The 57321-nt window shown below is 38.3% G+C and overlaps 2 protein-coding genes across 5 annotated transcripts; one reads left to right on the top strand and one right to left on the bottom strand.

Annotated features, from left to right (window-relative positions):
* Positions 1-16073: 16073 nt before the first annotated feature.
* Positions 16074-41249, bottom strand: LOC127439139 (uncharacterized). 3 transcript variants are annotated; one of them, XM_051695245.1, is made up of 7 exons: positions 41084-41249; positions 39295-39432; positions 34871-35194; positions 33319-33651; positions 32464-32802; positions 30892-31014; positions 16074-17537 (listed from the first exon to the last, which is right to left on the bottom strand). In XM_051695245.1, the coding sequence occupies exons 3-7, from the start codon at positions 35163-35165 to the stop codon at positions 17482-17484; spliced, it is 1146 nt and encodes a 381-aa protein (XP_051551205.1). In that variant the 5' UTR covers positions 35166-35194; positions 39295-39432; positions 41084-41249; the 3' UTR covers positions 16074-17481. The 3 variants fall into 3 exon arrangements, with proteins under 3 accessions (XP_051551205.1, XP_051551204.1, XP_051551203.1); XM_051695244.1 differs by lacking the exon at positions 39295-39432 and adding an exon at positions 29829-29875; XM_051695243.1 differs by lacking the exon at positions 39295-39432.
* Positions 41250-46601: 5352 nt separating this feature from the next.
* Positions 46602-51579, top strand: LOC127439158 (uncharacterized). 2 transcript variants are annotated; one of them, XM_051695282.1, is made up of 4 exons: positions 46602-47988; positions 48612-48944; positions 50719-50919; positions 51018-51579. In XM_051695282.1, exons 1-4 carry the CDS (start codon positions 47940-47942, stop codon positions 51179-51181), a joined length of 747 nt encoding a protein of 248 aa, XP_051551242.1. In that variant the 5' UTR covers positions 46602-47939; the 3' UTR covers positions 51182-51579. The 2 variants fall into 2 exon arrangements, with proteins under 2 accessions (XP_051551242.1, XP_051551241.1); XM_051695281.1 differs by having other exon boundaries at positions 50629-50919.
* Positions 51580-57321: the final 5742 nt, after the last annotated feature.

The raw sequence follows: 57321 nt of genomic DNA, 5'->3' as shown, positions 1-57321 counted from the left end.
TTTTATGTAGCCTAAATTAGGCTCACTGTAGATTGCGCTTCACTCAGAAAAAAAAGCGCTTACTTGAATTTGATCGTAGTGAAAAAAAAAATATATATATATATTACCTGATGATTCTGCACTCATATCCTAAAGGTGGTGGGGATATGAGAGCAGACTTACCAGGTAATAAAAAAATAGTCTATTAGTGAGAAGATTGAAAAAAATATGAACAGTGATACATAAAGTTGCATTCTTTGTAATGCTGTTCTGTTGATCTTTTTGAATTTTTCAATAAATTGTTAGATTTCACTTAATGGGTATTAACATTTTTAGGCCATTCTACAAAATATGGGAGCTACACCATGATGCACCTGCAGAGTAACATCATATTGGACATTCAGCTAGTGCAGGTGACATTGAACCCAACATTACATCATCTCATTGTACAAGCACATGGCAATGTAATAAGAGAATTGGTGCTTCTCAATAAGCTCCCAAATTTAGCAGTCACTGATCAGGTAATCAAATGCAAATCGCTAAATACTGATTCACAAGCAGGGGATCTGATTGAGACACAGGTAATGTCAATCAAATGTCCTGATGGTGTTTCAAATATCATTAATTCTACAGTGGACACTATTTATTGTGGAGACACTTGTCAAGATAATAATAGAATATAATCTAAAACCTCCTTGCTATTTATTTTCTGCCTGGTTTATTTATTGTGAATATTTTTAACTAGAGCAATTAGGTTGATGGCAGCTACCATATAATAATTAATAACTTTATTTATTTATCACACATTATACAGTACATTTGCACATATACAGTGAAATTCTTTTTTTCACATATCCCAGCTAAGCTGGGGTCAGAGCGCTGGGTCAGCCATGATGTGGCACCTCTGGAGCAGATAGGGTCAGGGGCCTTGCTCAAGGGCAGTGGCATCTTGGCAGTGCTGGGGCTTGAGCCCCCAACCCAGAGCCTTAACTGCTGAGCCACCACTGCCCCCATCAAGAGTCCCCCATATGGAGAAGGAGGGTCTAAAAACAAGGTATATTTTGACGGTGATAGTTAAGAGCAATAGGAATGTCATATGTTTGATGTTTGTTAGATACTGTAAGGTGATCGCTGTCTGATAGTACATGTTTATGGGTTTTGAAATTGCATATCTTGCACAGTTATATTTGAAAGTGTTTCAGGCTGTATTTGGCAGCTATGCATTCCCACGTAGTAGTCTGTGGCATCAAAGACTCCCTCCGTATATGCAGGACAACACATGAAGGGATGACCACCCTGACCTTCCTGCCCAGATAGCCCCAGCACCAGCTGACAAAGCAGTGTGTAAACCTCACTCCTCTGGCCTCAAGTGGTGCACTAGCCACTGACGTTAGAGCATTTAGCCTCCTTGTTAGCGTGCCCGCCTCCCGCACTGGAGTGTCCAGTTCAAATCCCGTTCGGAGCGGGTTGAGCAGAACCGGTTACCGTGGTGCTGTGACCCGGATGGGAGTGAGGCTTAGGGGGGTGAGTGTAATGGTAGCCAGCTGGTAGATAGCTGTGCAGTGTGTAAACCTCACTCCCCTGGCCTCAAGAGGTGCACTAGCGACTGACGGTAGAGGCTATAGCATTTAGCCTCCTTGTTAGTGTGCCCGCCTCCCGGAGCGGTTCAAGCAGGACCAGTTACATATATACACACATATATATATATATATATACATATATATATATATATATATATATATACACACACACATAAATGTGTGTGTGTGTGTGTGTGTATATATATATATATATATATATATATATATATATATATATATATATATATACACTAGGGGTGTAACGGTACATGTATTCGTCCCGAACCGTCACAGTACTGACGTCATGGTTCGGTGCATGCAGTCAGACGAAGAATACATCGAGTCAGTCACAGGCGATCCACTCCAATCCGGAAGGGGGCGCGCGGCAATGTAACACTGTTTGCTAACTGCCACAACAGGAAAAAGAGCAGAAGAAGAAGAGACCATCTATGCACCAACCCAAAACAAGAATGGCATCTCCTAATGCACAAGTTTTATTTTTCATTATTCTATTTATTTTGTACTTTTATAACACAAGAGGTGCTTTTCAGTTTTGTAGCTGATTATGACCAAATACCTTTTGTTTTTTATCAACCCTACAAAAAAATATGACCTATGAGAGAGTGCATTCTGTTTACTGCATAGTGCTTATTACACTAAAGGAGGCTGTACTGTACCAACTACCTCAAGGGGGACTAAATGCAGCTAGGTGGAACAAACTGTAATTTGCACTACTGTCTGTTCAAAATAAATGAAAAGAAACCTAGCATTTGGGATTTGTTGCACTGTTGTACCGAACTCGTATTGAATCATGACCCCAAAACTGAGGTACGTACCGAACTGTGACTTCTGTGTATCGTTACACCCCAATATATACATGTGTGTGTGTATATATATATATATGTGTGTGTGTGTGTGTGTGTGTGTGTGTGTGTATTATTACATATTGAGGTTTTTTTTAACCTACTTCAGGTATTTCCAGGCATCATATGTTTTCTTGTTCAGTGGGCATCATGGCACAATTTCCACAGATACACCATTCAATTAAGTATAGCAGTCCATTTGGATTTTGTAGATTTATAATTTTTTCAACTGACATATATGTGATCATCGCCATTAATTTACATAAACTATCAGACATAAAACGGCCTTTAATTATATTGCCATGTTATCAGCTACTCAGCAGTTTCTCGGCCTCAAACATATACGGATCAGTTACAGCGCTGGCCATCTCGAGCATCAAAACACGTCACACACGGCCTGAGAGTGGGTGTGGATTTGGCACAATGAAGTTAGCCAATCACAGCAGTGGGTGTATACTTCTGTTTCTGAAAGAGGTAATGTCCCTTGAAATGGAGTGTTTTTGACAGAGAGTGAAAATGAGGATGGAAAAATATCATAAATAACAAATATTTCAACTTAATTGGTGCAAAAAACTTTGCTAACTTCATAAGCCAACCTTGAAAAACATAATATATAGATTTGAAAATGCATTTCATGACCCCTTTAAATGCAATTTCAGTTACATTGTTATAACATCATTACATATCCTAGGGAATAAACCATTTATGGCTTTAAATGGTTGTTTTTGTACCATATATATCTACTTAACTTGTTTGACAATATTAAGTTACATCTGGATGAAGCTACATGTTTTTATAGCCACAGTGTAATCTGTTTTTTACCGACCTTTGTCCATTTAACACTTTAGAGACACTCCATAACTTTGCCTGCCAAATGTCTAACGAATGTCCAATATAATAACAACTTTACTCTCTACTCTCCTCTTCACTCTTCACTATTGAGGTGTTTTTTTTCCCATGGATTTGTTGCGTTCTTGGCCTTGTAAGTTTATTCCTTTCTAGTTCTTCTGTTATTTGAGTTTGACGTGTTCATGCAGTTTATGATGTTCAGATGGTATGCCGAGGCGTTATGTGCATGTCTTATGTGCATTGTTTACCCTCGTGCCGTTAGAAGTATTTGTATTCTTATTTGGAGTGGAGCGGCAACAATTTCCCATCCATGCTCAAATAATTCTTTAATCACTTCGCTCCAGCTCCACTGGTTGTCCATTTCCCGCTCCTGGCTAGCTCCTTGCTCCTAGATTAAAGAAACCCCACTCCGTGTTTGTTCCATGGTGAAACTGGCGCCTAACTACTTCTCCAACCCGATCTCATGAAAATTTGTACATAATTTACGAGTTAGCTATTTCGTATGGTCTCGCACGATGTTGTTCGCATAAACTCGTACGACTTCATCACGTGCAAGTTCCCGGATGTCTAATGCGGAAGTAAGCGCGAGTTACCAAATGTATTTAATGCGGGACATAACAGCCTACAGTTAAGACTGCAATGCATTAGATTAGAATGATGATATGATTTTTCTAAATATTTAATAAGAGAGAGAGATATAATTTATATCAAAACTAAATTGAATGTTATATATAAAAAAATATTCAAACAAAAATAATAAACTTAACCTTGGTGTGCATTCATACATGTCTCGTTTTAGCACAGCCATGATCATTTATAATGTTTTCTTTTGTGTAATCCATAGGATTATCCCAAACAGGATAAAGCCTGGAAAATGGGCCTTGATTTACAGATACTGTAAATACCATAACGTCTCAAACTGTCACTTTTTGAATTATTGTAAATAATTAATGTAAAAATTAATGTAAAATGAATGTAAAATAATGTAAAAAATGCACGTCTTTATTTCTTTGTATTAAAAAGGTTTCCAGGGCAACATAATGGCAATGACTGGCATCTTCATGTTAATGGTAATATTTTTTTTGTTTATTAATCCTCTGGCTGTATTTCTGCCTCATACTGATTTTTTTCTATCTACAGTTTGCATTTCACATAGTGATGGACATCTTGTTTGACTACACAATTGTGAGTACTTGTGCTGTGCACATTAATGTTGAGACATTGTAATTTAAAGATGATAAGGGGTATTAACATATGTTATGAGCAGCTGGACATGCCAGAACTGCGGAAATATTGGTGTGTGATGTTGGAGAACTTTGGGCTGTATAGGTACAGTATTTCTTTTTCTCTTGCATTTACATTTATTCATTTGGCAGATGCTTTTGTCCAAAGTGACATACAAAAAGAAAATACTTTTAAATACTTTGGAGGTTCACTGAAAAATAGATCATGAAACAATGTGTAACATAGTCATTTTCATACAACCATGGAAAGGTTTTTGCACACTTCACAAATACTTTTTTGAGAGGTGATAGGCAGACTGTTTTTAGATTAAGTAAATGGTGTTGGCAGAGATCTTTCAGGTTAAAGCCTATACTAGGGGAATAGACATCCTATGTTGCATCCTGTGTTGTAGAATGGACCCCTTCAATCATCACAAGAGGTACACTACATTTTGTTGGAGGAGTAGCAACACAGTCAAAGTAGCAGTTGCTTCAGTGTTTTATTTTTCTCCCTTGTCCTCATGTGCTTTATGTGTTATTTATTTCACAGAACTGATTCATGGTGGATTTGAATACAGCCTGTCAGTGATGTGTGGAACACTCAGATGCGCTGCTTGGTTCGGATCAGCTGTGCATGGAAGACCAAGAAGTTGCTGAGGCCATGAACAATTTATTAAAGGTTGATGTTTTGGAACCATTCAGCTTAGTTTTTATTTATATGTAGGATATTCATCTGTTCCTTGAACAAGCAGTTGATATAATGAAACTTGCAGTCTCATGTTCATTTCTTTATGTAAAATGTCATTTTAAAAGAGAACTTTAGAGATGCTGAACAATTTTAGTTATTTTGCAATCCTTGTTCAACAATGAAAATTGTAAAATGTATTTTTTGTAATTCTGTTTTTGGAAATGTATTACTGAGAAATATTTGTAAGAATAGTTTGAACTGTTATGGAAGTGTGATACAATGTTATTGTTTATATATTTTAGATTTTTATCATTTATTTAAATCTCTCTCTATTGGTAAATATTTTATTTATTTTTCTGCAATAACAATTGTAAAATAGGTGTAAAATAAACCTAGATTAAAAATGTGTATCAGGTAAAAAAAAAGAAATAAAAAAAAAGCTATAGTTTTAAAAGACAAATAATTTTGTTTTGCTGTCTAAATCTGACTAGTCCCTTGGTATTCTTGATATATATGAGCTTTGCTATGAAAAATAAACAGTGGTAACCATCTCGAATACTTAAGTATAAAATGTATTACAATTCTGCGCTAGAGACACACGCAGTAACAAAAATATTTTAGAAATATATGTTTCGGTCTTCTTTTATATCTTAATTTAAAATCTTTTAATCTATCCCAGCTTCAAAGCCCCATCAGCTAGCAGGTAGGTAGCACAAACTTTTTGTTTTTGCATCGATTGTAAGTGACATCACAGACAGTGGAGACAGCAGATGGAAGAGGAACCACAGGTGAGTGAGAGTGCTAGTCGGAGAGTACAAGTTTAATCAAGTACAAGTTTATTCAAATGTCTGGTGGTGCTTTGCCACTCATGCGTGCAGTGCAAGCACTTCTCGCATGCACATGTGAAAAGCTTTCAGTCTTATCTGTGTCAGTGGTCTGAAAGCAGTTTGCATACCTTTATTTTATATTTGAATGCTGCAAATGATCTCGGAACATCTCAGGAGCTGCTGTTTAATTTGCTTGTTAATCCACATGTCCAAGGGGTGATTTGCCTTTTACATGCACTGTGAACACAGAACTCGCAGGTTCGCTTTATTTTGACATTGACTAACTACAAATATTAGTGGCTTTAAAAAGGACAACATTGGGGCTACAGGTAAATTCAGGGATGCAAACTCATGAGAGTCATAACAGGTGTTTCAGGTGTATATTTTCAGTGATTTGTTTGATGTATTTGAAGTTTTTTAAGTGTTTAAGCTTAAAGTATCAATTTCAAGTGATTTTAATAAATAAGTAGATCAAAGTGAGTACAAATAAAAAGTACCCCAAAAATTTGACAAATTAGCTTAAAAAAAGGTGACTTTAGCCAAAAAGTGAGTAGTTTGCAACCCTGCAAATTGTCATATGTAGTCATCATAATTTTGTACAGCTTGACAGCTATAATATGGAAAAACAATCACATACAATTGCATTTTATATTTCTTTAAATAATATATATATAAAGGTGCTGGTCATATAATTACCCCACAGCACCGGGTTTTTGAGGACAGAATAGTGGATAAGGGCATTTCACTGCATTAAAAGGCCATTGTCAAATCAACTACAAACAGAAATGTTATGGTCTTCATTCAGTTTTATGCCTTGTGGTTTTAATCAGACTGCATTGCATTAACACATGCAAGTTAAGAAATTAGTAAAAAATATGTTACTATTGCATGATAATAAGAAAATTATAAGTATCATCATTATTGTGATCATTGTTATTATTACAAAAAAATATATTTCCTTAATAATCACATCTCATTATTGGTTTTACAAAAAACTGATGAAATGTTGACTGAGACCCTATCACAAAGTGGACAAAACAGCTCAATTTACAAAACAGGTACACAGTGAACAAATACAATGTGAATGCAATGTAACACTTTTTTCCACTCTGTTTCACTGTATTTTTTGTATAATGTATGTAGTTTGGTTCTTTTTAAGAGGACTTACGTTAATGCACATTTAATGAAGAAACAGCAGATTTCTCCTTTAGTACCTTTTTTGCTTAGTGTAGATCCTGAAGATAAAGGATACATGAGCTGTTGTACTACACACATACCCAAATGTATTATTTGATAAAACAGCCACAGGCCATGCTGTTATTGCACTGAAGTTTAGACCATTAGCTACAGAACGATAGCATATAAAATATTACACCCTGTGTGCCACATTTATGCAGTGAATTTTTATACACATAATTACACTCAACAATATACAAATAATAACATACACTGTACAGTATACAATATGCTGTTTTTTTTTTTTTTTTTTTTTTTTTTACTATATAGATACACATTATTCAATAAAAATTAAAAATTAAAATATATATATAAAAAAAGTATATATATATATATATATATATATATATATATATATATATATATATATAGAATGTACAGTATTGTACTGTATTGACATTCAGGCTGTCGGTTGATAGTCAGTTGTTAAGAGAGACATAATATAATAATAATAATATAATTTATGACAGTCTGGTGTGAGATATAAGAGTAAGGGTAATAAAGTGCAGTGCTGATGTATATTGATCATGAGAGATCAAGAGTTCAGAAGTCTGATTGCTTGGGGGAAGAAGCTATCATGGAGTCGGCTGGTGCGGGTCCTGATGCTGCGATACCGCCTACCTGATGGTAGCAGTGAGAACAGCCCATGGCTCGGGTGGCTGGAGTCTCTGATGATCCTCCGAGCTTTTTTCACACACCGCCTTGTATATATTTCCTGGAGGGAGGGAAGCTCACCTCCGATGATGTGTTTGGCAGTTCACACCACCCTTTGCAGTGCTTTGCGGTTGTGGGCGGTGCTATTGCCGTACCAGGCGGAGATACAGCCAGTCAGGATGCTCTCCACAGTGCAGGTGTAGAACCGTGTGAGGATGTGGCGGTTCATTCCAAACTTCCTCAGCCATCTCAGGAAGAAGAGGCGCTGATGAGCCTTCTTCACAACGACTTCAGTGTGGACAGACCATGTGAGTTCCTCAGTGATGTGGACACCCAGGAACTTGAAGCTGCTGACTCTCTCCACTGGTGCTCCATTGATGGTGATGGGACTGTGTTCTCTGTCTTTTCTTCTGAAGTCCACCACAAGCTCCTTTGTCTTACTGACGTTGAGGGAGAGGTTGTGCTCCTGACACCAGTGTGTCAGAGTGTGCACCTCCTCTCTGTAGGCTGTTTCATCATTGTCAGTGATCAGACCTACCACCGTCGTGTCATCAGCAAACTTAATGATGGCATTGGAGCTATGTGTTGCCACACAGTCATGTGTGTACAAGGAATACAGTAGTGGGCTGAGAACACAGCCCTGTGGGGCTCCAGTGTTGAGGATCAGTGATGAGGAGATGTTGCTGCCTATTCTAACCACCTGGCGTCTGCTTGAGAGGAAGTCCAGGATCCAGCTGCACAACGAGCTGTTTAAGCCCAGAGCCCGGAGTTTCTCATCTAGCTTGGAGGGCACTATGGTGTTGAATGCTGAGCTGTAGTCTACAAACAACATTCTCACATAAGTGTTCTTTTTTTCCAGGTGGGAGAGAGCAGTGTGTATTGTAGATGCAATGGCATCATCAGTGGAGCGGTTGTTGCGGTAAGCAAACTGCAGCGGGTCAAGATTGAGTGGCAAGACAGAGCAGATGTAATCTCTGATTAGTCTCTCAAAACATTTGCTGATGATGGGGGTCAGAGCAACAGGACGCCAGTCATTTAAACAAGTTATTTTTGATTGTTTTGGAACAGGCACAATGGTGGATGTTTTAAAGCATGTGGGGACTACAGACAAAGAGAGGGAAAGGTTGAGAATGTCCATAAAAACACCAGCCAGCTGGTTCGCACACGCTCTGATGACGCGGCCCGGAATGCCGTCTGGGCCCGCGGCTTTGCGGATATTCACCCGTCGGAAGGATCGGGTTACATCCGCTACAGAGACGGAGAGTGAACTAACCTCTGTAGCTTCAGCCGTGAGAGCTCTCTCCTACTATTTGATAATCGCAGTAGGTCATATCGTGATTCGAGAAGACATGATTTACACTGACTGGTTTTGAAAACTGATTTCACATTCAGTATGTGGCTAATTTATTTATTTAGTTATATTTTGAATTTTATCACCTGATGGTCTCCAATCTATTGCATGAATCTTGCAGTAAATCATAGAGCATTTTCACTCCTGATTCTCCAGGGTCATTTCCTCTGAGATCCAGCTCTGTCAGGTGTAAAGGGTTTGATTTCAGAGCTGATGACAGAAAACTATAACCCTCTTCTGTAATGCCACAGTCTGGAATACTGCAAAGAAGTTTAAAATAATCACATTTGCTATAAATAAATATTTTTGAAAAAACTGTTTTATACTGTAGTTAGTGAGAAAAATCACAATTCATCATTACTGTTGGCAAAATAAAAACAATTCACCTTTCTTTAGTTTACTAGTTTACCTTTAGATGAAAAAGACTACCATTCACTAAATCCAGTTACCTGAGCTTCTCCAGTTTGCAGTTTGTATTTTCTAATCCTTTCTGGAGCTTCTCCACTCCTGAATCCAGCAGATTATTGTTGCTTATGTCAAGCTCTTTCAGACTGGAGTTTGAGATAATAACTGTAGCTAGAGATGAACAGCTTTTCTCTGATTGACCACATTCACTCAGCCTAAAATGATTCACAGGAAAGAAATCGTTTGCTGAAACATAGAACTTTGTCAATATTGTTATAAAGTGTCTGTTGTCAATTATTTTGTTTTTTGGACACTACATGGTTTGCTTTTCATAAACATTATTTGTCTTATACTGAAACATAATGACAAGACCAACAACAACTAAAATAACAGAAATAAACAGGCAGATATTCTGAAGAAAATGTTATTGGTGATTGCCATGGCAAAACTTGCTGCCACAATGTCCCACCAAGGGACTTAGTACACCGCCCCAACGAGCCTACCCCAACGTCTCTACAACATTTTGGAGTCAAGATATGATCCCACTGATCCATATTAAATTTGACATTTATGGGATATTTGCTAGGCAAACATTGTTAGGCCTATCACTTAAACTCATTGCACACCTCTTTTCTTATTAAGATGGTCAATTTTACAGCTCATTCATGGATGTAGGACAAATAGTGCTGAACAAAATGTGCCAAAGTTTAAATTATACAGGATTGTTTCAAAGCAATAGTAACACCAAAATCAATTTCCACTCATAAAACCATGAATCCAATTTAAAATTCACAAGCCATGTGCAGTCACCTAAATTAATACTTTTACATTCTTGGTCTTAGTCTCTTTCCAAATGTTACACAGATTTTACACTTATAAACCATTCCAACCCAAGAAGTTGTAATATTCACTAATGACTTACCAAAGTCTTTTTAGCAACTCAGTCCACTCAGTGGCCATCTTTGGAACACTCTGGGGCAGCTATTTTTGTATTTAAACGAGTAACATAGTGCAGCTCCTATCTACTTGAATGGGTAAAGACCGAAATCTCCAAAATGGTTGGTCAAGATTGCAAAGAACATATTTAAAATCAGCAGTGAAATCTGACAACATTGGTATCATAAATTGTGCTTCTTTACCTTAGACTACACTAAAAAAAGCAATTTCCTGCCTTCAATAGCTAATGCGCATGAGTGTTCTCAAGATGATTGACAGGCAATGTATGTATCTAAAAGGTCATTGGCTCTTTGACCCGTAAGGTGGGACTTCCTTTCTACATCTGTTGACCGCTGGGCATTCAAATATCTCCCATTAATTTTAATAGAAGTGGCCAGTCTCTGCTGAATAGTCTCTGGTCTTACTTAACCAAATATAAATTCTAAATATAGAAACAATACTCACTGAAGTTTGTTGAGTTTACAGTGTTTATCTTCCAGTAGATCAGTGAGCTGATTCACTCTTGAGTCTTCTAGTTTATGTTTATTCAGATACAGTTCTCCCAGGAGTAAAGGATTTTTAACTTGTAGAACTGAAGTCAGATACTGACAGGCTTCTTCTGCAGAAGGACTTACAACCTGGAGACAGGGGAAGAACACATTGACATTATCTGCCCAATTTTTATTTTTACAACCTTACACTGCAGAGCTGGCTTTTTACAGCAATGAACATTATATTAAAATGGTACATACTCACTTTAGTGTGTTCAGTTTAGAGTTTGTATCCTATAGTAAATCATAGTTTCACTCCTGATTCTCCAGGATAATTTCCTCTGAGATCCAGCTCTAACAGGTGTGAAGGGTTTGATTTTAAAGCTGAAGACAGAGCTTTATATCCTTCCTCTGTTATGTTACAGTCTATAAGCCTGAAAAAAAAAACAATGCATATTTTTTTAAATAAAAGTTATAAATTCCTAATCAACATAGCCATTAAATTATTTTATTCATCACATTGGGATGGGCAGGGAAATGTTTTTTCCTGAAGGTCTCCAAAATTGGATATTTGAAAAGATCTCCTGTTTGTTGTAATTAATGCACATATGATCTAATCAGCCATGTGGCAGCAACTTGATGAATAAAAGCAGGCAGACATAGACATTTGTCCTCCAAACCAATTCTTAAAATGATGCTGCAGTTCTGTGGGGTCTTGCTAATGAGAGAGGTCAGAGAAGAATGACCAAAATGGTTCAAGTTTTTACATCAGTGGTGTCAAACACATGGCCAGTGAAAGACTTCAATTCAACCAGATAATTTCTCTTCAGTCAGGAGAGGAGTTGTTTGCCAAAACATAGAACTTTGTCAATATTTTAATAAAGTGTTATGAGTGAAAAGGTGGACATGGCATCATTGAGGAGCTTGTCATTTGGGAATTTAATAGACACTGTGTATGGTAGCCGACTACACAAAAAGTCTTGCAAGATCAGAAAGGACCAGACCCACCCAGGACACAGTCTATTTGTCCCCCGGCTATCGGGGAAGAGGTACAGAGCCATCAAGTCCCGCACAAACAGACTAAACCACAGTTTCTTTCCTATAGCTGCCATCACTTTTGTTAATACAATTATATATATATATATATATATATATATATATATATATATATATATATATATATATATATATATATATATATTACTTGATATATTTCATTTGTTTCTACTGTTGCTTGAGTTTGTACTGTAAAATACTGTTGTGCTACTGCTGTGCTATCTTTGAGCATTTCCAAATAAAATTTTGTTGTATTGTATAAAATGACAATAAAGCATCTTAATATTTGAGAGAATCCATATATGGTCAGAAAAAAGATGTTGTTGTTGTGTATACTCTGTGGGGTTTTGAAGTAATTTTGGAGCAGCAGAAATAGTTAACCTTGTGTAAACTGTCATGTGGACATTTAGCTTTATGCTTAGCAAAAATGTTATTTCTAGCCCTTTCACATGCACCTGTTACGAGGCAAAATTATATTTGTTACATCAAGAAAATCAACATTAGATCACTTTTTTCTCTCTAGTAAGATGTTTGATATAAGGGTAAATATGTATTGCAAAAATCTTATTCTTGATGAGAACTTTTGTACTGTTTTCCTGCAAAAACATCTACAAAACCTTAAAATGAGATACATTTACTCAATCATTTACACCCTGTTATCTCGCATTTGCACTTGGTATGGGCAAAAGTGTCCAGAGTGTTTAATTCAGACAATTATTTAAATGTTGCCTCGAGCATATGGCTGAACCCCAAATTATGAATCAACAAGTCCCCTTTCTGCTGGTAAGTCCCCCCACCTAAAGCGGCAGATACTCTGGGAGTGGTGATTACTGCTTTTGGAAAAGGTCATGAGGCATCAGTGTATTACTCCCTGTTAATTCAGAGTCTGGGTGACGGAACTTCAACTTCTCTCAAGAGATTATGGGAGAAAGATCTAAACTTGGTATTGGAGGAGGGAGTGTGGGCTAGGATCCTAAAAAACATCAAGTCTGCATCTAGAGATGCAAGGGTTCGCCTTATACAATTTAAAATTTTACATAGATTTTATTGGACCCCCTCTAGATTATATAGGCTTAAAGACACACCCACCTGCTGGTGATGCCAATCAGAGGATGGAGACATGGCCCATGTCTTTTTGGGGTGTGTTAAGATCCAAGATTTTTGGTTGAAGGTTCAGAGTTGCATGTGTGACATTTTGAGCACTCAAATTTTACTTTACCCCAGACTTTGTATTTTGGGCGATGGGGTGGTCATAAATTTGGGGGACAAATATATAAAAAATTGGGTTCTGACCAGTATTATGATTGGCAGACAAATTATTTTAAGGGGGATGGAAGTCGGATGGAGCACCACCATTTCCGGAGTGGTGTGTGGAGATGGGGAGGGTGGCAGATTTTGAGGAGATGGCAGGTAGAAAGCTGGGGTTTGGGGACTTGTTTTTCAGAAAGTGGGGTAGGTATTTGGAGGTTTTGGGGGACTCTTGGATGGCATGAGGAGAGAGAAGTTTAGTTTAATTATGTATGTTATTATATATTTTATTTATTTATTTGTTTTGGTTTGTTTGTTTGTGTGTGTGTGTATTTATTTTATGTGACCACGGGGGTGTTCCTTAGGGGTTAGGGTGGGGTTGGTGTTTGGGGAAGGATATTAGTGAGTGTTAAAAGTTAAATGTTGATTTGGTGTGTATGTGTTGTGTTTTTCTCTGTTGTGTTTTTTCTTTGAATCAATAAAAAATTGTTAATTACAAAAAAGAAAACATGTTCATATTCATTTATAAACAACACAATACTAATGTTTTAACTTAGGAAGCGTTCAGAAATCAATATTTGGTGGAATAACCCTGATTTTCAATCACAGCTTTCATGCGTCTTGGCATGCTCTCTACCAGTCTTTCACATTGCTGTTGGGTGAATTTATGCCACTCCTGGCACAAACATTCAAGCAGCTCAGCGCTGTTTGATGGCTTGTGGCCAACCATCTTCCTCTGTATCACATTCCAGAGGTTTTCAATGGGGTTCAGGTCTGGAGATTGGGCTGGCCATGACAGTGTCTTGATCCGGTGCTCCTCCATCCACACCTTGATTGAGCTGGCTGTGTGGCATGGAGCATTGTCCTGCTGGAAAACCCAATCCTCAGAGTTGGGGAACATTGTCAGAGCAGAAGGAAGCAAGTTTTCTTCCAGGATAACCTTGTACATGGCTTGATTCAGGCGTCCTTCACAAAGACAAATCTGCCCGATTCCAGCCTTGCTGAAGCACCCCCAGATCATCACCGATCCTCCACCTGGTCATCTAATGGTTAGACGGAGACCTGGAGAGGCCTTCAAGCCACAGTGTCTCGCACCCACTGTGAAATTTGGTGGAGGATCGGTGTTGATGATGTTTATATTTATTGATAAAAACACAGTTGTTCATTGTTAGTTAATATAAATTCATATTACACAAACTAAGATTAACATATACAACTTTTAATTTAAAACATATTAGTGAATGTTGAAACTAACAATAACCAAGATTGTTTTTTAAATGCTGTAAAAGTATTGCTCATTGTGATTCATGTTAACTAATGTTAATAAATGGAATTTTATTGTTAATTGTTACCCTTATTTCAGTACATGATATTATTAAACAGCATAAAATTAAATATGTAATGATTGTTTTGTCCAGCTCAGTATATATTGTAATTGATTAATTGTGTCCATTTATAACATGTAAAACACACCTTTATCACCTTAAAACATTCAAATTTACTTTCATCATATACTTGAGCCTGAATGCTATTGTGGTGTTAATGCAATACTGACATTTTAGTTTGAAGCACAGAATTTTGAAGGTTTTAAAATAAGTTTTTGAAACCACTGCTATAAAAACGTAAAGAAATAATGATAGTATGATGGAGTTTCTGATGTATTGATGCTCAATCATAGAGATTAATGAATGTGATGCAATAAATGCATGTAAAGTGAATGTACGCGATGTGAATCATAAGTGACTCTCACGTAGCCTAACGTTTTTTTTTTTTTGGGCTGGAAACTGACCAAATGCACACAGAACAGGATTAAAATGATGGCCATCAGTATTGAACTACTCATAGACCTGTCTAAATATGAATAAATCATCTGGTTAGAGTTCAAGGCACTGAGTATTTGTAGCCTTACTGCCATTATGCATCATGCAATTTGTTACTGCCTTCTAAAAAGACTATATGCGAGCTGATTTGAACCAGCCATTGAAAGAAGAAAGAAGAGGAATTTTCTTGTAAATTTAGACCTATCACGCCGCATGCGCAGACTGTGGAGACTGCCTACTGCTTTCATAGCAATTTTTTCAACTCTGAGATAGTTTACAATGGCTTTCCAATGATCAAAATATATTAATAAAATGTATTAAATGTCCCTTTGTCTTTGATAAACTGTGAAAGATGCCAAAGATCCTTTAAGTTGCAAATGGACTTAAGAGCGGTTCAAAGCTCTCATTAATTAACGAAAGTTTTTTCTGAACTACTTAGATAACAATGCATTTGGGAAACTTAGAACGTTAGTGGCACTTAAGTAGTACTTAATCTCTACTTAGTGCTTCAGGAAACCCAGCCCTGATCTGTTACAACACATGGATGGTGTTTGTAATACAAAAATTAGTGCAGTAAGAACATTTTAAGTGCCTTTTTTATTTCACTCAGAAAACAAACAAATATCAATTAAACTTCATATTAATTTTCATATTTTGACCCATTAAGTAAGTTTTCTTTAATGCATTTAAGCAACATTATGTCAGAATGGTACCACTTTATCCCACTCAATTGCATGTTACATCAAATAATAATAATTTGGGTTGTTAACTTGTTGGTCATTTCTTGGTTTGTGTAATGAATTATAATTTAGTCAATAATTATTCAACAATAAAACTAAGATAATAATAAGTCACTCAAAACTAAGATAATTTTTTTAATCCATTTTTATTTTGCACGATGCACAATCAGCATACTTTAAACTACATTTTAGTACAGTCTTTGTTATAAAGACAAATAAATGACATTAATTCTCCCTGTTAAATCAAGAGCAAAAGCAGCATTTGTCCACTAGACAGCAGACATAATCAGACAGTGAGATCTTAAGTTGTAGCTTTAACTGTACTAGAGACTTTAAGACATGCAAATAGAGTATGTGAACTATCATACTGACAGACTGAGATCATATAACAGCAGTATATCTGAACTAGAATCCTCACGTATACAGTATTAAATATCAGAATGATAGTAAGATATCTGTACCGTACACAATATCACAGTATCAGTCACTCTGATATCAGCTTACATTTAAAAGTTCATGAAATACTAACATTTTAACAGATGACAGGACAGCTGCACATTAATTTTAGCTTTTCAAAACTGTGGTGAGAACTGACCTGAAATGGTTTTCAAGACACTTTAAAACATCAGATTCACATGTTGATCGGATCAAACTGGCAGATTTACTTAACAGAAAATACGCTCACATATTTGCAACAGTTTCTTGTTCAGCAGGCACGTATGAGGCTGAAAAATATATAAAGCACAATATATGCTAACAAATATAGAAAAATAAAAAAAGAGAGAATAAAATCACACAGTATAAAAACGAGGCACAATGTACAAAATAACCACAAATAAAAACATAACAATGACTAAAAGTATAAAAATGGAATCATGGTCATCTGCAAAAATGTAAAGTTAGCTTTTTTCAAGTGGCAAGCACGAAGCTTACAAATATATGAAGCATGATATATGTTAAAACCTAAATAAAAATGATTAAAAACTAATTAAAAAGCAACAATGACTAAAAGTATAAAAATGGAATGGTCATTTGGAAACTTATCTTTAAAGAATGGAAAGTTATCTTTTTTTGGTAGGCAAGTATTAAGCTGTAAAATATATGAAGCGTGATATACTGTATTTTAAGAACTATATAAAAAACTTAAAATAATACAGGACAAAAATGTGGCACAAAGTACAAAACAATAACAAATGTAAAAGAATGACTGAACATATAAAAACGGAATGGGTTATATGGAAAGTTATCTTCATAAAAAGAGATTCGAACACTTCACATTACACGGGAATAGACACTGGCCGATATTTATGAAATCTATCCCTTATATATTTAGTTAGCATTAATTATGTTTGTAATTAACAATGAGCAGTTTTACATCAGCTTTATAATGAATGAAAGCACAAACTTTTCTAATTTATTCCAAATCAATTGAACCTGTTCAGTCTTGTTAAGTTTCTCAGCTCAGTAGTGCTAAAGTGTTAATTTCAAACACAGCTCATGTTTATATTGTTACACTGATTAAATTCTGTTGCTGTTTAGGAACCTCCATTCAGACGGACTTGTGTGTCCTCATAACCACCTAAACCTCTACCTATAAGAAAACACAGTAAGATTGAAGTTAAAAACAGGAAAAGAAACAGTGATCAGTCTGAAATCTACATGAAGTGTTGATGCAACATTTAAACATTTAAAATGACTGTATTAATAGTGTTTGATGGATTAATTTAATGAAGCCATAATCTACACAAACATTCTGTCAAGTGTTAATATAGATTATAACACAAACAGACAGATGAAGTCAGACCTGGTTTAATAAGTTAAAATGTAATTAAACACTAAAAACACCTTTGGTTAATTGTAATAGTAAAAAGCTCAAAACTTATTTGCACAAAAACTAAATAAACTGTGTTGCTCCGTTTCAAACAGTGAAGAAAATGACTAAATATGACACTTCAATTAAATATGTTTTGTACCAGTAACTTGAATATTTCATATCTAATCTCCTCCTAAGTGAATCTTCATCTGAAAAACTGAATTGTGCTACAATCTCCTTTACAATGAGCTTTATTTCATATCAAAACACATTTCTAATTAGTGTTTTTATTGGGCTTCAAGATCATTGCCAACCTTTGTCTAGTATAAAACACAAACTCAGAAGTTGATTAATAACAGAAATGTACTGAATCAGCACAACAGGCACAATCAACACAATAGTCAATCTCATTATTTGTTTCCATAGCAACATGCACATTCTCAAATGTATTAGAGTTCAGGTAAATAAAGAGAACAGATCATTTATAATGTTTCTCTGCAGTGGTGAATTCTCAGGGCTAGCAAAGCCTTCTCTGCTGGCCTAACATGCCAAATAAATAAATATTTTTCATCCTTTCATTCTCAATCACCTTGTATATGTATTTTTAATCGCTTTCCACTCTTAATTAATCTACAAACAAATAGAGAAAAACGAAAAGTTTAACCCAGTCAGAATTTATTCCTTGATGCTTACAAGCGAAGTGTGACTACTGTTTCACAAATCGCATAACCGAAGCCAAAGCAGTCAGGCCTTCAGAATTTCTACAGAATCCCTCAACAGTGCAAATGAATGAGCAACTAATGTCAGATTCATCAGCCAATCAGATTGATTTATTTGTTCTTGGTGGGTGTGATCTTTAGGATATTTCATGGTCGAGGCCTTCTAGCTGGCCTTGAGTGATGCAATCACACTTTAAGCGATGTACGTAATTCGAAAGCGAAGAGCACGAGATCGTCATCACTGAGAATTGAGAAAGAGATCCTTATGGATTTAAAAACATTAAATGTTCTGCATGACCGTGTGATTGCTTAATCTATTAAAGTGGAAAGGAGGACTGATTTTCACTTCAAGTAAATTGGTAAGTGCTTTTTGCATTGTTACAGCAACATCAGGAGTTTTATAAGTGTAAATTAAGCTGCTTGAGCATTCAGTGTCGGATCAAGTCAGATTTTACAACTTCCTACTAGTAAAAGTGCAATGGAATGCATCTTGAAGTCAGAATTACAACTTGTAGGCTCATGCAGAAATTCTCAACTCTGATTTTGCCGAGATGCAGGGGCATGATGTCACACAAACATGTCGACACTATACAAAGTAAGTGATAAACATTCACTTATTAAGTAATATCGATAAATGAGTTCGTTTCCACATTACATGATATTAAAGCTTGTTTAACAAACACCTGCATCTTGAGTATAGACTCAAGATGGCGCCGAGTATGGCTGCTGCGTTGCGAGCTCCGACACAACATAGTAGTGTTTTGTTTATTTTGTTCACAATTCTTATGTTTTTTTTGCTTGGATGTTGTCTGCCTTATTGTCTACGACAGACAAACACTTTTGGACATTGGTTCAGCAATTTCACACCGTAAACCGGACTTCAAATTCCTCAATGCCAACCCGCTGTTTACAAACACGCAAGCGGAGCCCTTTGTCTGGGCAGCACGGCCACAGAAACGCAAAAGGAAAAGGGGAAACAGAGCCGGCGTTCTCACCAGAGTAAGACGCCACGCAAATCGACCCCCGTTACTCAGTATTCTACTGGCAAATGTTCAGTCTCTGGATAACAAGCTCTGCGAGCTGAAAGCGCGGATCTCTTTCCAACGAGATACAAGGGACTGCTGCATTATCTGCCTTACGGAAACTTGGATGTCTGCGGAGATTCCAGACACAGCCATTGAACCCGTGGGGTTCTCCGTGCACCGAGCGGACAGAGCGAAAACCTCTCAGGTAAAAGCAGAGGAGGTGGTGTATGTTTTATGATCAACAAATCCTGGTGTGATCAGAGGAACGTACATTCTATCAAGTCTTTCTGCTCTCCTGATCTGGAACTTCTTATGCTTCTGTGTCGACCATTCTGGCTACCGAGGAAATTCACAGCGGTCATTATCACAGCTGTGTACATCCCGCCAAAAGCCGACACAGACCGGGCACTCAAGGAACTGTATGGGAGTATAAGTGAGCAAGAAACCGTGCACCCTGAGGCCGCGTTCATTGTGACCGGGGACTTTAATAAAGCCAGTTTAAAATCAGTCGCACCAAAATACCACCAGCACATTAGCTTCAACACACAAGGGGACCGGGTTATGGACCATTGCTACTCTCCCTTCCGGGATGGCTACAAATCCCTCCCCCGCCCACCATTTGGCAAATCGGACCACTCTTCCATTCTGCTTCTGCCCGCTTACAGGTAGAAACTGAAACAGGAAGCACCCGCCCTCAGAACGATCCAGTGCTGGTCGGACCAATCATATTCCATGCTACAGGACTGTTTTGATCAAATGGACTGGGAGATGTTCCGGTATGCCTCTGATGACGACATCGAGCTTTATGCTGATAGCGTAATGTGCTTCATCAAAAAGTGCGTGGAGGACGTGGTTCCAACCAGAACAGTAAGGATCTATCCGAATCAGAAACCTTAGATTAATAACGATGTTTGCGCAGCACTTAATGTGCGGACCTCCGCTTTTAATTCTGGGAACGCGGAGGAGCATAAACAAGCCAGTTATGCCCTCCGAAAACTATCAGAACCGCAAAACGCCAGTGCAGGAGCAAGACTGAAGGACAGTTTAACACCACCAACTCTAGAAGCATGTGGCAGGGAATTAACATCATGACGGACTTTAAAGGGAATAAAAACTCCACCATGAACACCACTGCCTCTCTCCCGGATGAGCTAAATACTTTTTATGCTCGTTTCGAGGGAAATAACACCGCCTTCGCGGAGAGAGCTCTCGCGGCTGAAGCTACAGAGGTTAGTTCACTCTCCGTCTCTGTAGCGGATGTAACCCGATCCTTTTGACGGGTGAATATCCGCAAAGCCGCGGGCCCAGATGACATTCCGGGCCGCGTCATCAGAGCGTGCGCGAACCAGCTGGCTGGTGTTTTTATGGACATTTTCAACCTTTCCCTCTCTTTGTCTGTAGTCCCCACATGCTTTAAAACATCCACCATTGTGCCTGTTCCAAAGCAATCAAAAATAACTTGCTTAAATGACTGGCGTCCTGTTGCTCTGACCCCTATCATCAGCAAATGCTTTGAGAGACTAATCAGAGATTATATCTGCTCTGTGCTGCCTCTCTCTCTTGACCCGCTGCAGTTTGCTTACCGCAACAACCGCTCCACTGATGATGCCACTGCATCTACAATATACACTACTCTCTCCCACCTGGAAAAAAAGAACACTTATGTGAGAATGCTGTTTGTAGACTACGGCTCAGCATTCAACACCATAGTGCCCTGCAAGCTTGATGAGAGACTCCGGGCTCTGGGCTTAAACAGCTCACTGTGCAGCTGGATCCTGGACTTCCTGTCAAGCAGACGCCAGGTGGTTAGAATAGGCAGCAACATCTCCTCATCACTGACCCTCAACACTGGAGCCCCGCAGGGCTGTGTTCTCAGCCCACTACTGTATTCCTTGTACACACATGACTGTGTGGCAACACATAGCTCCAATGCCATCATTAAGTTTGCTGATGACACGACGGTGGTAGGTCTGATCACTGACAATGATGAAACAGCCTACAGAGAGGAGGTGCACACTCTGACACACTGGTGTCAGGAGCACAACCTCTCCCTCAACGTCAGTAAGACAAAGGAGCTTGTGGTGGACTTCAGAAGAAAAGACAGAGAACACAGTCCCATCACCATCAATGGAGCACTGGTGGAGAGAGTCAGCAGCTTCAAGTTCCTGGGTATCCACATCACTGAGGAACTCACATGGTCCATCCACACTGAAGTCGTTGTGAAGAAGGCTCATCAGTGCCTCTTCTTCCTGAGACGGCTGAGGAAGTTTGGAATGAACCGCCACACCCTCACACGGTTCTACACCTGCACTGTAGAGAGCATCCTGACTGGCTGCATCTCCGCCTGGTACGGCAATAGCACCGCCCACAACCGCAAAGCACTGCAAAGGGTGGTGCGAACTGCCAGACACATCATTGGAGGTGAGCTTCCCTCCCTCCAAGAAATATATACAAGGCAGAGTGTGAAAAAAGCTCGGAGGATCATCAGAGACTCCAGCCACCCGAGCCATGGGCTGTTCTCACTGCTACCATCAGGTAGGTGGTATCGCAGCATCAGGACCCGCACCAGCCAACTTCATGACAGCTTCTTCCCCCAAACAATCAGACTTCTGAACTCTTGATCTCCCACGATCAAATACATCAGCACTGCACTTTATTACCCTTACTCTTATATCTCACACCGGACTGTCATAAATTATATTATTATTATATTATATTCTCTCTTAACAACTAACTATCAACCAACAGCCTGAATGTCAATACAGTACAATACTGTACATTCTATATATACTATATATACTTTTTTATATATTTTTATTTTTATTGAATAATGTGTATCTATATAGTGCGTATAAAATGTATACTGTACAGTGTATGTTATTATTTGTATATTGTTGAGTGTAATTATGTGTATATCAGATGTTTAAATTGTGCTGTGTTAATTTGATGTTATTGTAAATTGGTATATGTCTCATCACTGTCACGACTGCTGTGTTGATCGGAACTGCACCCAAGAATTTCACACACCATTGCACTTGTGTATATGGCTGTGTGACAATAAAGTGATTTGATTGATTTGATACAGGAACAGGTGTATAAAACATTATAATCTCTTTTGATAATCGTACACCTGAAGCACAAATGCTAGCGCTGCAGCATTGTTTATCAGTTGGGTTGCTAGGAGACATCTCTAATGAGAGTCAAACCCCTGCTAATCTAACGGAACAGTTGCAGTTCTGAATATCGGGGAATGGAATGCATTTATGGTCGGAGATCTCAAGTAGGAATATCCAACTTTAATGGAACGCAGCATAACTGTGTACCCTGATGAAACAAAATTTATTTTAAGCACCATTTAAACCGCAAATATTATTAGATAGATTTTTCCAGGTATTATAGACCTCCTTGGTAGATTCATATAAAAAATTAAGATTTTTGATTTTTGATTCACATAACAGTCATGCTGCAGTTAAAATTAGTCTTGCTTGAGCATTAAGTGTCACTTCAAGTTCTGGCTTTTGTGTGTGGACCTGTTTTTAAAATGTCAGTTGGTATTAATAGTTGACTACCACGTAATGTATGATAGGCATAGTGTCTTATTCATTGTGAAACTGTGTTTTCTTAATGGCATGAATCGCACTGAAGGCCTAGACTTAAAATGCATGGCTGTTTCTCTGTCTAGTGAACACAAAACTAATCAGACGTAAAAAAACATAATGAGTTCTAAATGCTAAAATTAAACAGTATATAATCAGCTCTGTCTTAATATTTTTATTAAAGCTGAAGTGTGTCATTTCTGCACCATTAGCATCACCAAACGGAACTGCAAAAATAAGAACATTGTTTTCAAACAAATACACCCTCCATCTGTCTTTGGTTTTACAAACAGTTAGTCCTTCCTCCAACTCACACAATTGACCTTTTGCTAAACTCCGCCCCCCTTGATTACTGTTGGGAGACTCGGCAGCCGCTCGAGCAAGTAAGCCCAGCTAGCATTCGAACAGGAAGGGCACTCACAGCATATAAAGGGGGAGTCAACGGGAGAGCCCATGATACGAATGAATGTGGATAGCTTGCGCTGCGTTCGGGTGGGAGATCCTGCTGCTGATCGAATAGGAGAGCCCTAGAATAGATTGTGTTGGAGGGGTCTGCAAAGCCCTATCATGGATCCTAGCCAATGAAGACTGACCTGGCTCCCCCTTCAGACACATTGGAGGTGCCCTCCTTGCATTTCAAATGGGGGAGTCCTCCTAGCATTTCAAATTGGGAGCCCATGATAAGAATAAACATGAGTTAGCTTTCACACTTTCGAGAGGGAGAACCCCCTGCTGCGATTCGAATGGGAGGGCCCCTGAGCATAGTGACTAGCACTACGACTAGCATTTTGAGACAGGGGGGCCCCCGGACTGACCAGAGAGACCACCACTGCATCCATTATTCATTGTGAAACTGTGCTTTCTTAATGGCATGAATCGCACTGAAGGCCTAGACTTAAAATGCATGGCTGTTTCTCTGTCTAGTGAACACAAAACTAATCAGACGTTAAACAACATAATGAGTTCTAAATGCTAAAATTAAACAGCATATAATCAGCTCTGTCTTAATATTTTTATTAAAGCTGAAGTGTGTCATTTCTGCACCATTAGCATCACCAAACGGAACTGCAAAAATAAGAACATTGTTTTCAAACTAATACACCCTCCATCTGTCTTTGGTTTTACAAACAGTTAGTCCTTCCTCCAACTCACACAATCGACCCTTTGCTAAACTCCGCCCCCCCTTGGTTACTGTTGGGAGACTCGGCAGCCGCTCGAGCAAGCAAGCCCAGCTAGCATTCGAATGGGAAGGGTGCTCACAGCATATAAAGGGGGAGTCAACGGGCGAGCCCATGATACGAATAAATGTGGATAGCTCGCGCTGCGTTCGGGTGGGAGATCCCGCTGCTGATCGAATAGGAGAGCCCTAGAATAGACTTTGTTGGAGGGGTCTGCAAAGCCCTATCATGGATCCTAGCCAATGAAGACCGACCTGGCTCCCCCTTCAGACACATTGGAGGTGCCCTCCTTGCATTTCAAATGGGGGAGTCCTCCTAGAATTTCAAATTGGGAGCCCACGATAAGAATAAACATGAGTTAGCTTTCGCACTTTCGAGAGGGAGAACCCCCTGCTGCGATTCGAATGGGAGGGTCCCTGAGTATAGTGACTAGCATTTTGAGCCAGGGGGGCCCCCGGACTGACTGGAGAGACCACCGCTGCATCCAAATGGCGGGGCCGGCCTGGTTGACAGAGATAAGTAAGCGACCCCTTCCGACCCTGATCGTGAATGCCTCATGGTTAGCTGATGAGGGCTTTTTGAGCGTTTCCGATATGGAGATGGATGTCGTTGAGATATGTATCCTATGACCTAGTAGGTGTATTTGTTGCCCGGGCAGCCCTTTTTGGGCTGCTGTGGTTGCGGCACCAATGCGGAAATAATGACTAGTGTATCATTTTTCAGGGATGCCGTATTTGATCTTGGAGATGCAGATGCAGTTTCAGCACCTGGACAGCACGTGCGCTGATTGCAGTGTAGTGGGAGTTTGTCACATGGCCGAAAGACACCACAGTGCGCTTGGACAGTGCATTGCACTGTTTGCAGTGTAGTGGGAGGTTAGTTGCACGGCCCGAAAGACAACGCAGTACATGGACAGCACATTTGTGCTGCTTAGAGATGCGTTGAGCCAATAGAAAACATGGTAAAGTGGTAAACATGGATGCCTGAACATAATAGTTGCTAGATTAAATGTCAGAACACATGCTTGCGTGTGCACACAAACAACGTCATTTAAAGCTGGTTTGTCATGAAATTAGAAGGCACCTGAAACTGAGTGCCCAAAAGAATACCGTAGTGTGATGTTTATTAACTTAAGCATATGGTTTGGAGCTTTGTAGATTATTTTCCAATGTAATGCGAGTCATTTCATGACTGTTATTGGCATGGGGTAACTTGCCTTGTTTGACGAGAATGTATGAAATCGTAGGAGTTTGTGCCTTAGAGTTGGATTTAATAGATACTATAAGAGTATCGTTTGCAGTAGTGTGGTGAAACAAATGACTTGTTTATATTGATGACTTGTAATAAATTCTACAGAAAAACTGAAATACTGGAGTATAAAGCAAGGTGCCAAGCTGAATCATACTGCGTCGATTTAAACCGGTTACTTTAAAATTGGGTGGAATGTAAAATTATGACAGATTGTTGAACACTTTTAAAATCATGCAGCAATTTAGTTGTATAATCAAGCTTGTAAATAAAAGTTTGTAATCCAATGATTCAGGCAAAAGTATAGATCTGTAAAGAGTATACTAGATTACTGTCTGTAAAATAAAATGATAGATTGATTTTACCTGTGTGAAGCATTTGTCGTGATGGGAGGAGGGAAAGTGATGTTATAGTGTAGAGATGAGTGGAAGTTTGTAGTAGACTGTGTATAACTGCGTATGCTGTAGAATGGTTAGAGCGAATGCTGCGTAGCATCAACCTTGCGTTAAAATGTCTGCATTGGTTTGAAAAGAAGTTGTAATTAAGAGTATCGGTCGAATTCGCTGTTGCTTGATTGCTCCTGTATTCCGAATGGAATAAATCGTGCTCTGAAGGGCACAATGAATGGAGAACGATCGTGATATTCATGTTAGAAGTTGACAAACAGAATCGCTGAATGGATCTTGCCCTAAATGAGCTGCATGAGAACATATACAGGTGCATCTCAATAAATTAGAATGGCGTGGAAAAGTTCATTTATTTCAGTAATTCAACTCAAATTGTGAAACTCGTGTATTAAATAAATTCAGTGCACACAGACTGAAGTAGTTTAAGTCTTTGGTTCTTTTAATTGTGATGATTTTGGCTCACATTTAACAAAAACCCACCAATTCACTATCTCAAAAAATTAGAATACATCATAAGACCAATAAAAAAAAAACATTTTTAGTGAATTGTTGGCCTTCTGGAAAGTATGTTCATTTACTGTATATGTACTCAATACTTGGTAGGGGCTCCTTTTGCTTTAATTACTGCCTCAATTCGGCGTGGCATGGAGGTGATCAGTTTGTGGCACTGCTGAGGTGGTATGGAAGCCCAGGTTTCTTTGAAAGTGGCCTTCAGCTCATCTGCATTTTTTGGTCTCTTGTTTCTCATTTTCCTCTTGACAATACCCCATAGATTCTCTATGGGGTTCAGGTCTGATGAGTTTGCTGGCCAGTCAAGCACACCAACACCATGGTCATTTAACCACCTTTTGGTGCTTTTGGCAGTGTGGGCAGGTGCCAAATCCTGCTGGAAAATGAAATCAGCATCTTTAAAAAGCTGGTCAGCAGAAGGAGGCATGAAGTGCTCCAAAATTTCTTGGTAAACGGGTGCAGTGACTTTGGTTTTCAAAAAACACAATGGACCAACACCAGCAGATGACATTGCACCCCAAATCATCACAGACTGTGGAAACTTAACACTGGACTTCAAGCAACTTGGGCTATGAGCTTCTCCACCCTTCCTCCAGACTCTAGGACCTTGGTTTCCAAATGAAATACAAAACTTGCTCTCATCTGAAAAGAGGACTTTGGACCACTGGGCAACAGTCCAGTTCTTCTTCTCCTTAGCCCAGGTAAGACGCCTCTGATGTTGTCTGTGGTTCAGGAGTGGCTTAACAAGAGGAATACGACAACTGTAGCCAAATTCCTTGACACGTCTGTGTGTGGTGGCTCTTGATGCCTTGACCCCAGCCTCAGTCCATTCCTTGTGAAGTTCACCCAAATTCTTGAATCGATTTTGCTTGACAATCCTCATAAGGCTGCAGTTCTCTCGGTTGGTTGTGCATCTTTTTCTTCCACACTTTTTCCTTCCACTCAACTTTCTGTTAACATGCTTGGATACAGCACTCTGTGAACAGCCAGCTTCTTTGGCAATGAATGTTTGTGGCTTACCCTCCTTGTGAAGGGTGTCAATGATTGTCTTCTGGACAACTGTCAGATCAGCAGTCTTCCCCATGATTGTGTAGCCTAGTGAACCAAACTGACAGACCATTTTGAAGGCTCAGGAAACCTTTGCAGGTGTTTTGAGTTGATTAGCTGATTGGCATGTCACCATATTCTAATTTTTTGAGATAGTGAATTGGTGGGTTTTTGTTAAATGTGAGCCAAAATCATCACAATTAAAAGAACCAAAGACTTAAACTACTTCAGTCTGTGTGCATTGAATTTATTTAATACACGAGTTTCACAATTTGAGTTGAATTACTGAAATAAATGAACTTTTCCACGACATTCTAATTTATTGAGATGCACCTGTAAGCAGACGCAGGGAGTTGTTTCACATGTATGAGGCACAGAAGTAGCCGGTTTGCGGAAGCAGCTTCACGTGAATGGGCCACTCTGGGTGGAAAGTTTAGATGAGAACATCTGAACAGTCATAGAGAGCTGTTTCACATGTGTACGTCGTCGAAGCAGCCAGTTGTGGAAGCAGCTGCACACAATGATTTGCTCCGACGAATAGAGATTAGGAGGAAAGACAAAGTAAAAGTAGCACTTAAAGTGGTAGCAGTCGATGCTGTGAAATGAATGAGCTGCTTGTATGGGTCTGTTCATGGGCAATGGGTGGGGCCGAATGCCGGAAACTCTCAGAGCTACATAGATGTAAGCAGCTGTTTATATAATCTTACTTTGGCTGTGTGATTGGTCGGATTAAATGAAATTGCTCCTCCTGAACCTTGTTAATAAAACTACATTAAATGGGAAATTGCCGTGAATGACATGGTATTTGGAAAAATATTCTCATAAACGGAATGGAGAATATTTTTACGTGGGCTGGTATGAAGAGTGACATTGTAATGCATATTTGTCTTACATTTTTTTGTAAAAGAAATTGTTAATTACTCAGTAATTTGATTAAAAACTGTGAAGACTGTGAATCAGAATCAAGGCAAACGATTATTATAGTCACTTGGAAAGACAAAAACTTACAGAAGGGTCAAATGGAAATCAACCTACAAATGGTTAACTTATCAGATAGTAGGGATGGGCGATACCACTTATTTTCTTTTCGATCCAATACCAATAATTTCAAGTCCAATATCATCAATACCGATACCAATACGATACTTCTGTTAAATTTATTTTTGGGGATTTTTTGGAGATAAAATGGGTAATTTAAAATAGTATGGTTAGTCTTAATTAAAGTCATTTTTTTGGTTTTACATTTATGAGCCTAAAGAGAAAATTATTAGACTTCTATTTTGTTTACTCTTACAGTAACTATAGTTTAACCATGGGATTTAGTTAAACCATAGTTACCACACAATTAACCATGGTTACTACTACAATATTACTGCAGTAAAACCATGGCTAACTATTTTTATATTATTAACAACTATTACAGAACATTATCAATGTTCTAATAACTTTTAACTTAAATAAACTTGTTATAAAGGTCACAAACTCATAAGAAATGTCATTTTTAGATATGTTGTTATTTTAGTGTAAATTTACTCCAGAAGCTGTTTCTCTGGTTTACTATCATTACTTCTACAAGGCACTGATCACTCTTGTTTGAATGAGTGTTCATCTATTTGATGTGTGATTACATCTGGAAGACGTATTTTTTAGTTTGTTTGCTTATCTACAATACGTACAAAAAAATTTCCTCTTGGATGTCAATAAAAAGTTCATCAGATGTCTTTGAGATGTTTATGATTAAGAATGTTTGTAAATCTGATCTTTTTAAGATGTTTAGCAGATGTTAATTAAAATGCGATGCTATCCAGATGAAAAACAGACATCTCAGAGACGTCCATGTGCTATCTGGGTTGTGATGGTGCAAGTGCTTTCTGCTTGTGTCTTTCAGCATTTATTTATGTTAAGATGAGCGGAAGAATAAATAGTTCCAGTCCTGCACAAGTATTTGCTAATATTGCCTAATCATTTTTATTTCATGTTGAAACTTATGATTATTGTTCGTGGTAACAAAATAATAATATCCCAATTTTATTTTATTTTTTAGAATTGATATTTTTGTGTGAGGATCAATATTTTTGATACAACATCAGTATCGGAAGTATCAATACTTTAGGATTGATCCACCCATCCCTAATCAAATGGTCTCTAAATATTAAGCTGGGATACTATAAAGAATTGTAACATTTAAAAAACACATCAGCTTTAATGGTGTTTCTTTATCATGTTGTTAATGATGTAATGATGACTGAATGAACAAGATAAATGACATCACATCATACAAACACTTCCTGTAAACTGGTTAATTCTGGTTAATTCACAGGTATAGTTAACAGCTCTACCGTGTCTTACAGATTTCACCTCCATAATGGACGATTCCTCTTCCGTGCTGAAAGCAAACAGATTATGATCTATAATAGATCCTGATCTTCTTTATCACAGGAAGACAGATATTAAACCATATACAATCGCTTCATATTCAATTGAGTGAAAAGATAAATATAATTCAAATGACTGTGATTACAGGAGAGCAAACTTACATTGATGTAGAATAAACCATTTTCATTGCTCATTATTTGTAATTGTACTTTGATGTTAAATTATTGTCTTTTCAGTTTTTATATCTCAGAGATGGGCGGAGCTACAAATTCAAGAATGGTTTTAAATGATTGTTTGAATGTTTCCTGTTGGTAAACAAAGCAATGAGCCATAAGAGATCGAACGTAACAGTGATTTTACCACAAATGAGTGTTCTTAGACTTTACATTTAGTCATTTAACAAACGCTTTTCTCAAAAGTGACTTACAAAAGAAGAATATTTGTTAGTTCAACAAGAGTAATTTGCATCTCACAGTGGAAGGAAATCTCTTCAGGATTGCAAACAATGGATTTATTCAACAAGCCCTGCTCGTAATGTGTACATGTATGTGCTAGCACTGTGTGTTCTTTAGTCTGAAACTAAAGAGAACAAAATCGTTTCTTTATGTTGTTTGATGTCTGAATGGACAGATTAAACGAGACTACAATACACTAATACTAAAACAAATCATATTCATGTGATAACTATCACAAACATCCTGTTATTGCTGGTGAGAGCAAACAGATCTTATTTGGAGCACATTTGTTCATTTTTGAGTTTTCTACAGACAGACAGAGAGAGAGATGCTGTTCACACAGAAGTTCATTATCTTCATCTATTATTGATTTAAAAGTAATCACAGACTCTATTAAATACACAAACTTTGTCAAATTGAACTTGTGGACACAAAATGGTAAGTATAGTGCAAACTTGCACTATTTTTATGACTTCTTTTGAAGACTTTTTATTTCTTTTTAAAAGATTTTTTTGAACAATAAAGCTCATTATTTTTCCTCTTTGCTGTGTCTGCTGTAGGTAATACTTACCAATTTCTTTTTTTTTTTTTTTACAGATCATGTAAATCACACCAGTAGCAGCCACGAGCAACAGAACACCAACAATAACACCAACACATATTCCTGCTATAGCACCTGGAGACAGACCTGGATCTGGAATAGATAAAGAGAGAGAGAGAGTCATTAGTGTCACTGAATCTGATCTATGAATCATCAGAACTATAAACATTTGGCTGCCCGTATCATAAACTTGCCCAAACCAACGTCTGTTTTAAGTATTAAAAAAATAGTAAAGAACAAATTCTTCCAGTGACTCCATATTAATAAACGACTTCATAAAAAAACAAACAAGCACAAACTTGCTTAAATAAGTGAAAATGGCAACTCTAAAGAAAGCTTCAACAGGCGTTAAAAGAAAAATCCAGAAAAGCCCTGTATGCATTAAAAATACAATTCAATAATCTAAACATTAACTTCAATATGGCACAAACTATTTGACAGTGTGATCCCCACTATAGTTTTCTACAGAAGTGAAATATGGGGTCCACTTAACAAGAACTGGACAGATAAGTAGATTATATCCACTTCTAATGTATTTCTAACCCTCGTCTTCTGAAAACACCTGAAATGAAGCACACAACACTCTTCATCAGAACTGAATCCAGAGATGATCAACCTTAATCAGCTAGTCATCAAACTCTCTAAGCTTGACCAGCCCTTTACAAACACTTCAGACCTACTGAACACAAACATCCACAATATCATCAAACTAACTCATCTCATGAATGTTCAGAAAGAATTTGGGGATAATATTCTATGGACAGATGATTTCAAATGAAACTTTTGCCAGAAGAATGTAATACATACAGTGTAATATATAGTGAAAGAAAATGTGATTGTAAGGGGATGTTTTGCTGCTTTGTGTTATTATAGGAAGCATGATTTCTGCTCTATACAGTACCAGACAATTCTAGGAGAACATCTACATCTGTGCACGAGTTGAAGCTAAAGTGTAAATTGATGCAGCAGGACAATGATCTAAAACACAAAAGCACAAAACATCTGAATGGCTGAAAATAAAAGTTTTCGAGTGGCCTTCTCAAAGTCCTGATGAGATGACTTGGAGAACCAGAAAAGAGCCGTTTATACAAGAAGACCTACAGTACCAGTCTATCAGTTCAATCCAAAAATCCTTCACAGGATTGAGCAAAACTCAAATTACAGATGATGTTTAGTAGATATTGCTGCTTAGTGTTCTTCAATCAGATATTAGGTTTTAGGGTTCATTTAATTTTTCACAGGGGTGATAAGTCATCCATGTTCTTTAATTTCACAAAACAAAAAGTATTAAAATGTTTTATTGTGTCTTTACTCAGATGTTACCCATTGTGCAATATTAATTATATATTTTAATTTGCAATAATTTAGTTCTCCAAATAATTAAGAATATCACCAAGGAGTGAAACCCTTTTTCTAAACACATTATAAATTTGTACCTGTAACCACTGGAAATTGTTTAATTTGTAAATTAAAGGCAAACTGGAGAAGATTACATCACTGATCTATAATACAGTTTTATATAGAAAGATTTGAGTTACTGACCTCTGACATTAACATCGAATCTCTTGTGTTTGGTTCCTCTGATGCTGCTGATCTGTAGTTCATAAAGTCCAGAGTGTTCAGTTCTGATGTCTCTGATTTTGAGAGATCCAGTCCGACTGTCTAACTCTAGTTTACCTCTGAATTTCCCATCAGTACCATCATATACTGAGATCTGATTTTCCTCTCTGTTGATTTTAGCTATGATGATGCCTTCAGTTTTAAACTTCCACAGTAGCAGCTCATCTCTCAGTATTTCAGTAAGATCAGTGTTTAGAGTGACAGATTCTCCCTCCATCACTGACACAGACTTCAGTTCAACTGTTTCAACATCAGACACATCTAAAAAACACACAGAAATGATAAAACAGTCCTGTTAATAAAGGAGTTATAATATCACAAAAGTGTGTCAGTGAATATTATTATTTTATTGTTATGATGATATTATTACTGCAAATGGTGCTACTTCTACTCATTATAATAAATGTTTTAATTTTGAAGCAGTAAAATGTCATTATGGTTGTTTGATATTCCCAGTTAATGTTTCATTGTGGTGGAGCTGAGCTGTAAATGTCTTCCTGTGTGACTGTTAATATGAGGATGATTGTTCAAGATTACTGCACATGTTTTCATACACACAATAAACTGAAATCATGTCATTATGCTGCTTTATTACTGGCTCTTCACAATCTCCATTTCTCCTTCAATTCTCCAGTTTAGTGCTTTTGGTTTTTTGTTCTTTCAATAACATCAATAAAATCTTTCTATAAAACGAATTGATTTTCTGGCTTGTTTTCAACAGACAACGTGATATACAGAATATGAATATTAATATATTGAATCATGTGAGTTACTCACCACTAACAGTAACTCTGAAGATCTTTGATATGGTCTGTGATCTGATGATCTGTAGCTGATAAAGTCCAGAGTGTTTTCTTCTGAAGTCTCTGATGGTGAGATCTCCAGTTTCACTGTCCACATTCACTCTCTTTCTGAATCTCCCATCAGCAGCATCATCTTGTACTGTAATGTTCCTTTGACCATTCTCTATACTGACTTTTGCTATGAGAGTTTCTTCCGGTCTAAAAAAACTCCACGGGATCTCATCATCTCTCTGTATTTCAGTAAGATCAGTGTGTAGAGTGACAGAATCTCCCTCCATTACAGACACTGTCTCAACACCAGACTCACCTGCAGAACAAACACAAACAGTTATTCAAACACACATGTAAAAAGATCCAACGAGATTAGTTAAGTTGTATCTATTCAGCTGATCTAAAGCCATTAAGAGTATTACACATTTTTCCTGAAAAAAATAACAGCTTAAAATGTTCTTCAACTCATAATATCCACAGTCATTTTTCATTTGCTGTCGTTATGATTTTAAAACCTGCTTTAAATGCATTCATCAACAGTTATGACAAAAATCAATCCGCACATGTTATTTGTAAATAATAGTGCTTTTCACGCTTGAAATTGTTAACCCATAGGCTTAGAATAAGAGCTGACCGTTGCCTCTCTCTCACACATTAATGTAAGTACAGTTGCAGTCACGGTTATTTTAACGACACTGAACCGATGTGGAGACACACAGCGAGCAGCAGTATGGATGAATACCAGCATCTTTCTCTAAAAACACACTGCAGAGAATAAGAATGAAACAAAATGAAATGATCTGACGTGTCTGACAGCCAGACTGACTCTTGACTTTACAGCCGGACAAACTAGGTTTGTGACAAGATAACGTGATGCCAGAGCGCCTTTACACTAATATACAGTAGCTTAATCTGTGTGTTTTTCTGCTCAATTTAGTTTTAGGCATTTCATAATAAACTCTTAATTTTGGGGAAATGAATTCAGAATTGGTGTCATCTCTATTGTACAGATGACCTAAAGACATCCCATATACTGAACTGGAGCAGCAGTGTATTGTGATTGTGTCATTTATTTTCCTTTTACAAAGTACTATTGCTGCCAACATGGAAATGTAGAATATCTATTCCAGAACATGCACATTGCTTTTATAATATCACAGCCACAGAAGCCATTTTGGCATTGGCAAGTCATGATTGTACGGATCTATACTGGGAAGGAAATGTAGAGGACCTCTTGAAACATGAACATTTACTAGCCACTGCCTAATAACATTTTTACTCACTTACTGCAAAATTGAGTCACAGATGAATGTGATTTACTTGCATTGTAAAGTGTTGTTCAATATCCTGCCGCTTGTTTCCATTCAATCAAAGACCCCATGAAATCACTTGTGTTTATCAGTCCACTAAAGTCTTCTTTACAGTTACCACTTTAACCATTCAGTTTGAAAAAATATGAGATTATTCCAGACAGAGTGTCTTCACAGACAATTAATCCACACAATTATTACATTAGTAAGTTTTGATCTACTCACTATAGACAGTAACACTGAAACTCTTGTATGAGCTCCCACGACTGCTCCTGATCTCTAGTTTATAAAGTCCAGAGTCTGCGGTTCTGATGTTTGTGATGGTGAGAGATCCACTCTTATCCACCTGCAGTCTGTTATTGAATCTTCCATCATCATTCCCAGGTATTGTGATCTCATTATTTTTTTCTCTGTCAATCTTTGCTATTAAATTTTTTGAATCATTAAACGTCCACAGCAGCGTCTCAGCTCCCTGTATTTCAGTAACATCAATCTGTAGAGTGACAGATTCTTCCTCCATCACTGATATCTTCACTTCACTAAACACACCTGCAGAACAAACAGAAACAGATTACAAAGAAAGATAAAAATGACAGTATATAAAACAGCAATGTTAACTATTATGCTGTATAACAGTTTCTCCACTAATATTGTTCATTTACAGTCATATTACTGTTGTGATAAAGTTTTATAAAGTATTTTTAATACAGCTGCATACTGTGTTTTAATAGTGATCTAGGGGCTGTTCAGACCGATCACATTCATGTGCAAAAGAAAAAACTACACACAGTCAGTGCAACAGATATAACAGAACACAGGTGTCTGGTTTTTATACTGAAACCAAAAGTGTTGAAGAAACAGAAAGGAATTTGACTCACCCTCCACGAGTAATAAGAGTAACAACGATAAATAATACTTCTTCATATTGATGGAGAGTTTATTATTAATCTGCTCTGTTTCTCTGTATATGTTTCTGAACCGCACACACATCGACTGACTGTTGAGTTGATGGAAGATCAGATTGTGTGCGATGGGAGAAAGGTGCCTCTGTTTGTTCCTGGGAGGAAACTCAGCCTCAAAGGCTCCATATGTTTATGATTAGGGTGGGGGCAGGGTTAGGGCATCTGCTGACTCACAGGAACAAACTGAGGCTCCACAGACGTGTTATGACACGTTTCCGCCTTATTTAAAACCACTTCAGCTCTTAAACCCGCCCCCGGGTTGAAAATTATATAATCACGATCATCCTTCAATATTTCTATATCCTGATGGAACATTAACAGTCATATGTGGTATCATTACAAAGCTTAGACCCTCTACTTTTCACACAAAACCATCATTTTCTATTTATTTTACATCGCGCAGCATTTGAATGTTTAAATTCCCACTTCCGCAACAAATACACAGATAAAAACAAAGTATGATTATGAATTTGAATATTTTTCATTTTGCTCAGATTTGATGAACATAGACATTCTCCAGATTATATATATTTAGTTTATTTTGTTGGAATAAATCAACAGATCAAATGATCGCCGAATGAATCGCAAAGAAGATCTTTTATATTTGTAAACACCGTAGTGCAGAACATAGGTTGTTATTTTCATAAAATCAGCTAAATATATATGGTATACCACGGATAATGACGAGACACATACACTATATTGCCAAAAGTATTCACTCACCCATCCAAATAACTGAATTCAGGTGTTCCAATCACTTCCATGGCCACAGGTGTATAAAATGAAGCACCTAGGCATGCAGACTGCTTCTACAAACATTTGTGAAAGAATGGGCCGCTCTCAGGAGCTCAGTGAATTCCAGCGTGGTACTGTGATAAGATGCCACCTGTGCAACTAGTCTAGTCGTGAAATTTCCTCGCTACTAAATATTCCACAGTCAACTGTCAGTGGTATTATAACAAAGTGGAAGCAATTGGGAATGACAGCAACTCGGCCACGAAGTGGTAGGCCACGTAAAATGACAGAGCGGGGTCAGCGGATGCTGAGGCGCATAGTGCACAGAGGTCGCCAACTTTCTGCAGAGTCAATCGCTACAGACCTCCAAAGTTCATGTGGCCTTCAGATTAGCTCAAGAACAGTGTGTAGAGAGCTTCATGGAATGGGTTTCCATGGCCGAGCAGCTGCATCCAAGCCATACATCACCAAGTGCAATGCAAAGCGTCGGATGCAGTGGTGTAAAGCACGCCGCCACTGGACTCTAGAGCAGTGGAGACGCGTTCTCTGGAGTGACGAATCACACTTCTCCATCTGGCAATCTGATGGACGAGTCTGGGTTTGGCGGTTGCCAGGAGAACGGTACTTGTCTGACTGCATTGTGCCAACTGTGAAGTTTGGTGGAGGGGGGATTATGGTGTGGGGTTGTTTTTCAGGAGCTGGGCTTGGCCCCTTAGTTCCAGTGAAAGGAACTCTGAATGCTTCAGCATACCAAGAGATTTTGGACAATTCCATGCTCCCAACTTTGTGGGAACAGTTTGGGGATGGCCCCTTCCTGTTCTAACATGACTGCACACCAGTGCACAAAGCAAGGTCCATAAAGACATGGATCAGCGAGTTTGGTGTGGAAGAACTTGACTGGCCTGCACAGAGTCCTGACCTCAACCCGATAGAGCACGTTTGGGATTAATTAGAACGAAGACTGCGAGCCAGGCCTTCTCGTCCAACATCAGTGTCTGACCTCACAAATGCGCTTCTGGAAGAATGGTCAAAAATTCCCATAAACACACTCCTAAACCTTGTGAAAAGCCTCCCAGAAGAGTTGAAGCTGTTATAGCTGCAAAGGGTGGGCCGACATCATATTAAACCCTATGGATTAAGAATGGGATGTCACTTAAGTTCATATGCATCTAAAGGCAGATGAGCGAATACTTTTGGCAATATAGTGTATCACTGGAAAGCTGATGATCTGAGCTGTCCAAAGACATGTCAATCTTTCCCTCCCGACCAATCAGAGTCTGAGAATCATCATCATAGTCTGTGCACAGTTGGGCGTCAACACGAGGCCTGTAACGTGCGTTCACGTGAGACGCATTTCGTATCGCCGAAGCACGTGCAGACGCACACGCAGACACACACTTTATTTTTTATAGTTTATTATTTATCTCAATATGGCTCCAAAAAAGCAAAACATGCAGCAAAAGAGAGTTTATATATTTGTTATGATATTACAAATTAATAACAAAAACATCTTCAGTATTTTCATGTCTCAGGTCTCATTTTCATCTATCCTGTTACTAATATTTTATGTGTCTTTGAAAAGAAGATCAGAAAACCTGTTTGGGAATCCTTGTAAGTGCTGTTGTCATGTATACCAAATAGTAAAAGTAGGATTTTGGTGTAATATTCTTTGTAATAGCTTGTTTTTGCATTTTGGATAACCCGGGACCTTGGAGACACTAAATGGTCACTTTGCCTCCCTTCGATTTCATAGTAATACATTTTGAATGGTAAATGATAGAGAAAAAAAAACTTTTTTTTAATGTTTGCTCCCATCTAGTGGAATCAAACAAAACTTGCCATATATAAAAAGAGCATTCCGGGCCAGAATTATGCACTTTCAAAGACATAATTCAAAGACAAATTCTACAATAATTAAGTTTCCTTTAAAACGAGACCAAAATGTTACATTTACTTCACTGTATGTGGGTAAGAGGAGCCTTCAGATTTGGGTATGTCAGTTTCAGTTTCAAAAAACCCCTACGAGCTGAACAGGTTAACAATGTAAATGTAGCGAACTTTTTTATATTTCCGATTTAAAAATATTTGATGTAAATTTATAACATTAAACTTTGTATTATATTACCCTGGAGTAAGTTTTAAAAATCAGTTCCTTCAGCTGAGGCTTCTAACACAGCTGCTGAGGGAGTGACAGAAAAATTAACCCATTTCTCTCTTCTTACTGCTGTTATCCAGCGCTCTATATTATCATCTTCCTTTGAAAAGCCAAGAAAGCGCAATCGCTGATATTTCCTTTTGCTGTTGGAGCAAACGGGTGAGCAAAAATTACATTTGCTGTGGTCTCCCATTCACCACCATTCAACTTTACCCAACTATGATTCTACTTCCTCCTTTTTGGTCTCTGCCACAAAAAATCCTCCTCACAAACAAGGTAAAAGAAATGTCATACAAAATAATTCATAGAGTTTATCCCACCAAACAATTCCTACAAAAATTCAGGAGTGATATTGATATATATACTTTTTCTGAAAGTTTCCCTGAAACAATCTCCCATTTGTTTTGGTCTTGCAAACATACCCAGTCGTTTTGGAAGGATGTCGAGATTTTTGTTGTCCACAGTATTTAAAAAAAGTAAAATAAAATCTTTATCCTATAAGCATGTGATTTTTGGTTATCATACTAAGGATCAAGTCTCCAATGATGCATGTTTCATTATAAAATTAATTTTATTTTTCTATAAGTTTCATATTCACAAAATGCAAATTTATTAACAGCAAGCCTCTTTATACTGTGTTGGAGAAGGAGATTAAAATGTGTATTGATGTAATGTCAAAATCTAAAAAGAGGAAAGAAACCAAAACAGTTGCAATATGCTCTTTGCTTCACATTTGTAAGAAATGAATGCTTAATTATGTCAAACTCAACATAAAACAATCATAAATAAACACACACATGCAGCGCTGCAGCGTGCGTCTCTCTCTCGAACTGGCACCTCCGGCTCCCCTTTATCTCACGCTCCAGCTGATCATCTGATTCAGTGCCAGCCGTGCACCCTCACGGCCTGACCACACCCTCCTCCTCGTCACACTCCTCATATACAGTATTCAATTATTTTAGAAAAATTGGGAGTTTATGAAATATCGCATTAGACTTTTAGAGCTATTACAAAAGGCAAAGAATTGGTAAGGTCTACTAAATCAAAAGAAGAAGAAATTATTAAGAAAATTTGAAGTATTAAAGATGATTGTACTGACAGGAACTTACAAATATTAACCAATTTACAAGCTCAATTAGATGAATTGTGTCTAAACGAGGCAAAAGGAGCTTTTGTTAGATCAAGACGATGTTGGTTAGAGGAAGGTGAAAAAACTTCTAGGTATTTTTTTAATTTGGATAAAAGGAATGGGGAAAACATCTATTAAGAAGCGTAATGTTAATGGTCAGGAAATACAAGATCCTATTATAATTTCAAAATATGTTGCACATTTTTATGGTGAACTTTATTTGAGCAAGGAATGCTCTGTAATTAAAACAGATGATTTTTTGAAGCCCTTAATACATAATATTAATAACATCAATGAAGAGTTTAAAGCCATTTGTGATAAGCAAATATCCATTTTAGAAGTTAAAACAGCCATTAAAAAACTAAAATTAAACAAGTCTCCTGGTAATGATGGCCTAACTGCTGAATTCTTTAAAGTATTTCTAGAAGATCTGACTGAATTCCTTTTAATGGTCTTTAAAGAGTCCATTGATCAGGGTGTTTTGTCACCCTCAATGACTCAAGGCCAAATAACTTTAATTCCAAAACCGGACAAAGATCCATTATTATTAGGTAATTGGCGACATATCACTTTAATTATCAATGACGGTAAAATTATCGCATCCATATTTGCAGAAAGGCTGAAAACAGGATTAGATTGTGTTATTGATGAGTTACAGTCAGGGTTTATAAAAGGAAGACACATTTGCAATAACATTCATCTTATATTAGATCTCATAGAAGTCATTAATGAAAATAGTTTTATCTTGTTTATCGATTTTTACAAGGCCTTCGTCACTATTGAACATGACTTCATTTTTAAGACCCTTGAGTTTTTTCGGATTTGGGGACTATTTTCAGGAAGTCATTAAAACCCTGTATAATCAAATTAACAGCTCTGTAAAACTGTCTTATGGAACTTCTCATAGATTCGATATTTAAAGAGGAATTCGACAGGGTTGTCCAATTAGTCCATTACTATTTTTTGCTGGTGTCAGAAGTAATGACCATTTACATTAAAATAAGATGTGTTTCAGGGGCCTGAGTAGCTCATCGAGTAAACACACTGACTACCACACCTTTTTCCTGTATGCCCCTGACAGGTTTTTGCTATCTGTACACTTGTTTGTACTATTTGCATTGTTTAAAAAATAAAATAAAATAAAACTCTGCTCCGTTGATGTGATGAGGGGCGTGGCCTACCGTCTGCACCTTCCTATTTAATTATTTTTAAAATATCTTAATTCTGAATACATTATGTACTATTTAAGAGAGCTGAAGTCATCTGTAATATAAAAATAAAAAATAACATTTTGGTGATTTTTTCCCTAAATAATTAATATTGTATCCGTATAAATCGACATAATAATAATAGTTAAACTGTAAGAATTATAAAATAAAAGAATAATCTCAAATGCGCAGTTTCCGGTTTATATTGAAACCGAAAGTGTTGAAGAAACAGAAAGGAATTTGACTCACCCTCCACGAGTAATAAGAGTAACAACGATAAATAATGCTTCTTCATATTGATGGAGAGTTTATTATTAATCTGCTCTGTTTCTCTGTATATGTTTCTGAACCGCACACACATCGACTGACTGTTGAGTTGATAGAACATCAGATTGCGTCACTTCTTTTCTTCTTATTTACCGTTTAATTGCGGGTTTCAGACTTCAGTTGCGCATTACCGCCATCTACTGTATTGGAGCATTAACCAGACTACAATCATTATTATTAAATCATACTTTATATTAAATCAAATAAACATAATGAACATTATAGAGAAATGTGTACTTTCATCTTATTTGGGGAAGTTCAATCACATTGATGGACAATTTTAGTGACCCATATAGACAGTAGTATTTTTTATCATGGTTAACATATATGGGTTTAACAGATATTTGTTAAATGTAGCTCTATTTGATGGTAACATTTCTAAAACAATTAATCTAAAACTTAAATATCCTTCTGCCTATGTTTTACTTGGTGGTGATTTCAATGAGGCGCCTGATTCGGTTGCTGATAGATATCCACCAAGAAGGGTTTCTGATGGTGCTAACCCCCTTATAGCGCATAGATACTTACACCCTGATAGTTCCATGTACACCTGGTTTAAATCAGATTTTTCTTTAAAATCACGAATAGATCTGTGGCTGATATCTGACTCTTTAATACCTTATTTGACTTCTGCATTAAATTCACCCTCACCTTTAACAGACCATGCAGCCATTGACATTATTTTGTCTGATGTTAGAACAAGGCATAGAAACAAATTAATTTAAATTTAACTGGAAGTTAAATTGCTCTTTTCTTTAATCTGATTCATATCGTCAGGAAATTGAGAAAATCGCAGAGAACATTAAATCCCTGGCTGGTGTCTCGGTGTCATGTGTATTGTGTTGATTCATGTCTTTTATTTTGAAATTCTAGTTCCTGGTTCATGTCATGTGTTCCTGTTTCCCTTGTCATGTGATTTCTGTTTTCCCTCCATGTTCTTGGTTCATGTTTTCATTGGGTTATTGTTTAATTAGCTTGTTATGAGTTCTGTTTGTTCATTGGTTTATGTTCTCCCATGTCTTGTATTTAAGCCCTCATGTTTGCATTGTCTGGTTGTCAAGTATTGAATGTGATGGTATGTGTTTGGTACGCTGTAGTCAAGTCAATCCATAGTCAAGTCTAGTCTAGTCTAGTTTATGTCAAGTTCATTTTTTTGTTAAATCACGTTTATAGTTAGGGTTTTGGATTCACTTTTGTAAATAAACTGCACTTGGGTTCTCATCTTCATCATCGTCTTCGTCACTGACATCGCCAGCAGCAACATTATAGAATACCTGACCAACCATGAACCCAGCAGTTTTACTTCTGTGCCTACGTCAGGGGAATCGTCCCCTGGAGGACTATGTTGAGGACTTCTGCGGTCTAGCCTGCCAGGTGGACTTTAATGAGGTTGCCCTCAAAGACTGTTTTAGATTTGGACTGAATGAGTCCATTTCTTTTTTGATGCCTGGCGGTCACAGTTCCCTCAGCCTGGCTCAATATATCGACCTCGCCCTACGGTTCATTGGTTCCCCGTTCACTGTGGGGGAGGCGGATGCCGAGCCAGAGTTCCACGCCAGGCCACGGCCGCCCGCCGAGCCAGAGTTCCACGCCAGGCCACGGCCGCCCGCCGAGCCAGAGTTCCACGCCAGGCCACGGCCGCCCGCCGAGCCAGAGTTCCACGCCAGGCCACGGCCGCCCGCCGAGCCAGAGTTCCACGCCAGGCCACGGCCGCCCGCCGAGCCAGAGTTCCAGGCCACGGCCGACCGCCGAGCCAGAGTTCCACGCCACGGCCGCCGCAACGCCGGGTGCAGTGACTTTGGTTTTCAAAAAACACAATGGACTAACACCAGCAGATGACATTGCCAGAGTTCCACGCCACGCCACGGCCGACAGCCGAGCCAGAGTTCCACGCCACGCCACGGCCGACAGCCGAGCCAGAGTTCCACGCCACGCCACGGCCGACAGCCGAGCCAGAGTTCCACGCCACGCCACGGCCGACAGCCGAGCCAGAGTTCCACGCCACGCCACGGCCGACAGCCGAGCCAGAGTTCCACGCCACGCCACGGCCGACAGCCGAGCCAGAGTTCCACGCCACGCCACGGCCGACAGCCGAGCCAGAGTTCCACGCCACGCCACGGCCGCCGCCGAGCCAGAGTTCCACGCCACGGCCGCCGCAACGCCGGGTGCAGTGACTTTGGTTTTCAAAAAACACAATGGACCAACACCAGCAGATGACATTGCACCCCAAATCATCACAGACTGTGGAAACTTAACACTGGACTTCAAGCAACTTGGGCTATGAGCTTCTCCACCCTTCCTCCAGACTCTAGGACCTTGGTTTCCAAATGAAATACAAAACTTGCTCTCATCTGAAAAGAGGACTTTGGACCACTGGGCAGCAGTCCAGTTCTTCTTCTCCTTAGCCCAGGTAAAACGCCTCTGACATTGTTTGTGGTTCAGGAGTGGCTTAACAAGAGGAATACGACAACTGTAGCCAAATTCCTTGACACGTCTGTGTGTGGTGGCTCTTGATGCCTTGACCCCAGCCTCAGTCCATTCCTTGTGAAGTTCACCCAAATTCTTGAATCAATTTTGCTTGACAATCCTCATAAGGCTGCGGTTCTCTCGGTTGGTTGTGCATCTTTTTCTTCCACACTTTTTCCTTCCACTCAACTTTCTGTTAACATGCTTGGATACAGCACTCTGTGAACAGCCAGCTTCTTTGGCAATGAATGTTTGTGGCTTACCCTCCTTGTGAAGGGTGTCAATGATTGTCTTCTGAACAACTGTCAGGTCAGCAGTCTTCCTCATGATTGTGTAGCCTAGTGAACCAAACTGAGAGACCATTTTGAAGGCTCAGGAAATCTTTGCAGGTGTTTTGAGTTGATTAGCTGATTGGCATGTCACCATATTCTAATTTTTTGAGATAGTGAATTGGTGGGTTTTTGTTAAATGTGAGCCAAAATCATCACAATTAAAAGAACCAAAGACTTAAACTACTTCAGTCAGTGTGCATTGAATTTATTTAATACACGAGTTTCACAATTTGAGTTGAATTACTGAAATAAATGAACTTTTCCACGACATTCTAATTTATTGAGATGCACCTGTATAGTGAATATTCATGACGGCATGGCGAAGGAGAACACCAGTGGGGAGGTGATTGCCACGATCAAAGGTTTGTTGTGAAATCTTAAAAGACGTGTCCAAAAAACACGATGATAATCCGTTCACATGTGGAGAGAAAATCTAAAGGTCAGTAATACATATATCCCCTATTAAATATTTTGAATAATCATTTCATCATTCTAATCTAATGCATTGCAATCTTAACTGTAGGCTATTTTGTCATGCATTAAATAGAACTGAAATTTTAATGACCTAAAACACCAACTGAACTAATCAATATGTTAATATTGCATACTTAATCGATTGCCATCTAAATTTATTTTAGTGCCATAGGCTAATTTATGCGTTATACATCTGCAGATGAAGAAGCTCAGTAAATGCGAATAGAGGAAAAAAGTGTCATCGTATAGGGCAGACAGGGGTACCTTCTGTCCCCCAGCAAGTAACCACTGACGTTTCCTATAATGGTGGTTGGTTAATAACAAATTACAAAAACAAAAAAACAGTATTGTGTAAGGCAAAACATACCTTGTTCAAATTTGTGGCACAACGATGACTCCTGGAAAATTCTGGCATCATGTACAGACCCTGGCCATTTGGCTTCAACATTTGTGATGAGGTGGGATGCAACACATATTACCTAGTTAGTGTGGACCAGTAATGAGTGGCATTTAATGGTTTAAATATTGATTTAGCACCCAATATTCTATTGTTACCTGCACATTGGTGCTATGGAATGACTTCCTATTAACATAGTCTCCTTCATTGACTGAAGGAGCTTTAATAGGAATGTCGGTTCCATCAATGCATCCAATGACATTTGGGAACCCTGAAATTGAAAGTTATATGATTAGATACATTTTAAAATGATTGTGGATGTGTACATATGTACAGTATGGATGGATAGATGAAGTAGTTCTATATGTAACTAAAGTCTCTCATAGAATATCATAGAAATGACAAACCCACCACTCTGTGGAATTCCTCTTTAATGAGGTTTGAGGCCAGGGAACTGCACAAAAGTGTGTAGGAACTGTTTGAGTGCAAGGCATACTGTACGAACAGCCCCACACACAGTTGCCTTTCCAACATGTTCTGCATCACCCACATTATACAAAAAACTCCACGTGGCAAAAAACGAAAGGCAATGCTCAAAATGTGCTCTGTGTTAAACGCCAATCCGCGATGTCACGTTGGATATGAAAGGTTTCAAAAGATTCGTTAAATAAATTAACGATTCTTGTGAAAAACGGTAACACTCCTGCAAATGTTCATTTGGATACGAAAACGCATCTATACGTGGTCTTATCACCCTCTCATGACGGAAAAGATTTTGTATAATCTGTGCTTCCAGGTCCACTGGATCTTCTTCAAAAGGGCACACCATGCTCTGTCAGCTCTCTGAAACAAACTAACCCTGGAACATAACCTGCTCCGGAGCTGGTTATGTTCAGAGAGTAAATTGCTATGGCTACTTACATACCCTGAAAGGAACCAAAAGCTGAGGTTATCTGTTAACTTATCTGTAAACTTACCCAGGTATGTCGCATAACCTGCTTTCTGGAATACACCCTGGAACGGACATTTCAAAGTTGAATTTACTGGCTGAAGCATTGTTTTCTGAGAAGCCAGTATTTCAACTTAGCATGTTTCCTAAATCTCTGATAACATATTATGATAATTTTATGCTTTAGTACAGGAAATATATTACATATTGAACTTTTAACGGCTGCCGGAAGTGATGTTTCAAACCCAAGCGTTGTGTTGCCGCTAGCTTTAGCGCGCTATCCACTCTCAGTTCAACACTTTTATTTCAATAATTTACATATTCGCACAGCATGGTATGATGGTAAAGCGTTAAACTCACTTTTGTAAGCTGCTGTCTTCACAGAAGTTTCACTAGTTGTCATATTCATTATTTACAATTGTTTTAAAAGATTACCATCGCTGACGGTAACTCCGCCCCTTCCGCTATGTTTGGCAAGCCGCGTGCGCTGAGTGCACAAAGTGTCCAACATTACACACTCCGTTTTGACGGTTAAAAAAGTGCCTCATCCGGGTACTCGTAGTGCACTTCGTTTTGTTGCATTTTCACTGTAAACATACTACTCGCACTACTTACACTTCAAAATGACGTAAAATAGTGCAGAAGTGTGCGGTTTGGGACGCACCTTTTGATACGGTCCGTGTACATTTTGACCGTTTGATTTTTAATTTGAAAAGAAATAAGCAGAAATGAGAAAATTAGGAAAAAAAATGGAAAAACAAGAATTCGGGTTAATTTTAGAAAACGCAGAAAAAGCTTGAGTATTTGATTTGTACTTGTGGGTGGGCCTAAAACGCCCCTTTCCTCTGATTGGTCAATCCACACCATCATCTCTTCCTCAAATGCTGAATAACAGTCCACCGCTGTCATAAAACTTTGAAATTTCATTTGTCTGGTTTTAGATTCATTTATCATTCTTAATATTATTTTTCAGAACATGTTACTGATCCATATTTATTGCACCTATGCTATCTCTCATTATGCAAACAATGAAACAAATATCAGAGTTAATGTCCACTGAATGTTTGAAGTGAACAGTAATATGCAATAAAAACACACAGAAATGATGATCAGAATGTATAATATTTTAATCAAGTGAAATATGGTCCAGAAGCATCACTCACTTCTACATCATTTACTTTATTGATCTTATCTGTTCTGTTGAAACTGTTATTCACACATGATTCAGACAATTGACTGTTCTCACGCCACACGTCCCTTATCTCACGCAGTGATAACGTCTTGACAGAGCAGCCAGCACCGTGCAGCAGAGAGACTTTATTAAGACCAATCAGGGGAAAACAGCTGCAAAACATCTCTCCCTCTTTCGCGCGCACCCCCGCCCAACAAGTCTCGCGATGGTATATGCTTCCGATGAAGCCATCCGTCTGCGTTCTCTCTCTCTCTCTCTCTCTTTATAGACAAGAAAACATACAAAACTCTCGTAGGGGAGAAATAAGAAACATACATCAATAGGATTGTCAGTGAAAATGAAAGAAAAGCGTCCCCTTTATTCTATTAATTAACCTTTTATTAAAATAAACCGAAAGGGTTTGACAATTTATTTATTCTGTGCCACGCGTAGATTGCCGTACCCATGCCCACACAGAAGAAAGCTGGCACAGACCCCTAGACTCTGCCCTGACTAGTACGGTTTGTGCCATATTAACGCACGGGCTTACCGGAGCTTAAGTTTATCGGGGCCCCAAATGGAATAAACGCGTCGTTTTCTCGTTTCTGCTGATTTCTTTTCCAATTAAAAATCAAACCGTCTAAACGCACACGGACCAGATCCATTGCGCAAATGAAGCGCAAAACAGTGTTTTCTAAAGCGCAGATGCCTGTGACAGCTCCCCGCTTCTGCTTTACATTCAGTCCGAATCACTGGACAAAGAAATGTGTTGATTTCTCTTATTTATTGTGCACACACAGTTATTCGACTAAAGAAACATGCAGTATAATAAGCATGTTATATATGAGGAAATGACAGTGGTGACGTGATGTCCACCTCCTCCTCCATCTTTACTCGCACACTAAAGGTTTGATTTAAATGCATATGGTCTGTTTTGTAAAGCTTAGATCAACCCAATCAGTGTTTGCATTTTCTGACAATTGAAGAAAATGACTCGCACGTTCAATTTATCCTGTTTGTGCTTATGGCACCTGTTTGGTAAGTTTTATATTCTATTTAGTGCAACGAACTAACTTCATCTACAACTATAACTATGAACTATTATTCCCAGAAAAAGTGATGCTCACACAAATCAAATCGCAGGAAAATATGATTTGGATTGTGGTGTTTGGTCTCAGCTGGCTTAAAGATGCTGTTACTTCTGCTGGTGTTCTTGATATTCTTCTAGTGCTTCTGATATTGTTGTAATATAGATATACGTTTAGTTTAAGTTTTTTAAATATATATATATATATAACTATGTCAAGGAAAGTCATTTTTATTTAGTGCTTTTCACAACACATTGTTTCAAAGCAGCTTTACAGGAGTTATTAGTTTATCAAGTTTCAACAACATAACAGCAGTGCGCCGAGGTAATGCAGTGGTGCTAAAGGGGAAAGTATACTTCAGCTGTTCATGTTGCTGATCACTCCATGTACAGTATGCGTGATGCACATTCTGTCATCAACACAGTCTGCGAAACCGTTTGGCCATGGTTTGGTTCACTGTAAATCATTCAAAACCATGTTAACCAAAAGTGGCTTTTGAATGATTCAGTTGCACACCTTTGTTTTAGAGCAAACCAATAATCTGACTGAATTACTGTTTCTTTTGTTCTCCAGGTGTGTTTGGTTTTCAGACAGATGGAGTGAAGACAGTGTCAGGGACTGAGGGAGATTCTGTCACTCTACACACTGATGTTACTGAAGTAGTGGGACGTGATGTGATACTGTGGACAACCCTTGGATATAACATTGCGAGATTCAATAGAGCATCCCAAAAAATTTCTAAATCTGATGGACCTAATGGGATATTCAGAAACAGACTGCATGTGACATTTCGCACTGGAGATCTCATCATCAATGATGTCAAAACTGAACACTCTGGACTTTATGAAGTTAAGATCATGCAGGGAAATAAGGTCTCATACAAGAGATATAAAGTTGAGGTCCATGGTAAGCAGTAAAAAACAAATGTGTAATTTGCTTGTGTCCTCTCCTTAGTTGTGTTTGTAGTTTTAATATTCTGTCAATAATGACAAATGAATCAGCTCTCTTGTTAACATTTTATTTTATTATATTTCTGTCTGTGTCTTTAGGAAGTGTTTTTCTGTAAGTGAAGGCGTTTTGCCACTCATCCAGGTGGCTTTATCAGTTTATCACACTATGGCATCACAAGAGTGATTTAATGCTGTGGGAGTTCAGTTATTGTCCAGATCAATAGTACTGAATCCCAGTCACAGGTGTAAATGACTGGGTTAAAAATAAAATGACATCATTGTTGGTATATAATAGAGTCTAGGGGTGACCGATAGTGGATTTTGCCGATACCGATAACTAAGGTGTTGGAAAAGGCTGATAAGTGATTAATCGGCAGATAGTTTTTAAAATTGATTTATAGAATGTTAAAGGGTCATGAAACCCCTCTGTTTCAGCACAGTTTAGTTCACAACATTTTCGGAAAATGCCTGGAAGGTGTGGGTGTGGTTAGCAGTGGAGTGATGTGGAGAAGGGGGAGGGAACACGACAGCTGTCCTATCTGGTCCAGTCAACTTTATTTCACTGAAGCAGTTAACAGATTTTAATAATTGCTTGTGACAAAATGCACAAATAATTGTATTTTCTTACAGTTAGTTTTGCAAGCTCACAATACATCAAAATTCATGGATGGTGTTTGAGAATATCAGTTCAAACCGCACCTCAAACAAACCCCAGTCCACCTCACGGCATATCTCGAAACTCTCACATTAATAAATGCGTGCTGCGCGAACATTTAGAAAGTTTCGCCATTGATGAAAAGCCTGTCCCCCGTCAAAATCGCGGAGAAGCCATACAATCTTGAACTACAATCATAGTCCGGTTTCAACTCGCACTGAAGCCCCGCTTGCTTGAGAGTTTGAAGCGCTCATCGTATAAGAATCATGTAGTTTCTTTGATTATCATGAGATAGTGCCTTCTCATTGGAGAAGGCCACACAGCCTCATAAATAATTACGAGACACTGATGACATGATGACACATCCTGTGACATTGACTCGATGTTGATTTTAAACCCACAAGATGAAAATAGTGCAAAAAAGTCCCTAATCACTTTCCTCCTCAAATTAAAATGAATGGTTGCTAAAGTTATGTTCTTTCATGTGCAGCACATGCATATCTGATAACATCTCAGAAATTGCGATTTAGTGTTTTCATGACTCTTTAAAAAAATGTCTTAGTCTTTCCCTACTAAACACGTCCTCCGCCTTGCTTCGCTGCCCACTTCTGTTCCAGTTAGATCACACAAATTAATATGCAACCATGGCTACAAGTGGGAAGAAATCCATGCTGGTACTCCCCCTAGCTGTCTGACCGTCCCTCTGAGCACTTCACAGTGGTGTGGTGGTGTTAGGCTTCCTCCACCTCCAAAATAACAACTTAACCCCTGGTTATGTGTAATACAAGTCATGCATTAATTGAGTAGACTGAGTAGGGTTTTTCGTGGGCAGTCTTTAAAACTAAAGGATATTGATTGAACTGTAAGATTAATGATTAAGTGTCTTCAAAGTCCATCCTAAATTGACTGCAGGGGTGCTGGTATATATAGTGTACTTTACTGTTTGGCCTAACTATTCTTTATATTTATTCTGAATATTTTCCAGCTCTTCTGCCCATTCCTGTCATCAGCAGAGACTCTCCGCTGTATGATTCATCATCTAAAAATTCATCTAAATGTGTGTTGGTGTGTTCAGTGGTGAATGTGACACAGGTGACTCTCTCCTGGTACAAAGGAAACAGTTTATTCTCCTCCATCAGTGTGTCTGATCTCAACAGCAGTCTCTCTCTACATCTGGAGTGCGTCAATGATTCTTACAGCTGTGTGGTGAACAATTCAATCAGCAACCAGACTAAACATCTCGATATCTCGACTGATCTTTGTCAGCCATGTTCAGGTATGTCATTTTAGTTCATAAAGTGCATGTAGCAAAGTTTGTTGGGAAATCTTTTTTAAAAGTGCATAAACTCAATATTTTTGTCTTGTTTACCCCAGACCACTGTTGTAGTCTCACTGAAGCTGTGATCCGATTGGTCATCTCTGGTCTGGTGGGCGTGGCTTGTGTAGCTGTACTGGTTTATGACATCAGATCCAGAAGAACTGAACAGAAGAGATACATCAGACAACACCATCAGACTCGCACGGATAAACATGATTGAACATCGTGTCTCACAAACAGTTTTCACATTCACTTTAGTACCATTTAAAGCAATGCACCATTTTGTACCATTTCTTCTCAAGAGCAAGTCTCACAATCTGACCAAAAATTAATGTAATTTTTAAAATATGGTTTGTGAAAGTGGATCACACTTCAGTGTGGGGCTCGCCAAAGCTGAGACTTTATTCCAAAAAAGATTCAAAAATATGTCAGTGATGTGTTATATCACTCTATTTTAAGTACACACTGGATGGAAATTAAAGTGTGTTAATAAATGGACTGTGACTTCAGAGGCAATGTTAGCATGTTTGACTGAACTTTCAGAGCAATTCAGATTGTTACTTTCATGAAGGATGAATATTCAAAGTTCATGCAAAAGCTTAAAACAAACGGCTTGAATGTATGTAAATTAAAATGTATATATACTGCATATTAACAAATATGATTTTGATGCTGTTAAAATTCATTTTATTTTGAACAAGTTAATAAAATAATTTAACTCATATCAATGTTTCATGTGCATTTATTCATTTATATGGGAAGTCTTGTAATAGGCTGAATATTGAGTAGTCAGATGGTAATTTTCACAAAATAAACCAACAGAACACCAAGGTTGATTTTAGCTGTTCAACGATTTCATTCTTAAATTACATAATTCCAATACAAATCAATATTATATGTCTGTGTATTTATTTATTTGGTTAGTAGCCGTGTAACGGGCATGTCCAGGACTTTTTGCCAAGGGTGGCAAAGAGGTGGCAAGAGTCGGGTTAGGGATGGCATCCAGTAATTTCGTCTGACCGGGGGGAGAGGGTGCGGGAAAGGGCGGAATGTTGTATTAGACCATGCGTGACATGGACGGGTTAAGGTGTTGCGCAGTCTCCAGGACGCTAGTGGGGTCCGAGATGGGGTGGCAAGTCTCATTCTCGCATCCGTGCCACCCTTGTGCCCCAGCCTCTGCCGTGTAATAAGCAGGATAATGCCCTCCACTTCGCGTCGGGGTCCTGATCACCCTGTCTGGGTTTATTGTGCAATGACAAATGGCTGACTGTACATTCTCCCTTAATTAAGCTGGGATAGGGGAAAGTGTGCTTTAAATCGCTTGTCTTAATTGCTTAATTAGCGTAGGGAAAACAGCCATGATTGCATGGCATTTCAGAACGCTGCTTTCTGCAGAAAATATTTGCAGTTAACTACGGTTTCGGGAAACACCAAATAGATGAACTACGTTGGTGACTGTAGAGTTTGCAACTTGCTATGGTTGTCGAAACGCACCTCTGACCGACTCGATTTGTGAAAGAAGTTCATTTGTCACTAGAACTCTCTCTCCATCAGGAAATATCAGATTTTTGTCTGATACTTAAAGCTGGCCAACACCTTGTCATGTTACACTTCTACATGTTAAGAGGGGATGAGCAGGAGTCAGGAGACAAAGTGATAACTTTAAATCTGTTTTTCTATAGAGTGGAAAAATCTCTTTACCCATGAACCAACCGCACACATGCAATAATAAACACAATGTTAGGAGCAAGACGTTTGTCCACTGAACAGAACAAACATCATACATTTAGGTTTCTCGCTGACTCAATTAAACTCAGACCACAACAGGTTTCACTTTGACTCAGAAACTGAGCTGATAGAATGTTATAGTGCATTCAGTGGAATCACAATTCATTCTCTTCTTGAGAAAAATGCACTGATGTTTTCTGTAATACAATGCATTAAAATGAGACTTAAATTCAGAGCTAAAATCATACAGTACATTTTCCAGCACTGAAATTCCAGCATTTGTCCATTTGTTTCCTCACTGGTGAAAGGGTTTCTGACAGTAGATTTATTGTGATTAAGTATAATTCAGAAGCTGTCTTGTGTAGAGGGGAAGTAAAACCGCAAGTTTCATGTTTGCAGGACAAGAAACCCTTTAAACACACTAAACACATTCAGTACAAGCACACACATCTATGCAGAACTGGCTCAACTCACTTTCACACATTTATTTTATTTTCGTGTCTGTAGGCGAGGCCAGTATTTCATTGGTTCTTTTTTGCAACTCGTATCACACTGAATAAACATTTATCACTTTGAGCAGCGACAACTTCCTGCAGTTTTGTATGACTGTCTTTTTCAACAAGAATTAAACAGACCCATAATAGGCTAACTTTAAAGAATCATTTTAAGGTTTAGATCGTGCATTCATTAAATGTAAACTCATCTTCAAGGATCTCTGAACAACCATTAGTGTTGTCGTCTAGGCAAGCATCCCTTACTCATACTAGGGATTATGGATTTGAACAAACCCTTAACTGTAATTATTATACTTCAGTGTTTAATCATCCATGATACCTCAATTCATGTGTCTTGTTGAGATGTATGCCGTAACTTTACTAAGAGATCACACTTACCATTTTTACCTGGCGGATGATAAAAAGGGCAGAAGGATCCCCCTAGACCTACACTGAAGAAGGGATTTATGCTTTCTATTCACAGATGTTTTGGCCCCATCAGGGAACAACAAACAGAATCTCTCACTCCATTAAAAACCAATTAGATCAAAATACTTGATCAAAGGCATTAGATGAGATTATTTGTAGATCAATAAATGAGGAAACTCGAAGGGTTAGTGATGGCACATTCTGGTACATAGTCTTGATAAGTGACAACCAAACATGGTGTTATTAAGAACTGAAGAAATAACTTGACTAAAGTTTACACATATATTCGGTGCTTGTGTTATTGTTTCCTCACTTCACCGTTCACACTGACTGAACTTTTTGTGAATTTGTGTTCCAGTAGGCCACTTCCTGTACAGCTGTTTTACAGTGAAGATTTCAGCCAATGCACCCTGACCAGAAATACTGTATGTTGAAGATTAGATAGTGTATTAATTGACTGCTAGTATTCAAACCATTATTTTGGCCTTGTCATGAGATTCTGAACTCTTTATTGTTAGTTTGATGTAAATAATGATATAAAAATATTAGGGCTGTCAAACGATTCAAATATTTAATCGTGATTAATCATATAATTTTTTGTAGTTAATCGCGATTAATCATAATATCTTTATAAACATGAGTGGATAAAATATGCTTCATCCAGATGTATTTTTCAGTCATCCACACAAAACCTACCGCACCAACAGTTGAACAACAGAAAATGAACATAACACAACTCAATTCAAATTAGCTACAAAATATGGTAGTTGTAAGTGTATTATGATAGGATTTATTCCCTTCTTTTTTTTTTTTACAGACATGCAAAAAGTTTGCACTGTCATTTACAATTGACAACTCTGTAAAAAATACATCAAAAACTCCTTTTAGACACCGGTCACAATTGTAAACGGTGGGATTAATGACAGTGTAGATTACCTGCAGGGTTCCAGCAATGTCTCCAACTTGATCGCGCACTATCAAACAGAGACACTGTGACAGAACCTTGTAGACAGCAGCTGGGTTTCCGTTAACCAGTAATTAGTACCGCTGCTCCCTATATGCATATTACGCAGTCTGCGTAGAACACTGACTCCCTAGGGGGCACCAGAAAATCCACTGGCTGCTTTTACTGGCACGTTATACGTTATTCAAGGACCCGGTAGCAGTCACAGATCACAGACGATCTTGGCCAACAAATGACCAACGCGTGGTCCTATTGTACATGAGAAAGCGCGCTCTTGCGTTGCTCTGGCGGTCACAATCCTCACACCACAAGTGGGCAATGGTTTTCTTTTTAGGCCTGAACAGGAAACCGGTGCTGCGTCCGAAACCAGAAAAATGCTGCCTTCGGAGGCTGTATACAGAGGCAGGATGAAAATAAGGTGCTTTTCAAACTGTTCGGAGACCCGTTTCCATTCCAAGAGTTCCATTCATTCAAAACAGCTGTCAATTAAGCCAATAACTGATTAGGCAGCAAGTCAGCTGCCTACGTTTTCGGATGCAGCCTGGATGTGGTAGATGAGTCAATAGTTGAGGAGTGGGGAGAGACACTGAGAAAAAACAAGTTCATTTGAATGGACTGGGGACAAAAAGTTGTATATATTTTTCGAAAAGATTCAACTCAAATTGCTGTCTGAGTCCGCCATGACAATTGTTGAAAGAAGAAAATCCGCTCAAGCGCCTCTTGTGGCAACACTGAGAATGCAGCGTGTACTTGCGTTGGGTTATGAATTGAGCGCTGACACATTTCACAGCACAACGACACATTAAATACTTGCGTAGCAAGGTGTGTCTGCATTCACATTCTTGCGTAGAGTATGTTCGGGCCTTTTCACTTTGCACTTGTACCGCGCCTCACAGTGCAAGACAAGTGTTCAAGTGGCAGCTGTCTTGCTGTTGCAATCATGTTACAAAGTTCCGAGCTCTATCTGTGCTTTGCGGGCATGTTCTACTGCTGTGCTACATTAATCAAATACTTGGCGCAGGTATCAGCATAATGTCTCCTACCATCTGTTTTCCCATCAGTCAGTACACGTGACATTAGAGGCGTTTGCGCATTTGTCCATTTCTTCTGTTCATGCTTCTGTACTACTCTTGGAACGTGGCATGAATGTTTTTATTATTATTATAATTTTTTTTTTTACATGGAACAGGGAATGTTGCTGTAATTAAAAAAATAATCATAATATTAAACAGCTTAAACCAACCTAAGGTGGTTCACTGATCTTGTCCAATTTAAGCTGACCTAGCTGTTTTCCCAGTCTGGTCAAGCTGGTGTACTGGTTTCGCTGGAACATGTACTATGCAAAACCCTTCAAAAACCATCAAAACAATCCAGGGCTGCGTTTCCCTTAAGCTTGCAATGCTTTTGGGAAACGCAGCCCAGACAAGTCTGATACTGCACAGCCAAGCTGTAGGTTTGTTCTGAACAGAAATTCAAATAAAATTGACTTAAAAAGTGAGTTCTGTTACTTTTAAAGATGACTTTACTTTTGAGTCCAGCACCTTTCAGCCCTCCGAAGCTCTCAGAGTGGAGGCAGGGTAAAGTCTTCAAAGGGAGCAGGACATAAGAATGATCACATTAATGATGGAACACACCCTGAAAGTGGAGACCAGTTTGGTGGCCTGCTAAATCCAGCAAAGCACTTAACCCTCATGCACTGTTCGTCATTTTTGACCAAGTCAATTTTGTTTCTTCAATAAAACTGGTTTCCTTTCTCTGACGGGTACGAGACTTGGTGACTTTTCGTCCATTTGATACCTGAACACACACAAATAAATTGCCGTTGATTCGATAAGTCTAAGTGGTAGAAAAAGTGGTTTGAAATGTATCAATAAAAAATAAAAATATTATCCACAAAGCAGAACACAATGAATCAGTGAGACCATAACACATCTACAATGCTGAACACACACACACACACACACTCTCTCTCTCTCTCACACACACACACACACACACACACACACACAAACACACATGTTGGTGCAGCTATCATTATGAGGACTCTCCATAGACATAATGATTTTTATACTGTACAAACTATAGATTCTATCCCCAAACCCTACCCCTAAACCTAACCCTCACACACTCACACACACACTCTCTCTCTCTCTCTCACACACACACACACACACACACACTCTCTCTCTCACACACACACACACACATATGTTGGTGCAGCTATCATTATGAGGACTCTCCATAGACATAATGATTTTTATACTGTACAAACTATAGATTATATCCCCTAACCCTAACCCTACCCCTAAACCTAACCCTCACAAAAAACTTCCTGCATTTTTACATTTTCAATAAAACATCGTTTAAAACACACACACACACACACACACACACACACACACACACACACACATTCATCTTGTTACAACCAGGGATAAATTAGGTTATTACTTGTTATTCTACTCATTTCAGGTATGCCAAAACTGTCAAAAAATAACCTCAAACAAGTCAAGCAAAATGCTTAACTTTGACAAAAGTAGTCTTTGATAATGTTTAAATATATTTCTAAATGCAGAACTTCTGACAAAATCTAGAAAATCATCGTCTCGTCAATCAGGGATGAATAAGTAGCTCTCTGCAGCCATCTAGTGTTAATACTTGTCATTTTTTTATTATTTTATTTTTTTAATGGACAGCACAGTTTGATTCATGAGACCAAGCTTTCAAACGGTATATTATTTGTGA

Source organism: Myxocyprinus asiaticus, chromosome 50 (assembly GCF_019703515.2).
Source record: "Myxocyprinus asiaticus isolate MX2 ecotype Aquarium Trade chromosome 50, UBuf_Myxa_2, whole genome shotgun sequence".
Lineage (NCBI taxonomy): Eukaryota > Metazoa > Chordata > Actinopteri > Cypriniformes > Catostomidae > Myxocyprinus > Myxocyprinus asiaticus.
Note: the sequence above shows the minus strand (reverse complement) of the source record. Positions and strands in the feature narration are given on the sequence as shown.

Coding starts and splice junctions, on each gene's coding strand:
- LOC127439158 (XM_051695281.1), top strand. CDS start 47,940: ATGACTCGCACGTTCAATTTATCCTGTTTGTGCTTATGGCACCTGTTT. Junction 47,989..48,611: donor GTGCTTATGGCACCTGTTTG/GTAAGTTTTATA, acceptor TTTGTTCTCCAG/GTGTGTTTGGTTTTCAGACA. Junction 48,945..50,628: donor ATATAAAGTTGAGGTCCATG/GTAAGCAGTAAA, acceptor AATATTTTCCAG/CTCTTCTGCCCATTCCTGTC.
- LOC127439139 (XM_051695243.1), bottom strand. CDS start 41,222: ATGTTCTATCAACTCAACAGTCAGTCGATGTGTGTGCGGTTCAGAAAC. Junction 33,652..34,870: donor TTTCAGTGTTACTGTCTATA/GTGAGTAGATCA, acceptor TTTGTTCTGCAG/GTGAGTCTGGTGTTGAGACA. Junction 32,803..33,318: donor CTTCAGAGTTACTGTTAGTG/GTGAGTAACTCA, acceptor TGTGTTTTTTAG/ATGTGTCTGATGTTGAAACA.